The following is a 72,089-nucleotide window of genomic DNA, read 5'->3' as shown; positions in this document are numbered from 1 at the left end:
ATACAGAGTCCAGAAGTAAACCCACACGTTTAAAGCCAACTGATTTTTGACAAAGGTCTCAAAAATATACAGTGGAGAAAAGACACGTCTTCAATAAGCGGTGATGGGAAAATTGGATATTCACATGCAGAAGTTTAAAACTAGACCCTTATCTCTCATCATACACAAAAATGAACTAAACATGGATAAAAGACCTACATTTAAGACATGAAACTGTTAAACTACTGAAAGAAAACATAGGGGAAATGCTACATGAAATGGGAGTGGGCAGCACTTTTTTTGAGCAAGACTACAAAGGCACAGGCAACTAAAGCAATAATAGACGAATGGGGAAACATCAAACTAAAAAGCTTCTGCACAGCAAGAGACACCATCAACGATATGAAGAGACAACCTACGGAATGGGGGAAAAGCATTTGCAAACAGCACGTCAGACAAGGGGCTAATATCCAGAATATATAAGGAACCCAAGCAACACAAGAACAAAAAAAACCCACTTAAAAAAAAATGGGCAAAGGACCTGAACAGACATCTCTCAAAGGAGACAAAAATGGCCAACAAGCACATGAAAACATGCACAACATCACTAATCATCAGGGAAATGCAAATTGAAACCAAAATCAGATATTATCTCACTCCAGTTAGAATTCTCTTATCAACAAAACGGAAAACAATGCTGGTGAGTATGCAGAGTCAAAGGAACTCTCCAATGTTGTTGGTGGGCATGAAAATTGGTACAGCCATTGTAGAAAACAAAATGGTGGTTCCTTAGAGAACTAAAAATAGGTCTACCTTATGACCCAGCTATCCCACTACTGGGTATACACCCAAACAAAATGAAATCAGGATATCAAAAAGTCACCTGCACTCCCATGTTTATCGCAATGCTATTTGCGATAACCAAGATATGGAAACAACCTAAATGTCCATCAACAGTCTAACGGATTAAAAACTGTGTTATATATACACAATAGAATACTATTCAGATATATAAAAAAAGAATGATATCCTTAGCAATATGGATAGAACAAGAAACCATCATGTTACGTGAAAGAAGTCAGGCACAGAAAGACAAATACAGCACTCCACTTATACACAGAATCTTTAAAAAAAAAAAAAAGTGTTTCTTATAGAAGTAGAGAGTATTATAAGGTTTACCGGAGCCTGGGAGGGGAGGGGGGTTGGGGAAGAGAAGTCGTGGACTAAAGGGTACAAAACTATGCTATCTACCCTAAGTGAATCATTGTGCAGGAAATGCATGTACAGAAACAACACACTGTACTTCACAAAAATGTACAAGTAAATGTTTTTTAAAAATTGTAGAAGTGCTATAACAAATACTAACCAAAAAGAGGAGATATACACTGATATTAAGGTAGAAATAGTAAAAAAAATCATCAGAAGTAAGACAGCATTAAAACATGATTCAACTCACCAGGAAGATGGAACCACTTTAAGTTCAATGTACAAAACAAAAACATGCAAAACACACAAAGCAAAAATGTCAGAACTGTAAGGAGAAACTGAAATCTACCATGAGTCTTTATTATACATTCTCAGTAACTGACAGGTAGAAGCGGACCAAAAAAAAAAAAAAAAAGTCAGAAAAGATACAAAGTATTTGAACAATCTTATTGAGTCAGTTTAAAATAACAAATACACAACACTACATGCACAGCTGGTGCACTTACATAGACTGACCATTTTCTGGACTATAAAGCAAGTCTCAGAAATGGAAAGATTTACTCTCATGTAAACAGTCTTATTTTACATAATCATTGTATAATTAAGAAAAAAAAAGACAACTTTGAAACTCTTGCATTTAGAAATTTAAAAACACACTTCTTTCTACATAACTCCTGGGTCAAAGAAATCCTAATAGAAAACCCTCAGTGAAAGAACCAATAATGTTTTTCAGCAAGAAGAACCCTCGTAGAAGGGTCTAAGAAACAGTGGTAAAAAAAGAAATATATTCAATATAGGTTTTTAAAATAAAACTTTAGTTATTAAATGCTCTTTCATTTTTGTGCTTAAAAAGTGGTGACTAAAACTTGAGATAACAACCAAGAGATCAAGACAAAGGATTTCTCATATTGTCTGGGAGGATAAATAAAATAATTAGTAACTTCAGTCTTTGTTAGGAAGCATGTTTTAAGGGTAACTACTAAAATATTAGTTAAAATAATAAAATTAAATCTACAAATTCCAATTCAGCAAAGGGTCAAAAAGGGAATAAAAAGTTTTCCATCCAGTGGGAGACAGGAAAAGAAAATAAGAAAAGCAAGTATAGAAACCCACTTGAGCATACACTAAGTTGGTAGCAATAAATCAAAATATATCATCTATTATAATAAATAACAAAATAATTTAAAACATCAATTAAAGGAAGTCTGTCAGATTGAATATTAAAATAAAAATTCAGATAAATGCTGCTTACAAAAGACATGCCTGAAATGAAATGGCCCAGAAAGATAAAAACAAATAGGTGGAATATATATACCAGGGAAATATTAAAAGAAATCTGGCAAAGACATATTAGTCAATACAAAATGTTAGGCAAAGAGGATTAGTGGCAGTAAAGAGGCATATGGAATAATGGACTTTAAAAAAGAACATTTCATAAATATGATAACAACCATATAGTTTTAATTTTAAAAGTACACAGTTTCAAAACTTTACAGAATTAAAAGATAAAACTAAAAATTCCATAATTATACTGGGAGATTATAATGCAGCCTTCTACAAATTAGTAATGATGTAGATTTAAAATATACGAGTAATAAAATTTCCTTTAAACATATGGTGCATGTCACTAATTCAATATCCCATGGATTTTAAAAAATAACATTATTTTATGTACCATTAAAGACGGAGAAATAGTCCAATATGGGAGTTTCCATAGAAGAGTTTCCCACCAAACACACACATATCATAAACAGAGATACCAAAGGACTCATATAAAAGAAAACAGGAAAGGGACAGTAAGAAAATTTAACTTGTCTCAACTGCAGCGTTGGGTGGACATATGAAACCAAAGATTCTAAATCTTAAACCAAACAGAAACCGTGCAGGTTTTCTATCTGAATTCACATGACAAAGTCTCATTTAAAAAATAAAAGAAAACAAAAAAATCAAGCAAAAGCAGATAATTTAAAGTGGTTTCAGGTTGACAGTGCCCTCAGTTGACTGGCACACACAAACTCAAATCATCTCTAGAAGAGGCTGAGTTTAAACCACTTCAGTCATAAAGTGCAATCCATTATAAGATCCCACTTTCACAAATGTTAAAGTGTGAGAAAGTGTGCCATCCGAAAACTGATAAATCAGAGAACTACACATACACCAAATTGATTCTTTTCAAGGAACTATGAATGTTTATTAAAAAGACTTCATACTAGATCACAAAGGAAGTCTCAATGGATTTTTTTTAAACATAGACTAGATTTTTTGACTACAATGCAATTAACTGGAAATCAATAGGAAATAAAAACTATATTTCCTATTGATTTCCAAATAAACTATTTGTTTTATTTGCAGATAAAACAAATCCATATATTTTAAACCAACACAACGAATATACACATAAATAACTTATTGCTGAATGAAGAAATAACAAGTTATAACTGAACCACAATAAAGTACATTTCACATTTCAAAACTAGTAGGATGTAGTTAAAAGAACTTCAAGGTAAAAACAGCTATAAATATATGCTTAAGAAAAAGGAAAATTAGGAATAAATGAATTATTCACAAAACTGAAAGCCACAAACAATAGGCTGTGGAAGGGAGGGAATGTTAAAGAGCAGAAATGTGTGAAATAGAAGCAAGCAGACGAACCAAAAACCACAAGAACAGTCAGATAATCAACAAACTAAAATATCTGGCTCCCTCAAAAGACCATTAAGCAGATAAACTTCCTAAAAGTGGGCCATGGGATCATAAAAGAAGGCACAGATGCTGGACGTTAGTAACAAGGGACAGAAGTACAGACAGTGTGAGCTGCAGAAGGATGTCTGTAAAGAGCAGAGAGAATTTACAGGCAAGGGGCTGCTTGTTGTTTCTTTTCTTTTTTGTGTACATAGTTATTTAAAGATAATAATGAAACCAGTGTATTAATGGCTATATAGAAGAAGAGGAAATCAGGAGGGAAAATGATCCAGAGGAGATTGCTACAGGAAGACACGCTTCCCCCAGGCTGATAGAAAAAAGGAGAAAAGTGTGTGAGGAGGGTTTCATACTCGGAAACCGGAAAAGGCTCCAGGGCCGGTGGATTTACTCTAAGAAATTAAAGAAATTAAGGATGGACAGGGAAATTGACGCAGGGAGCAAAGAGGGAAAGAAGAAATATTAGGAGGCTGGAGAAACTATGAAACAAGAGTATCTGTGGGAAAGGTATGTTCCTAAGGAATGTATCTGACAGTGTCACGTGCCAAACTGCAGTCAGCAGTGTTGTGAGGACAGGGGTGCACCTTAGTAAACTTCGCAGCTCTTGCAGCAGTTACCACATCCTTACCCATGTTAATCACTCAGTGAAAATGTACTGCATTGTACTGCCCAGCAACGTGTCACGTCTACTTCTAGTTACATGCTCACTGTCACCACCTTGTAGGAACATCATGCGGATCACCTTAGAAGCCAAGATACTCGCAGTATCTGCTTTGCACATACAGTGAGGACACTGTGCAAACTCAATACTACAAGAATCATTACACAGATAAGATAGATTTCCCAGGTCAGGTGGAAACTTCCATATTAAATAAATAAATAAATAAATAAATAAAGTAAATAAGCAAGTAAATAAGTAAATAAATAAATAAACGAATGAATGAATGAATAAATAAATAAATCGATAGATAGACAGATAGACAGATAGACAGATAGACAGATAGACAGACAGACAGACAGACAGACAGACAGACAGACAGACAGACAGACAGACAGATAGATAGATAGATAGATAGATAGATAGATAGATAAATGAATGAATGAATGAATAAATAAATAAATAAATTCCAGCCATTTCTTCAGAATGAGGTGCTTCGTGGTCAGTGCTACCTAAGTTCTGCTGTGCTGCATCAAGGCTGGAGCTATTTCTCAGGGAGACGATGGCATTTCTAATCCCATCTATTTTTAGATGTAACTCAGTAAGATGCATATAGACAACCAAGTTCTTCTGATACATAACAGATTTCCCATTAGTCTTAACATCTGTACTACTACAGGTGGGCTTTGCTTTTAAATGCAAAGTCCTCCTGACATGGAGACAAAATAATAGATTTCTGTGAGCTTAAAAATAGCTTTCTTTTGACTGTTTGAATTTTCACTGATATAATTAAAAGCAACAATAGCACATATACTTGCAAATAATGTCAGTGTAAATATCTCATATTTATATGTTTCCATACAATTTACAAAGTATTTGAACATATACTCTTATTGCCAATTTTATCCTTACGCACTTATTGGTTGGTAGAACGGGCAGGAACACAATAAGAAAAATAAGGGACAGATTATCACTTGGCAGAATTAAATAGCAGCACAGCATCTCTATAAACACCACTATTTCATTCATTTTGGCTTTAAAATGTCATAAATGAATCCTAGTATTGCACAATAGGTTACTATTCACTAATAGTCAACTTAAAATTTTTTTAAATTAATTAATTATTTATTTATTTATTTAAATTTTTATTGAATCAAAATTGATTATACATATTTTGGGGGTTCAACATTGAGATATGTTGATCAAATCAATATAGCTAGCATATATATTGTTACAAATCATAATTATTCTTTATGCCCCTTGTCCAATCTCACCCCCTCCCCTCTAACTACCCTAGATTTCTTCTCTCCTTCTGAAAGAGTAATGGTTACTCTGTTGATTTGTTGCCTAGATGATCTGTCCAATGCTGAGAGGTGTGATCAGGTCCCCTAATATTATCATACAGCAGACACTTCTTCTGTCACTCTGAAGTGGGGTTTGTGGAGAAAGACATCCTCTCCTTTTCTTTATCTCTGCTGGTGACTCTCCTTGTGTCAATGCACTCCCGTGGCTGGCGGACCATGTGCATGGTGGTTGGGGCATCTAGCTACTTTCGTGGCAGCCATGGTTATTGTGGTGACTGTGGTGGGTCACCCACATGGAGGAGATGTTTTTGGCATGCTGCTTGGTGCTGGCAGTGTGCCTGGTTGAGGAGAGTGTCTGATCCCCAGCTCCATGCCCTGGGTCCCTGAGTGGGCCCCAAGGTGCTGGCACTGTGTGCCTGGTTGTGGGAGGGGGTCCAGTCCTTGGCTCCATGCCCCATGGCCCTGGGCAGGGCTCCGAGGTGCTGTCACAGTGTGCCTGGATGTGGGAGTGGGGTCCAGTCCCCGGCTTCAAGCCTTGGGTTCCTGGGTGGGTCCCGAGGCATTGGCAGTATGAGTGGTTGTTGGTGGGGGTCCTGCCCCTGGCTCCATGCTTCATGTCCCCTGGTGGGCCCCAAAGCACTGGTGGTGTGCCTGGGCTGGAACTAATTTTTTGTCCTTTGCTTACTTCTAAAACAGGGAAACTTCCTGTGGGAAACAGTACTTGAGCTCTGTGGTTGAGCTAAATTGTTGCTTTGCTGCTGTTTCCCTAGGGAAGGCTCTTTGTACAGCTCAGGGTTTAATGGTTGACTTTATAGGTACTTCCAGCTCTCTAGAGACCTGATGCACCTGGGTTGTGCAAAAACTGTGATCTGGGCCTGAGTTTTTTCATCAAACTGCACCCCACGCAATTCTGCATTCCCAACCAGTCTCCTCTGAGTGGTCCTGCGCTGATTGGGGGGTGGATTGGATCTCCTTGCTGTGTCCCAGTGTTCTCCCAGTGGGCCCGTCTCCCTCACTGCCTGTGCTCCAAACACTTCCCATGGGACGGGCCATGCACCGGTCCCTTGCAATGACTCACCAGCCTCTGAGTGGCTCCCCTTTTCAGCTGCTCTGGCTCCTTGCCCTTGCGTGGGTCCACAGGAACCCTATTAGTGCTCTTGCTGTCCTGGGGGCCACCAAGGCCCTCTACTCCCCTGCTGCCTCCAAGTAACTCCATCTGAAGGGCACGGCTGTGGCTTCTGCCAGCTCCTGCTCCATGTGCTCCAGCATTAAAGCAGCCATGACCCGAAATGTGGAGAGCAGTTCTTTCTTTCTCTCATCCTGGTTTCTCCTGCCTTCATGGGCTCCGTTGGTCTCTCCTCCTCTTCCCCTGAGCTCCAGTGGCCCCAGCTTGGCTGATGTTACATTTATATAGTTGTAAGTTGGTTGATTTGTGGAAGAGAGTGACGCTGGGGACCATCTATTCTGCCATCTTGACCGGAAGTCCAATAGTCAACTTTTTTTTGTGTGTGTGTCTTTTTGTGACCGGTAAGGGGATTGCAACCCTTGGCTTGGTGTCACCTGCACCGCGCTCAGCCAGTGAGCGCACTGGCCATACCTATATAGGATCCGAACCCGCGGCAGGAGCACCGCTGTTCTCCCAAGTGCTGCACTCTCCCGAGTGTGCCACGGGGCCGGCCCCAATAGTCAACTTTTAAGGAGGCCTGAATCCCACTCTTGGCTCTGTGCTGCCTCACTCCCTGAGACCGGAGAAGTAATTTCACAGAAGTGAAAATCTCTCTCTCTTTTCCTCACCTGCAAAATTGGCCTATGAATTACCCCACCCATTCATCATAAACACATTTTGAGAACCAGTTGGCTAAGATCTCTAAAGCCCTTACACTCCTTGTCTTAGTTACTGACGCGATGAATAAATATAGAAGATACTACCTTAGCTTCTGTGACTTCAACAATTAGAAATATGGCAAAACTCCCTTTACAGGCAGTAGTGACTCATCACAACCAAGTCCAGAAAAAAATAAATTTCACCCTGAGGCAAATTCAGAAATGTGGCACTAGGAAAAAACAAAAGCAAAAACAAATAATATTTGGCATTTTTAAAAAGTACTTTCAGTGCTTGGATAAATCTTTGCTGCATTAGCCCAACAACATGTGCAAGATATTCCCGGCATGTGAAAACTGCATAGCATGGCCATGCTGAGTGGAATACCTCATTTTTACAAGAGTGAGCAACGAGCCTCATGGCAGTTGCTGAAGTGGAAAACAAGCACCACCACGGAAATAATTGCAAGCCAATTAGATTCCTCGGCATCCTAACGTTTTCAAAGGCAGGAACACAATTTGTAACATAAAGAAAAATTATTCCATTTCTAGTCCAAATCTATAGGACCTATCTCCTATGATTTCGTAACATCCCTCTTCTCTAAATGTCACCAAGGAGACATCACTGTAAGGTATTATAAGACACCCCTCTCTCTCTCTCTCTCTTCCACTATGTGCTCTCTCATTCTTTCCCACTTAGAGGCAACGTGCCCTCCTTCCAATATGAATGCAAGTCAGGGTCTCTATAGCCACTACTTATCCAGTCAAGTCCAAAATATCTCAGAGGCCAAGTTGCAGAAGCTGAGCTACAACAACATTCCATAATACGTTGGTCAACCTATTAGCACTCACCGTTAAAATAATTCTGCCCAGGAATCTCTCCAGTTCTTATGCTTCTCGTAGGAGCCTTCAGCGCACCCTTCCTCGCTGACAAGCCTGCTTATCTTCCTAAGCACAATCCCTTCCAAGCCTAACTCCCCTTCTTTTCCTTGGACATATGTCCTCATGAATTGGAGTTCCATAACCACCACCACTGACTGGCTCTACCAACTCCACTCTTAAGCCCTGTGCATTCCTGTTTACTTGGGGAAGAGGGCATATTTACCGCCCCACACATTCTCCAATATTTTTATTTGCTACATTTTTCCTAATAAAAGCTGGCTTTCACTAAAGGCTGTCACCTGTAATTTTCTACACTTATATTTTTTTATATCAGCTAGCTACAAACCTTTTTTTTTCTGACTTACATACTATTACCTGGGAGACAATATATTCCATCCTTTACATACTGTGTTGTAAATCTTATAATAAACTTCACTGAATTTATTCTACATCAAATGCTAAGCAATATACTTGAAAAAAGCTATCACATTTTAGATTTTGACATTTAATTTTCTTTAAAATCAGTTTTTTTTCTAAATTGAGTACTTATTTATGGCTACCAATTTTTAATATTTTAATATAAAAAATTACTTAGGCATTTCCTTACGCTTCCAGTACATTGTGACACCGAACTTCATAATAGGTTAGGAAAAAATGCCTTTGTCTAATTCAGTATGATATTTATTGACTGGAGATTCAGCAAAACACTTAAGACACTTATCTTGCCACTTGTTTTTCTTATTGTCTGAGCATGTGTAATGAAATACTACAGTGCAGGATAATTTACACAAATATCACCATACTGAATGTGCAAAAGGGAAGAGAGCCCTCCAAACATTTGTATCAGGAATTTAAATCTTATAACCCATTAAAACAGAATTTCACATTTTCTATAGTATTATGTATAGAAAGCACTTTCAACAGTACAAAAATGTAAAACGTCCTACGCAAATTGCTGCCCTAAGTATAGAGGTTTATTTTAAAATTAGTTTTAAATTCTGTAAGCTTATATCTGAGAACACGGCTTAGCCACTTAAATAGCAGAGTTGATAAAACACATTTTTCAAATAAAGTTGAGAGGTTTGGAATATTATCTGAATGTATCCTTATCTAACCAGAAACATATGGGATGTAATTAAAGGGAAAAAGGAAAGGTAAGTTGCATGATTTTTGGAAAAAAGGTAACCTTAACATTCATAAGTAAGAACAGAAATTGGAAGACCTTAACACGGATTTAAAAAATGTTTCTGTCAACCTGCAAGGCACTGTTTCTTCCCTGAGAAATGGCGAACCTTCGAGAAAGGCAGAAGAATCTGATTTTTTTTTTCTTTTGGTTATACTAGCACCTTGATTCATAGTTTGAATATTAAGACAATAATTTTCTGATTCTTATTTTTAATGAATCTATATTTAAGTTCTCTAAATAAATGACTACAAAGTACCTGTATTACCAATATTCAACCACGCTTTAAACTGTCATTGAATGTCTGAAATAAAAATCAACTTTGAAGAAGTGAAGTCTAAGTTCTGGTCATAAAAAAGAACATGGAATGTGATCCTCTGCTGGGTGTTCACTCACAACGCCCTGGAACAAAGCAAGGGAGAGTGTCTGTCGCAATGTCTCTATTGTGCCCTCCTTCTAATTTCCCCTTTTCTCTACTTCCTGAAATTATTTTCTAACCTCTGTTGTTCTTACTGCTTTTTTCATTCTATGCTTTCCTTCTGGTAGATTCTTGGACTTTGAGTAAGTCAAGAATCTTCTGGCCTAGTTTCTCATAAATTATTTCTTAGACCAATTTTGAAACCATGTCAAATATTCCCCATCTTTTTAATTTAATTACAGTATCCTCAAATCAAATGATTTTGGTCAAGTTATGAATTTTTCCCAGAAAAAACTCATGATTTATTGCTAACAATGTAAAGACTACAAACACAAACAAAAAATGACTTCGTGAGTTATTTTGTAAGGATATGTTGTTTTCATAAAGTTTTAAAATAACCCCTAGTCACTTTGGGAACAGTTTTAGTGGGTTAAATATTATACAATAGGGTTTAGCAATTTTCTGGAAGTAGCATGCAAAATGTGCATCTATTCACATTAATTAGGGTTTCATATGCCAGTAACCTTTCTCTTTCAAAAATCAGTACAGATGCAAACTTCCAAGCCGCAGTATTACCAGAGGGATTAGAATATTTTCATTACAAATATGCTAATGTTTCCTTAGGAGACTCTGTGACCAGGAGTGGGAGTGTGACCTTGGTCTTACCCAGATGGGTGGGTGTTTTGGGGGAGGAAGAGGCGAGAAAGGAACTGTGAAAACCTTGGACTTTTGAAAGAAATTGCTGTGGTTTTTTGTTGTTGTTGCTGCTTTAGAAATTACTGTTTGAAAAGTAGAAAAATTTATACTCTTTGGGGGAAAAAAATCTGCATTTATTGTACACTAGCCACATATTCAGTTACTGTGCTAAATACAGAATTTACATGATCAGGTCGAATTCTCACAACAGATGAAGGAAACTAAAATCAGAAAGAGTAATTAATTGGTCTGCTACAGGCCTAGAAGTAGTTGCTACCTTTTTTGACACTCTCTGCAGATTTCCAACATTAATGGTGCTAGAATTTATGTGGTAATTTCCCTCCTCCAACTCTGATTACAGGTTTGCAAGGCAGATGTAACTAATTTCTACTGGTCCAAGTCACTAACTACATTGCCTTTCAAGACAAATGGTGAGCAAAACAGTCAAAAAAATTCTTCATGCTACTTTTTGCTTAAGTTTACCTATGCCTGATGTCCGCAATACTAGGTAACAAAAAAGATGATGCAAAAGTTTTATGATGTAAAAATTCTCACAATGAAAAGAAATTTGATTCATAAAAGGTCTCTCTCAACATTCACCAAATTATCTCTGGTCAACATGACTATATCTGCGAGTCTTATTATTCCACTAACTCTTCCTTCCTCCTAAAAAAGTTAATGTGCCATTTTTCTTCCTTACACTGACTTTAGAAAATCTGCCTTGCCCATAGCCCAGGCTGGGGTAGCCGGTGTACTTCATGGGCTCATGTCACTGTGTAGGAGTCAGTGAGATTCATCCTTTTGAGAATGTGCAATGATAGCCATAGACAGAATTCAGACTTGAGTCATTAGTGGCAGGTCACTAGGATAAACATCAAGAGTGATACCAAGTAACTACACTGTGCTTACTCTGTGCCGTGCACTGTTCTATTATTATCTTCATTTTAGAAAAGGGGGGGGCAGGATTTGAATCCCAGCGTTGTTCCTCGGAGCTGGACCTTAACTGCACCACTGCACCCCTGGCCGTGGCTGGGACTCTGGGCTGGCATCTGCCTTGTTTCTGCCCCTCTGGAGGCTGCTTACCTTTGCCTTGGATTCTGGAGGCCTCTGAGAAATACCTTTTGCTATATAATTTAATTTAACGTGGTTCTTTGTAAGTTGTAACCAAACGAGCTCTTAAAACAGATTTCCAATTTGCCTCATGAAATGTGCAAATAGATAAAATCACCTTTGACTGTATCACTTTCTTATGTTTTCACTCCCCCCAGAAAAATCTTTTCCTTCATCTGAGAGCAACCTCAGACTACTTTTATTGACCTAGTTTTTCTGGAATATGTATGTGCTAGAAGCAAATTTTCTCAAGTTGTACAACCCTAATGCATTTGAATCATGTTTCTATGGTTAAAAACACCTGATGACCTCAATTATTAACCCTTATCATTTCTACTTTCTATGTTTTTAAAATACAAAAGTGGATAAAATAGTACATCTTTTCTTTCTTGCATTATCTTAACCCTCTCCACCTCCTACACCTCGTGTTACAGGAGCACAGTGATTAGACTACCGAATAAAAAATGTGGTGATTCCATTAATCTCAGTTTTAGAAAACAAAAGCTTAGGAGTTCTAACCTCTACAAGTTGGACAGTCTATTCTGGGCCCAAATATATTTTTAAGTATTAGAGTGTGAAAGATCTTCTCAACCCCATACAACAGGAAAGTTACAATTTTTACAACAAAACTTTCAAAAAGAACAGAAATTCTTTGATGCATTTTCCCTTGTAATTATTAACCCAAACTGGAAGGAATCATACTAAAATTCTCGGAAGCAGAAAGTCATGACTTCCTTCTATTTAGGATACTCTAAAGCTAACAAACAAAACTCCAGGGAGGACCACCACTTCGGAATATTTTTTTTTTATAACTGACAAAGGACAGCAAATCTGCAAAAGGTGTCACAGTGTCCCACACTGTTGAGAGTCAATGACCTTTACAAAAATTCAGATAATGCAGCCACAGAAGAAAATCCATTTACACAAAGGAAAGTGCTGTAGAGAAACTTTCCCACATGGCCTGAAAAAAGAAGGTGTGAAAGACAGCGTACTACCACCCATTCTAGAAGACTTACTTCGATGGGCCTCCAGGCAGTAAATCTTCTGGAAGGATCCAAAGTACTTAATGAAGAAATCCAAACTAGGAAATAACAAACTCCAACTCTGTTTTACTTTATCAATATTGTTAAGGGAATGAAGTCATTGTTTGGGGTTTTGCAAAGACATTCCATGTCACTTCAGTTTTAATACCAGGCTGGAGCCTGCCTGGTCTGCCAGCATAAGCCAGATAAACACAGACCTGTAGTCTTTCTATTCATCTCCAGACAGTTACTCAGAAAGATTCTGGAAAATATGTTCATTGTGAACTAAACATTTCACTTTTCATTTTATCCACGTGCCAGGAGTCCATTTCTTAGACAAACAGTTTACAAAATGACACTCTAAAAGTCACTATACATGATAAAATATGTGTGCATCAGTTCAGGACCAATGAAATATTTTCTCTCCCATGATAAATGAACAGTTACACACTATATGAAACCATCAGAATCAACAACATTTCTTTCCCTTCTTTTCTTTTTTTAATTTATATTGCATGAAAGATTAACTTTCCATTTCAACTCATGTGTTATGCAATTTTGGCTTTGATAAAATACCACCCAAGCAGTCTTACACACAGAAATAGTACTTATTTTTTACAACGTGTGATTTAAAGTTCTTTCACAAGTGTGCTTTCCTCCATTACTATTTCTTGCCTTTTATTACTTGTTGTTTCCAATGACCTCTGCTATTATTTAAGTGAAATGGGGGAGAAGAGAGAACTTATTCACTTTAAGAATTTAAAAAAAAAAAAAGATTCTGTGCTATAAACACATTTTTAAACTACAGTCACATCTTCATCACATAATAATGATAAAATAAAGCACATTAATGTATTAATTTTATGAGTGTAACTGTGATAGTTGCTTCTCTATTCAACAAATCCATTACCATCTTATGGTATGATCAGAAGTTAGTTACACCTAATCTTTCCAGCTGTTGTCAGCTCCTAGAGAAGAAGAAGAAAAAAAAAAAGATTGTTCTAAATCATGTTCTAAAAACAAAGTTGTCTGTAAAAATTTTGGTAACATGTTTCCTGTTGAAAAATACAAAAGTCTTTGAAAAAAAAGTTTTAATCTGTAGGAAAAGTCAAAAACTTCCTAGAAAAACATCATTTTATTTTTATTTCTTTCTTTCTTTTTTTTCTTTTTTTTTTTTTTTGTCTTTTTCGTGACCGGTACTCAGCCAGTGAGTGCACCAGCCATTCCCATGGATCCCAACCCGCGGCGGGAGCGTCGCTGCGCTCCCAGCGTCGCACTCTCCCCGAGTGCGCCATGGGCTCGGCCGGAAAAACATCCTTTTAAATTGTAGGAATGGCACATACGCATTACTTTGTTTGCCAGTCCTCATAGAGGGTGTTTCAAGTGTTATTCCTTTCTCACCCTGATTTCCTTTGCTGAGACTGTCACCTAAATTAACTGACAAGGGTGACTTATCTAACATAATAGTTACAATATAATTGAAATTTTACTTTTACTCATTTCTATCAGCTTTATTGATGCCAGAATTAAATTAATGAAATTAAAGCAAATGAGAGCTGGAACAAACTGTGTTTCTAGTATCTGTTTTGTTTTTGCTTTTTTTCTATTTCAAAAGTCAATTTCACCCTAAACTATGATTTTTACTTGTGGAATTTAAAGAAATAGAATTAGAATTTCAAAGAGAAATTCAAAGTTAGGTATCATTTACAAAACAATAAAGACTTCAGAGTGTGGTTGTGATAAGTCAATTTTATAACTCTCAGTGTCATTATTTTTTAAAAATTCCTTTTAATATAAAGGAATGGCCATTTATTGGATAAATCCAAAATTTCTACATTCTCTGCCTATGAGCTGACACAGACATGAAGTAATTCTGATAGGAAAATAAAAACAATCATAGCAGGTCTGGTGATACCTTTCCATAATTGAAGAAAGCTGAATATGCCAATTAAAAATAAAATAAAAGCAGGAGCTGAAATACACACATACAGTGGGGAAGCGACCAAACTTAAAAACATTCCCCTGAAATCCATCTAGAATATGATAGTTTGGCTTGCCTGATGAAATCATCTGAAGATGAGGATATATTCACCCAATTTGTATTTGGGTTTTGGGTATGGTTCAAAACTCATCTGCCCAGCCACCTTACTTTCTAGGGGAATTGAAGAGTCTAGTCACACTATTTATCCAAACGCTATATAATTTTGTTCATGTGAAACAGAAGCTCAAAGTTCCACTTTTCAGAGTAATAGCAAAACTGCATGCATAAGTAGAATTAGCACGTAAAACTAGTCTGCTAACAAACGGCATCTGAAAAAAGATCTGACTTATTTAAAAATATATACTGACCATTGTTTCTTTTGCATATTTTTAGTTAGTTATAAAATCATAAAATAATCTGAAAAACGCATAATATTCTACTGTAGAAAGTTCTAATTATTTTCTTGATAACATGTCAGTTTATTCATTTAAAATGGACTAAGAGCCAAGACTTATTTTAAAAGTACTAGCACATAAAGATTAAGTGAGTATAGCTCCTTTCAAAGTGAGCTGATGGTGTGTGTGGGTGTGTGTTTGCATGGGTGTGTGCATGCGCAGTTCACAAAGCATTTTCACAGGAATAAGTTTTTCTAGTAAGGCCTCTTACCAGACACAAATGGGGAAGCTGAGGCCACTTTACATGGTTTATCTCGTTGCAATCCTGGAGTGGCAGAGCTGGACAGAGAGGTGACGTCCAGGCCCTGTCTACCACATGATCCTGCCTGCTTCACAGCAACCTTGTGAGCACATAGGATGCTAAACTGCCCCCAAACCTTTGGGAAACCTCTTTTGGTACAGAAAGGGCTGTTCAGTGACTATATGATCCTCCTTCAATCCCTGAGACATCTGATAGCCCAACTCAGCTATCACAATTATCTGTAAATGACTTTCAGACATTTCTCAAAATCAAAGCATAAAAATATGTCACCGATTTGTCACTGGTTCTCTTGCCACCCTTGCCACAGGGTACAAAGTAAAACTAAACAACCTTGAGCTTACAACAGCATCACTGCGAAAAAACCAGAAACTCACCAGAAAATTCCTCTCATGAAGAGGCTTTCCATATATTCAGACAACTGAAGCTTCCCTGTGTATTTTCTGCCTCAAGGTCAAAGAGCAAATGGAAGGCTGGAAGATAAAGAAGATGAGCTTTGTGGATACTGCGGACCAAGCAGAATTGGTCTGTTTGTACACCACCTTACCTCCCACGTGGGTTTCATCTGACATATGATAATATGATGCATAGAACATAAAAAGAATAACCTATAATACAAATGAAAGGAAGGAGGGAAGACTGAGAAAATGCAAGCCTGAATACATAGTCCAGGCTCCCCTCTCCCTCAGAGCCTTGTTGAGGCAACTGAAATATTCAGAGATAAAGCAGAGCGAGGGCGTGTGTGTGTGTGTGTGTGTGTGTGTGTGTGTGTGTGTGTGTGTGTGTGTGTGTGTGTGTGTGTGTGTGTGTTGCATATGTGCATTTTCTTTCAATTGATTTTGGGGGAGTAAAGAGATTTTTGGCCAATTCAAGCACAAGGAGGAGCTCCATAAGAGACCTGTTCTTTGGGACCTGAAGAAGTTTACATAGGTTTGGAACCCCACTGTTGGGGGTGGGGTGGGATATAAAATATCCAAGGCCTCATATCTGGGAAGGAGACCTGGGATTCTAGAATCCGGGTCAACGTCTGCCATTCCCTCAAAAGCCTGAGAACAGCCAGCCAGCCTGGCTGAGTGGAAACCCTCAGCACACCGGGCAGAAATGCTTCTGCCTGCTTACACACACAGTGCCAGGAGAAGCAGCTAACTCACCTGCAGCTGCTGTACTGATTTTGTGACTAGCAGACTGTGCAGAAATGGGTGTGAATATATTTTTAAACCTGGTATGCTAGGAGTTGCCCCTGGGTCAGAATAGCTGATGTTCAGCCAGTGATTGGCTGGAGGCTGTGCTGATGCGCTAGCACTAGTGAGGTTTGTGACAGGTGTGGACAGATCCCCATGCAGCTTGGGGAGCATGTGCAGACTGCCCTCAGCCAGGTCAGATGCTCAGCGTGGCTGCAGCTGAGCACTCATGCAGAGCCCGCCCGCTCCAGGCTGACTGTAGTCCCAGAAGGAGCCTTCTTGATGTCTTCCCTTGTTCTCTCTGTTCCACTTCAGAGTGCTCGGCCATTCTGCCTGCTGCTGGTGTGTCCTGGAGCTATGAGGGCCTTCCCATTGCTCTCCACTGAGACCTCCGTTGCCTTTGACAAAGCCTTTAGGGAGGGAATTCTCCACACTGTGATACAAAGAACATCAGCACTCTGGGGCAGAGCTGCAGACCTCTGGGCAGGACTTCTGTGCACCTGCATCAGAGCTGAAGTATGACTGGGACAGCAGCCCACTCCTCCCAGAGGGATGCTCCTGGTGCTTCAGCAGGAGCTGAGGGGGGCCCCCAGTCTTCGAGGGTCCCCTTCTGGCTAGAATGTCCACCCAAACACCAGCTGGGGTGGGAGTACTGGGCCCCGAGTTCTTGATCCACAATGCCTGGGCTAGAGCTTCCGCCCTAAGAGGAGGAGCTGGGGGAGGAAGGGAGCCCTGGGCCATCTGTGCCATCTTCTAGAACAAAATTTCTGCTAGAAGCTGGCAGGGGAGGGATGAGCAAGGCAGGCAGCCGTTGAGCCAGAATGGAGCCCAGCTTCAGACTGAGAGCCTGGGTCCCAAATTCCTGACCACACCTGGCCAGGCTGGACCTCCTGTTCCCAAAGACTGGAGGGGATGGCCATCCATGACCCGGATGCCACAAACACTCACTGTGCTTGTCACGTTGAATGGATTTTCCTGCAGAAATGGTTCTCCACTTGCTGTATGCCCTTAGGACAATTCCTGGAAATGCTAAATGACTGTTTTATACAATTCTATCCGGTTCAATGGTGGTTTGTTGAGAAAAGAGTTCATTCTGGAAGTTGGTCTCCCAAGCCCAGGTATTTTGATAAAAGTGAGGGAAGGAAATTCTGAAAAATCTCTAACACAGTTGATCCAAATGTATACTTAACTCACTTAATTTATTTATTGTGAACTGATCCCCACACTCACAATTTGGGCATTGTTTCTTTTTTTTCACAAATAAAGACCCAAAGTTGAGGTAAATCCTTCAAGCCACTGGACCAGCAGTTTGGTGCAAGCACCAAAACACAGATCTGTTATCAAAATCTATGCTCCATAACCATCCCAGGCTCCTGATACTGGATTCAATGGAGACAGTGGGAAACACAAAACAAACTAATACATGGCCTGAGTCTGAAAGCTGCCTCTGCTCTCTTTCTACCACTAACCTTTTTGCAACCTCTGATCATGTTTATGATGTGAAAGTAATATAGCACTTAACATGCATTGATCACTTACTAAGTATTAAGCATTTGCCAGGGACAATCTCATTCAATTCTCACCTACAAAGTAAATACTTTTATCCTGGGGTTATGATACTGGTCCAAGGTCATAGGTGAGAGGCAGGATTCAGACTCAAAAGACCATGGGGCTGGGGTCCCACTGCCTTCCCGTACAGGATTACTGCTGACTGCTGCCCAGGTTACACAGGACTGCTGAGAAAATGGTATAGACACATTTTCTTTGGGGGAAATGTCAAATGTTCTATATGACCCATTATTCTTATTTTTACTTTTGAATTTCAGAGTGAATTGTTTAATTATAAAGATGGCTCTTTTACTGACAATTTTGTCATTAGACAGTGGTTTTTTTTCATGCAACTAACTGAAACTTCTGTTTTTTATAATTTACGATCTTAACCTTAGTTTCTGCTATTCATAGAAACTGGCCAATTCTGTTTACCAATTTGCCTAGGACAATATTTTATACCAACGTGAGAACTACTAAATATGTGATATCTGTTCACAGAACGTAAAGGATCTTGCCTAATGAAATAATGGCAAAGAACTTCTTTAATAAAATTTTTTTCTCAAGAGTAATCAGATTTCTCTTTAGAGAGTGTGATGGTTAATTTTTGGTGTAGACATGGCTAGTCAGTGGTGCCAGGTTTGGGTCAAACACCAGTCTAGATGCTCTTGTACAGGCAGTTTTTAAGTGATTAACATTTAAATCAGTAGACTTTGGAAAGGCAGATTGCCCTCTACAACGTGGCTGGGCCTCACCGTCAAAGGCCGGAAGCCTGAGATTCCTGAGGAGGAAGGAATTCTGTCTCCAGACTGTTTCAGACTCAAAACTGCAACATCAAGTCCTACCAGAACTACCAGCCTTTGGCAGCCTGTCCTGCTGATTTCAGACTTGTCAGCTCCTCCAATCATGTGAGCCAAGTCCTTAAAGTAAATCCCTCCTCCCATATATGCCTCCAATAGTTCCCATTTTTCTAGAGAACGCTGACCAATACAGAGAGAAGGGAGAAGAAGAGATCATTGCGGCAGAGAAGCAGGGAGATTTCTCAGATACTTTTCTATGCTCTCCCATGACTGCAAATCTCCATTCCGGAAGTGAAGGTGCATCCAAGGGAAGGAAGCTCACGGCTTCCCACCTGGACTTCGTTTTTGATGGAAATTCCATGGTTTTCTATAAGGAGTTTTCAAATCCTTCAACCATTTTTCTTCCTTTTTCTTGTATTTCCGCAGACCTAAATTTTATTTGAAAGAGAAGGTACTATGCTCCTGACAGTAATTGGCAATTAACAGAATTATACATCCTCAAGAATCACAAAAATAAAATTCATAAATTCATTGTGGAATTAAAGTATATCATTAGATTAGATTTCCTTTTTTTTTTTTTTTTTTTTTTTGTCTTTTTCGTGACCGGCACTCAGCCAGTGAGTGCACTGGTCAGTCCTATATAGGATCCGAACCCGCAGCGGGAGCGTCGCTGCACTCCCAGCGCCGCACTCTCCCGAGTGCGCCACGGGCTCGGCCCTAGATTTCCTTTTGCTTCATGTTCGAAAATAAAAAGTGAACTAATAATTACTTCCTTGACATGAAACATACTAGGCATTTTACAAGCCTATTCTGAGAAAAAATGTTATATTAAAGAAAAGTAATTTCTTACCGTTTATGAATCTCAGTCAGTGAATTTTCCTCTGCTTCTTGGTCAATTTTAGCTAAAAATGCAAGAAAAGAAAAGGATATGAGATAAATAATATTATACTACTTCAAGCAAAAGATGATATAAATAATATAAATTTTATTTTAATTATTAATTCCAATGTACTCCAGCCAGAAGTTTATCTTAAATTTATGATAACAGATATATGACTGAATTTATTATATTTAATTTTAATTAGGTTGAGAGTATTATATTGACACGAATTCGACGTATTACATAATCAACCAAAATTTTCAGATTTTAAATAATTTCTTTAAATCAGTCCCATTAACCTGAGAAAAGAAAACATTAATTTCACATTTACATAGGATAAGTCAGGATTAAAGACCAACAATTAGTTGAAAATAATTCTCTCAAACAAAGGTATAAAACCATGTCCAAAAACGAAGCGGAAATGGCATGTGATCTTTTTTATTTATGTTAAGAAATTTAAACTCTTTTCAATAGTTCTCGTCTTACCAAAACACAAGTGAACAGATATGGTCTGTTCTGAAAGTGGTGGGGGGGAGGTATTAATATTCCCATTAACTTGCTATCATTTTTGTCTAAAAATAAGGAATGGAGATCTGACACAAACTCACAGATCAAATTTGGGAAAGGGATTAAATAATATTTCAAATCTCTTAAAATAACATAGGAACTCTATCACATAAAATAAGTAGGGTAGTGACTTCCAAATTTTTTGACAAGCACTCTAGGAATTTGTGTATTACTCTATCCCACCCACCCGCACACATATATATTCAACACAAATATTTCAAAGATACTCTTCTGTCATACAATGCTCTCTAATATTTCCAGTCTATTCTCCTAGATTTTAAAACATTAGTTATGCCCTGCAAAATTGATTTCATGACTCACTAATGGTTTGTGACCCACAGTTTGAAAATCACTGAGCTACCAGACAAAAATTTTTAAAAATCAATTAAAAATAATTCTGGGAATAGTGAAAGAAGAAGTTGTCTTTTACGAAGTACTTCCCAGGGATAGGGAGAGACATGGACCTTCAGATCCAGGAAGCTCAAAGATCCACAAGTGAATTCAATCCCAAAAGGTCCTCTCCAAGACACATTACAGTCAGTACTGGCAAAGCGCAAAAACAAAGAGAAAATTCTAAAAGCAGCAAGAGAAAAGCATCAAGTCACCATAAAGGAGTCCCCATCAGACTAAAGCAGACTTCTCAACTGAAACTCTATATTCCAGAAAAAAATGGGATAATATATTCAAAATGGTAAAAGAAAAAATTGCCAGCCCAAAATACTATACACAGTCAGGCTATCCTTCAGAAATAAGGGCGAAATAGTGTATGAAAAACTGCAGAAGTTCACCACCACACGACGAGCCCTGCAAGAAATTCTCAAAGGACTCCTTCATCTGGAGTCTGAAAAACAATAGTAGCTATCATGAATACACAAGAAAGAACAAAACCCAAAGGGAAAAACAAAAATACAAATGAGAAGGAGAAAGAAACTAAATCTCACCACCTGAAAAAGCCAACAAACACTGAAGGTGAATAATAAAAAGGGGAAGAAAGGATCAAAAGATACTTAAAACATCTCAACAAAAAGAGATAAAATGTCAGAGTAAGACCATACCTGTCAATAACAACTGTAAATGCAAATGGATTAAATTCCCCAATCAACAGACACAGACTAACTGAAATAAAAAGCTAGACCCAACTATACGCTGTCTTCAACAGACTCACCTCACCTGTAAAGACACACACAGACAATAGTGAAGGGATGAAAAAAGATATACCACACAAACAGAAACCAAAAACAAGCAGAAATAGTTATTCTTATATGAGATAAAACAGACTTTAAACCAAAAACCATAAAAAGAAACAAAGAAGGCCACTATAAAATGATGAAGGGATCTATCCAGCAAAAAGTCCTAACAATCATAAATATCTATGCACCCAATACCAGAGCACCCTGTATATAAAACAAACTCTATTAGACTTAGAGAAAGAGAAGGATCCAAATTCAGTAATAGTTGGGGAGTTGAACACCCATCTCTCTGCATTGGACCAATCATATAGACAATAAATCAACAGAGAAACAGAAGATTTAAACTACACTTTAGACCAACTGGACTTGGCAGGTATGTACGGAACGTTTCATCCAACAACCACAGAACAAACATTTTTCTCATCAGCACATGGAACATTCTCCAGGATAGACCACACTAGGTCACAAAGCAAGTCTCAACAAAGTTTTAAAAATTATTCATTTCAAGTATCTTTTCAGACCACAATGGATTAAAACAAGAAGTCAATAACAAGCAAAAATCTGGAAATTACACAAACCCATGGAAATTATACAACATGCTCCTGAATGACCTATGGGTCCAAGGAGAAATTAAACAGGAAATAAAAATATTTTCTTTAAACTAATGAAAATAAAGACACATCATACCAAAACCTTAAGGATACTGCGAAAACAGTACTAAGAGGGAAGTTTATTGTAATAAACACTTACATCAAGAGAATAGCAAGATTTCACTAAGAGTATACTTGAAAGTACTAGAAACACAAAAACAATCCAATCCAAAAATTATTAGATGGAAAGAAATAATTAAGATTAGAGCAGAAATAGATGAAATAGAGACCCCCAAAGCAATATAAAAGATAAGTGAAATAAAAAGTTGATTTTGTGAGAAGATAAACAAAATAGATAAACCATTAGCTAGGCTAACTTAAAAATGGTGCAGCCTCCATGGAAAATGGTATGGAGGTTCCTCAAACAATCACAGATAGATCTACCCTATGACCCAGCTATCCCACTGCTGGGAATATACCCAGAGGAATGGAAATCATCAAGTTGAAGGTATACCTGTTCCCCAATGTTCATCGCAGCACTCTTTACAACAGCCAAGAGTTGGAACCAGCCCAAATGTCCATCATCAGATGAGTGGATATGGAAAATGTGGTACATCTACACAGTGGAATACTACTCAGCTATAAAAAAGAGTGAAATACTGCCATTTGCAATGACATGGATGGACCTAGAGAGAATTATATTAAGTGAAACTAGTCAGGCAGAGAAAAAGAAATGTTAGTGGGAGCTAAAAATAAATAAATAAATACACAAAAAAAAAACGGGGGGGAAGAAGACATAACAATTACAATTCCTTGAAATTGATACAACAAGCAAACAGAAAGGACATTGTTGGGAGGGAGGGGGGAATGCGAGGAGGAGGAAGGCTTCGGTGATGGGCCACAGTAATCAACTACATTGTATATTGACAAAATAAAATAAAACTAAAAAAAAAAAAAAAAAGAAGAAGAGCAAACACTCACATGACAAAAACCAGAAATGAAAAAGGAGACATTACAACTGATACCACAGAAATACAAAAAATCATTAGAGACTATTATAAAGAACTAGATTCCAACAAACACAAAAACCTGGAGGGAATGAATAAATTTCTGGACACATAGAAACTATTACTAAAACAGAATCAAGAAGACATAAAAAACCAGAACAGACCAATAACAAGCAATGAGATTAAAGCAGCAATCAGTAGTCACCCAACAAAGAAAATTCCAGGCCTGAATGGCTTTATTGTTGAATTCTACCAGACATTTAAAGAGGTAGTAATACCAATTCTCTTCCAACTATTCCAGAAAACTGAAACAGAGGCCGTTTTTCCAAACAGTCTATGAGAGGCCAGCATCACCCTGATATTAAAAGCAGACAAGGATACAATAAAAAGAAAACTACAGGCCATTGTCTCTGATGAACATAAATACAAAAATCTTCAACAAAGTAACAGCAATCAGAAGACAGCAACACATCAAAAAAATTATTCACCATAATCAAGTGGGATTCATCCCAGGGAGGCAACACTGGTTCATCATATGCAAGTCCATAAATGTGATACACCACATCAATAAAATCAAGGACAAAAACATACAATTATCTCAACAAATGCAGAAAAAGCATTTGACAAAATTCAAAATCTCTTCATGATAAAGACTCTCAGCAAATTTGGTATAGAAGGAAAGTATCTCAACACTAAAATCTATATACAACAAATCCACCACCGAGATCATCCTAAATGGGGAAAAGCTTAGTTTTTTCCTAAAGAACATTAACATCATAAGGATGCCTACTCTCACCACTCTATTCAACACAGAATTTGAATTAGTGTCATTAACCAGTACTACTTCACTATCAGAAGGTGCTTTTATTTCTAGCTAAGGGAATTTGATAGATATGAACATTATTAACAGCTGAAAAATACTGCTTTCCTTTTCATACTTGCAAAAAGGCCCTATTTAGTGGTTAATATTTCTTACTGATCCTCTCTGTTTTGCATTCATTAGGTTCTATCTGGAACACTAGTCAGGGTATGGAAGAGATGTGCCCTCATTAATCCCAATGCCCACATTGTACAACATATCTGATTCCAGAACATCCCAATACTTTCTTTTTCTAGCACCACTGTTCACTCTCAACACGAATAAAGACAGAGAAAGATGGAAAGCCCTACAATGCGTTTATAAATGCTTAAATTAATTATTAAAAGAGGTGCCCCCCCATTATTTTTTTTGCATTGTCTCTTTGGTGTCCTTGCAGGTTTTCACACCTAGACAAGGCACCATAGTGGGACTGCAGATGGATGAGGAATTGTCTTTCTCTAGCAAACTGGGTGAAGGGAGATTTTGAAAGGGGGGGTCGAAAAAGTAAATCTTCATGATGTTAGCAAAGACTAGGTTACTTTTAATGCCTGACACAAAGTAATTGCTATGTCATGCTATCTAAAGAGTTATACTGTATTTTTTTAAATTTGTATTATTTTTCATTATGGTATTCTTATCTTTTAAAAATATTTCTGATACATGGTTGAATCTAAGTATGTGCAATTAATCCACAGATATGGAGGGCCAGTTGTAGTTGTCCACTGAGTGAAATACAGGACCCTAACTTATTAAATATTTATAACACATTTAAAAAGAAATGCGGTATCTTCAAATGTATGTAATTATCTTTATCTTAGAATTCCTACAACAGACCCATTTTATTACACAGAGAATATAATCCTTTACTAATAACTTAGGCTTTTGAACAATAGTTTATGCCCACAGGTTATAAAAATTTTAAGTGGAAGTCACCTCTTTCAAAGGTCCCAGAGTCGCCTCTCCTGCAAAGTAACTGGTTTCTCTTGCCTTTAAGCCACCCACCCACCCAGGTGGGCACACAGGTGGTGGAGGCCTAGACTGGGCACTGGAATTTGCAGAATGCCTCCGCTCTGCCTTTAGCCCACACTTCGGGGCACACCCTCGTCTCCCTTTCCCCCACAGCACCACCAGTGTCAAGGTGCCCTTTGGGACTTGGCATTGCTGAGGTGGCCTTTCCAAGGAGCTGCATGTCTCTTCCTCAGCCACCTGCTCAGCTTGCTTGGCCCGCGTCCCCAGCATCCCTTGTTCTTGAGCCTTTTACTTCTTTCGAGGAAGGGAGAGCATTTTGAGTAGTTCCTTTTTTTCCTTCATCAGCTTTAGGTTTCATTGATCTTGATTACTTTTTGTTTTCCATTATTTTAATTTCTCCTTGTTTGAACTGATTGGTCATCTCCTGGCTTCTTTATTGAATGCTTAATTTATTGTTCAAATCTTTACAATATGAAATGCATTTACTGCTCTAAATTTACTTCTAAGAATTGATATAACTGCATCCACCAAGTTTGAGTGGATATGGAAAATGTGGTATATCTACACAATGGAATACTACTCTGCTATAAAAAAGAGTGAAATACTGCCATTTGCAATGACATGGATGGACCTAGAGAGAATTATTTTAATTTATTTTAATTTATTTTAATGTATTTTAATTTATTTGTATTTTATTGGGAAATGTGATATGCATAATACTGATTCTTTGAAATTTGGTGTTTTTATTGCCTAGGATGTAGTTGATTTTTACACGTCTTATGTGATTTGAAAAGAAAGTAAATTCTGTATTATGAACAGGGTTTATGTGCATCTATCAGGTCAAGTATATTAAGGGTCAGCTCTTCTGTGTACTTGCTACTGTTTTTTTTTGTTTGCTTGATCTATAAATCATTGAGATATGTGTCTGTTTCATGAAGGTTCATGAAGTTTTCTGTAATTCTATCAGGTTTTGCTTTATATGAGTCTATTCTGAGGCAACATTATGAAGGTTATGATTGTTGTCGTTTGGATCATCCCTTCTATTCATACGTAGTCTTGATTTCTTATTAATACTTTTCCCTTAATCTCTATTTTGTCTGATAGAATATTGTTAACACCAGGTTTATGTTGTTTAGCATTGGCGTGGTATTTTTGCTCTTCATTAGTTTATTTTTTGTGTGTGTTAAAATATGCATAACATAAAATTTACCATTTTAACCATTTTTAAGTACATGGTTCAGTGACATTAAGTACTTTACCCTAATTTTTAACCCTCACCACTATCCATTTCCAGAACTCTTCGTAATCCCACATGGAATTTCTATACCCATTAAACAGTAACTCACCTTTACCCCTTCCCTCCAGACCCTGCTAAGCACTAATCTACTTTCCGTATCTATGAATTTGGACCACAGGTAAGTGGAATCACACAATATTTGTCCTATTGTGTCTGGCTTTACTTACCATGATGTCTTCAAGTTTCACCCATGTTGTAGCATGTGTCTGAATTTTTTTTCCTCATTAAGGCTGAATAATTCATTGTATGAATGGGTCACATTTTATCTTTTCATTCGCCGATGAACATTTGAGTTGTTTCCACCTTTTGGTTATTGTGAATAATACTGCTGTGAACATTAATGCACAAGTATCTGTTCTTTCAGTTGTTTTGGATATATACTTAGAAGTGCTGGATCATATGTTAATCCTGTGCTTAATTTTTTCTTTATTTTTTAACCATTTAGGGTGGTTTTGTAATGGATTTATTTTGGAAGCAGCATATATAGTTGGATTGTCCAATTTGATCTGTCTATTAATAAATGAGATGAACTGATTCATATTGTGATTACTGTTAAAAAACAAAGCCAAATGTACTTTGCTTTTTTGTTTCCTGTATACCATTCTTTCCTGCTTTCTGCTAGATTCCTACAGTTTTCTATCTCATCTGCACCCCTGTTAGTTTTTTGACATCTCTGTTTAGGCCCTATAAATTATGTTTATATTATATTACTGTGTACCATTCGTACATAATCGTCTATGCATTTCTCAACCATGTGCCCTGCATTCCTTTTGGAAGCTCTAGGGTAGAATCCATTTGCTTGCCTTTTTCAGCTCCCAGAGGCTGCCTTCATCCCTCGGCTCTTGGCTCCATCTCATCCTCAAAGCCGGAATTGTTGCATCTTCTCTCCTCTCTGACCTCTGCTTCCATTCTTACCTCTTCTTTCTCTGATTGTAATCCTTCTGTCTCCCTCTTGTAAGGACTTCTGTGACTACGTTTGGCCCACCCAGATAATCCAGAACAATCTTGCCATATCAAGATCCTTAAATTAACCACATCGACAGAGTCCCTTGTACCATGTACCTTTTCACCATGAACATGTTACCTTATGAAGATTAGAACATGGACATCATTGGGGAGGCCATTGTTCAGTCTACCACATTATATAAGTCTGGGCTATTAATATTATACTATTTCATACCTTATCTCTGGGTTGCTTTTCTTCATGCTGAAGTATATCCTTAATTGTTCTCTGTTAGTGAAGTTCTATGGGTGATAATCTTTCTATGTATTGAGAAATGGTATATGAGTCTAAAATTCCTTATGGAAAGTTATTTTCTCTCAGAATTGTGAAGATATTGTGATAATCTATTGTCTTGTATGTATTGTCTAAAAATCCAGAAAACTGATGAATCTTTGGGTTTTTTGTGGGGGTGGGGACAGAGTGGGAAATACTGGTAGATGCACCGGATTGTATCAATTATAATCCTTTTCTCCTATATCCTGTCATCATTGATCCTTGCATGACCCTTTTAGAACTAATTTTAAAATTACATGTTCAAATACTAAACACCTACAAATCCACCACATAAGACAAGAATTGGAATATTAACAAATAATTTTTACCTACGAACCTCTCCCTTATTTCATTTTCTTGCCTTCCATCCCTCCTCCTGAATTTTGTTTATCTTGGCATTTAAAAAAGGTGTACCACTTATGTGTGTATCTAAACAATATATCTTTTTAATTTACTAAAAAATAATTTTCCAAATGAGTTTTCTAATAATTGCATTTATCCCTACTCAGTGATATTTTACTAAGATTAATACTGTTGTGTTTTCACTGTGGCATAACATTCCATTGCATGCCTAAATCATTATTTATTTATTCTTTAAGCGTTTGGTTTTTAGTTTTTAGTGTTGTTTCCAGTTTTGGATTTTATGCAGAGCACTACTGTGGAAGTTCTTATGCTTGTATTCTGTTGCACAAATAGAAACATTTTTGTATGTGAGTAGGTGCATAGGAGTGGAATTGCTGAGTTGGTTATAGGGGATGCTGATGTCCAGTTTTATAAGATGATGTCAAACTGCTTTCTAGAGAGGCTGTACACTCCTACCACCAGCAATGTGTAAGAGAAATTATTGATTTACATCCATTTGCTTGGCATTGGATGACTTCTCAACTATGGCTTGTTCAATTATAAAATGATAACTAGTGATCTTACTTTGCATGGTCCTGACTACTAATGACACTGTATATCCCTTCTTATGTTTGTTTCTTCTGTGAACTGCTTGCATATGTCATTTGCACATTTATTTACATATCTTTGTCACATATATGTTAGACATTATTTCAGTTACATAGTGCAGTGTAACAAGCCATCCTAAAATTTAGTGGCTTAGATCAACAATGATTTATTATTTCTCTTGATTCTAGATTGAGCTAGGTGGCTGTGCTGCTCCGTGAGGCACTGAGTCACGCACCCGGTTGGCTGCATTTATTTGATGGCTGGGCTCGGCTGGAAGGTACAAGAAGGCTTCACTCATGTATCTGCAGCTCCAGAGCTTTTCCGAATAGTTTCCATGTTGCTGGCTCGAAGCATGGTCATCTCAGGGTAGTCAGACCTCTTACATAATGGATGGCTTTAAGAGAGAAAGTGAAAGCTGGTATGCCTCGTAGGGGCTAGCCCTGAGACTGGGTAATCTTATTTCCACAGCATTCTGTCAGTCAAAGGAAGTCACTAAGAACTGTCCAGATTAAAAAGGAGGGGAAATAGACTCCCTTTTTTGATGTAGTGGAGTGTCATGCATGTACAGGGAGGGAAGGAATGAATGGTGGTTATCTTTGGAGACTGTATCACATATTTTTTGCAAATACCATCTTTGGTATTATCTTTTTACTTTCTTTAAAGTTGTGTTTGATAAGCCAATTCTTAATTTTAATACAATACAGTTTTTGTAATTCTGCATTATGCTTTTGTTTATAAATGTTTCTCTACTTCTAGATCAGAAAAATATTTAATATTTTTTGAAGTTTTACTTCTCACATTTAACTCCTTAATTACTCTAGAGTTAATTTTTGTTTGTTTTTGTTTTGTGAGTAAGGAAATAAACTCATTTTAAGTTTTGTGTTTTTTTTTTCTCCTTATGGTTTTTTTCCCCCTCACTTAATTTTTTCGCACTGATTTGACATGACACCTGTTGCATACCAACGTTCCATCTGTATTTGGCACTGTTTCTGTGAATTGCATTATGTTATTTGTAAATTTGCCTATCCAATACTACCATGTCTTAGTTACTAAAGCTTTGTTATTACTTCTACTGTCAGACCTTCCTTCATATTATTCTTTATTTCAGAAATGTCTAGGCTATTTTTGGCCCTTTATTCTTCTGCATAAATTTTTAAATCATCTTCTCAAGTTCTACCAAGACTTTAAAAAAATCTGTTGAGATTTTGATTGGAGTTAAAGTGAATGTAAATAATTGATATTTTTATTAGTCCTATTCATTAATATTTAGCTCCTTTAATCCTCTCTAGTGTATGTTTGTTTTCTACTTTTAAAAAAATATTTCTGCTCTACTCTTTATTATTCCTCCTTCTTCCTTTGAATATGTAAAATTTTGCTTTATCTAATTTCTTAAGATAGATGCTTAATTTAATCTTTTCTACCATAAGCATTTAAGGCTATACATGTACCCATGAATACCCCTTTAGCTGCATCTCACAAGCTTCCATATTCAGTATCTTAGCATTTAGTTCTTAATATTTTGAAATTTCTATCATGATTGCTTTATTTGAAGCATGAGTTTTGTATTTCTTAATTTCCACATTTGTAGGGTCTTCCTGTTTATCTCTTTGTTTTGAATCTACTTTCATTGTGGTTATAGAATTTGGGCTATATGATGATAATAAATCATTAGGAATTTGTTGAAACTTGCGCTATGACCCAGTAGGTGGTTAGTTTTCAGACTATGCCCTATGTGCTTAAAAAGTATGTATTCTCCACTTCTTGAGTTATATGTATTATAACTTTTAAATTGGGTTGTTAAAATCTGTATCCTTAATGTTTGGTTCATTGGTTGGTTTTGGTGGGACAGTTGTTGGCCTGATTAACTGAAATAGATTTGTTGAAATACCTGTTATACTAGATTTATTTGTTTCTCCGTATGGTTCCATCAGTTTTTGTAATGTATATTATACATTATATATTTGCATTACATATTTTGAAGCTATGTTGTTAGGTGGAAGTTCACAACTGTTTTATTTTCCTGGTGAAATGAACTTTAAATTATAGAGTGACTCTTATTATAGCTAGTGACTCTTTATGTTTTAATGTCTATTGTGTTCTGACATGAATATATCTATAATACGTTTATTTTGTTTAATAATTGCCTGGTATGTCTTTCTTATGTTCTTATGTCTTTGTATTTTTATGTTTTAGAGATTTGCCTTTTAGGTATATATAACTAGAAATTTTTCCCAGTTTGACTTTATGTTTTTAGAGATTTAGAGGCATTTTAGTTTATTATATTGATTGTAATTACTAATCTGTTTCTATTTATTCCTGCCACATTATTTTGTATTTGTCCAGCCTTTTCTATTTATTGTTCTGTCTTATTTTAGACTGATTGCTTATGTATTTATTTTGATTTCACCCCCCCACTCCCAACTATTAGCTTGGAACTTATGCATTTTGTTTATTCCTCTAGTGGTTATTGTAGAAATTTTAAGATGCACACTTAATATATCAAAGTGTAAGCTTACTCAATTTGTTTATCTTCCTCCAGAAGATACATACAAGGATCTTAAAACATGTTACTTCTGACCCATCTCCTCCTGACCTCTAACATTGTCTATTTTACTTTAATCTTACTTTAAATCCCACAAGAAATATATATTGTTTTCTGTAGTCAGTGCTTGTCTAGCTTTGCCCACATATTTCTTGCTTCTGTTGCTCAGAATTCTTTCTTGTATCTTACGCCTTTCACCTGAGATCACAGTAGTTCTTTCTGAAGTCCTTTAGTGTACTTTTCACGTGTGTATGTTGATTTTATTTGCCTGAAAATGTCTTTTTTTTTGCCTTCATTTTTGAGACACATTTTTACCGGATAAAGAATTCTAAGCTGATGGTTATTTTTCCTTAGCATGTTGAAGATATATGCCATTGATTCAGTTTAGATATCGTTGACTATCAAGATGCCCATTCTTAGACTAATGGTTTTCCATCTTAAGTAATCTGTGTCTCGTACTGCTATGATTGTCTGTTTGTCTTTGTCATTGAACAGTTTCATTATGTTGGGTAAGAGTGTGTGCGTGTGCATGCTTGCGTGCGTGTGTGTGTGTGTGTGTGTGCGTGTGCGTGCGTGTCCATGTGTACACATGCATGTGTGTGCTCATAGGTCCATCTTCATCCTGCCTAGAATTTTTGGCCTCTGTGAAACTGAAAATCAATGTCTGGAAATTCTTAGTCATTATATTCCCTATTTTCTCTCTTATTCCAGACTCCTGATGTGTTTTCTGTCATATTTATCACCTTCCCCTCTATACTACTTAAAATGTCTTTCATTTCTTCCATCTCTATTACTTACTTACTTATTTATTTATTTATTTTGGTAATTTGCTCAAATCTACATGAATAAAAATTAGAGTATTGTTAGGGAAAGTGAAGGAGGGAGCAAGTCGTGCATAGGCAGCCTACTAAAGTCAACTACAACTATCCTTTACTTTCAACTTTTTTGGATGGTTTATATCCCTCTTTTGTGTAAACACAGAGTTTGTTTTGCCACTGATCCTTTGGAAGTTTCCTGCATCATTCAACTTCTTCAAGACCTGTAACTTCATACGTTGTATTTCAACTTTTATTTTGTTTTCTATACATTTTAGATAGCAGCTCTCCAATGGAAAATAAATAAATCAGAACTGATTCGTGCATTTACATTTTATGTGACTCCTCCTACCTCCTACTCCCAAATTTTTATTGTTTCTATCATAATTTTATTTATTTTATGGGTGATTTTATGCCCTCTAATAATGTATTTAAACTCTTGTTATTTTATTTATCAGGCTTAAACAGTGTCTCTTGACCTCTGTATCTGAAAGATGAGGAAATCAAAGCACTTACGCTCCCTACATTTCTTCTATCTCCCTTTTTCCCATTTTGATTTTGCCATACTTATAGTATTATTTCCATATTCAAGTTTAGATTTTTTTTTTTTACCATCTAAATATAAGTGTAGAAGTAAGGTTCTGTTCTTTACTCATAAGCCCATAGTTGTTTTGACTTAGTTCTATCCAAAAATGAGTTTAACACCTCTTACTATTATTATCCCAAGTGTTCTCCCTTCATCTATGTATTGGGGGGATTTATTGTGAAGTTTTTATACAAAGGGCTAGTGGGTGATATTTTCCTGAATTCTGCATGTTTGAAAATGTGTGTGATCTTCATGCTTAAATGAATACTTGTCTCTGTGTGAAATTTCCAAGCTAGTCTTTATTTCCTGAGGGTATGGTCTGGCATTTGAATTTTGCTGTGGAGAACTTTGAGGTTAACTTGATGTTTTCCTGTTGTCTGATAGGAAAAGAAAGAGCATTTCAGTTGATTTCTTTTACACTGATTAATAGTGAGATTGAGCAACCTTTTCTATGTTTTTTGGATGTTTGGTGGTGATGATAATTAGGACATAAATAGATGTCACTGCAAAATAAAAGCAGAATTGGGGGCTAGCATGTACTCTACTGAAGGGGCTGGCAAATGATGGACCATGGGCCATATCTGGCCTGCCCCCTGTTTTTGTATGTTCTACAAGCTAAGAATCCTTTTCATGAGTAAACATTTGTAACTAATTTGGTGATAGGTAACACTAACTTTGAATTCCAGTTAGGTGAGACGTTATCCTCCCCAAAGAAGAATTCTATTTTTCGCATTAATAGTTCTGTATTACTAAAAAAAAGTACCAGATTTTATTATCACGTCTTGAATTTCATCAATAACACATTTGTGGAAATTTGTTCTCTTTTGTTATATGAGTATCTATGTAATATACTGCATCTTGCCTTTTGGCCCACACATCCTAAAGTACTTACTCTTTGGCCCTTATCAGAAAGAGTGTGCCAGCTCCTGCTTTATGGCACATCCAAAGTGGATTTGATTCATGGATGCTTTGGAATCCAGTGGGATTTGTCCCCATTAGGGTCTGTTATTTCATCTTAAGGTGTGGACCCCAAAGTTGTGTGCTTCAGTTCTTGGCTGCACTTCACGACCCTTATGTGGTCATTCCTGGTACTCTTTGGGTCACGATTGGACCTCTTTCTGCACCCCGAGTCTCATCAATAGGTAGACTGTCTTACATTGATACTGTAGTTGTCAGCCTCAAGCCTCATGTGGTGATTTCTAGCATTTCTATTCCAGTAGGAACTGCTCATGCCCTTGGACTATTTCAGCCTTTTTTCATTTGTCTGGAGCATATTCACTTGAGAGTTAAAGCTTTTTCTATCCTAAATTGATTCTAGGTTTAAATTCTTTAGTTACAGTAGACTTCCATGTAGTGCATCATTTTTATTTGGAGACTTTCTGTATCTTGTTAAATTCCCCTCAGTAATCAGAATGAGACTGCCTTTTTCATATTTTAAAACCTGCCTCCTTTTTTTCTGTTTATGCTATCTGAGGAGGGTTGGCAGTACATGGGTGTGGGCTTTTAGTGCTTAGTGAATGGTGAAATTAGTTCAACAGCTTGAATCACTGGTTCTGTTGTCTTTCCTAAGTTTTTTGGTGATGATTCTTGCTGAGAAAATAATGAAAGTGATCTTAAAACTGATTGTTATCTTTAGTATGGAAATTAACACCAACTAAAATTATATGTACATGAACCCATCAATGTAAGAAAGAAAACTAGTGCCTTAGAGAGGATGTGAGACAATATAGAGATGGCCCTGAGAAGGATTAGTGGAGAAGAAGCTTAGTGAAGGGTCTGGAAATTATACTATATATAAGAAACTCTTGAAGGTAATTGGAATATTACAGTAAGACTACTGAAAAGCTGGGAACTATATATGCAGTTTTGGACACCAATAGTCATAGCTGTCAAATTGTCTTTTATATTAAAGGGAATAATGTGAATGTATTTTTTACAGCCAATCATTTCACAGTTTCATTCAGAAAAAAAAAAAAATGGAGACGTAAATACCCATTGATTTGGCCATTGTAGATCAAGAGATGGCCAAAGAGAAAAACAACATAAAACCAGGGTAAACATAGTATATAAGACAATGAGACAGTTTCCTAAAGTAAACCTTCAACAATATGTGGCTAGTGGTGAACCATTCTAGCAGTGAAAAACTTAAAATGTCATATGAGGATTGGTTGAGGGGTCTGCAATTCAGAATAACCTTAGATTCTTAGGGAGTGGTTCCTGACAAGATAGGCAAATTTACCCTAGCTGCTGGCTCCTTCCTCAAGGCCAGAAACCTTGGATATGTCAGAAAAGAGAAAGGGGGGCTGAAGAATATGAGAACTTAACCAACAATGGAGAAGAAACCCCAGGAAGGTAAGAGGTGGTTAGTTCTAGGTATGGACCATGGGTAGGGAGAGGCAGCTCAGAGCAGAAGAGGGCAGCACAGAGCGGATGAAGAAAAATGCTGGGGAAATTCATTTGTGTTTTTGTTTTTGCTTTTCTTTTCCACGTTCTCCTGGGTAGATCAGCATGTACACACAAACAGAAAAGCACTACCACCAGCCGAGTCACCTCACCGAGAAGGAGGGGTATTATCACATCAGCACTCGATATGGGCGCTCAGTAGGAGGGTAGGCATGAAAAAGTGGATAATTACAGGTGTGGGCAGGTGTCTGCCCCCAAGCATTGTCTTCCCTTCTCACCCTTCTGCCCTCCCTCCCCACAAGGCTATGAGACTAAAATTAAGGAAAAGAGCAGTGGCCCATGTGGAGAAATACTAAAGATTCATTGTGTTAGCGTGTGGGGGGCTGCGGGGTGGGTTAGCTGGAGGGAGAAATGACAGCACATGGGAAGTGGTTATAGGCAGACCTCATATCTCTGATGCATAACCAGAAGATCTGGACCCTGAGACACATATTCCTCCAACCTCCATCTCTTTACAAGGTAGACCTGGGCTTAGACAACAACCCTCATTGCACTTTACCAGCCGAGGTAGCTGATGACCCACTGTTAATAAAGCTCACAGGGGGAAAAAAGTGGAATAAAGTATTGGGATGATCGAGTAGCAGTATCTTGGCTGTGAGAGGTAGGGAAGGGGATCTGGGTTTTAACAGCTTCTGAGACAGACTTCCAGCCTTTCTTATGTCAGCCCAATAAACTCCACCGTGCCTATCAGGGGTACAAGTTAGCTGAATTCTTGAACCTTCTTAGGATTCTGCACCATGAATCATCCTACCTCTGGGTTTTACTCATTACCCTCTTAGATTTCAGCTTATACCAAGTGAAGCAGAAATAATGGATAAGAAAGGATAAGATTTAAGTTATTTATAGTAAGTTCCTCAAAAAATAGGAGAAAGTATTGTTAATTTAAAATGGAAACTTTGAATTATAAAATCAACTGGAAGTACTGGGTATGAAAACTGTCATAGTTTAAAAAACAGTCACCCTAAGCTAATGGGTTGAATAATGGAACGGACTAAGGTGAAGAATGAATTAATAAAGTGTAAGGTCATGAAATGCGTGTTCCCAGAAAGCACTAGGAAGGCATAAGGAGCTAGAAAGAACGAGAGAAAAGTTATGAGCCAAAGACAATTGAACTAGAAGTGTCAACACTCATAAAACAGGAGCTTTAGAAGGAACAACAAAAAAAAAATAATAATGGAGGTAAGAAAATACTTGAAAATATTATTACTTGACATATTTAAACATGGTGGGTCGAACCCATGCTTTTATTACCGTCTCTCCTATCTCCCACTAAACTTATAGTAAAGGATCCAAAAGAAATAAATCCCCAAGACACTGAGAGATGAGACAAAGACAGGTGGGAGACAGCAGTGACATTTTGGGAGCTTGCAAAAAAGATGGATGAGTGATTATTGATTTAGCAGAGTAGAAAGTGGAATTCTAAGAAGTGGGTAAAGGCTAGAAGCTGGCTGATTCATCCTCCCTTCCACGTCTCTTCTCACCCCACTCGGATTCGACAATTAGCCATACCACATACTTCTGGAAGAGGTGGTGTATCTGAGACCGATCAGTAAGCTGAAAGTCTGTATAAAAAAACACTTGGAAGCCTGAACCTCATCCTCACCTCTCAAAGTCAGGAGACTGTTTCTTCCTCCACGCCAACAGAGGACTAGAGGTTTACTGTCTGGATTAAACAGAGTTTGGGGAAGTAGGGACACCAAGCATATCTGGGAGTAGAATCCCGTGCTCAAATCAAGGGGACCCTTAGGCTTCTTTCTCTGCTTGACTTTGGGGAATATCACAGCCAAGAGGGAAGAAAATTATTCTCTGGGAAAGCTGACCAGCCCAAAGCAGAGATCTACAGATCATAACAGCTGGGAGTGTCCCATCCAAGCCCCACATCATCTCACAGTGAAATTCACTATTTGACAGATGTCGAGAGTGCACAAAGAGCTGTCTCATTGTCATTTTAGCAGTGACTCTTAAACAGGAGCAGAGTACCCACAACCAAAGACATTTGAGGAACATTTATAGCATGACAGACATCCCAACAAGTCAAGGAAGTTTGGAGGAAGTAGGCCATGCAGGAAGAAGAAAAGGTCAACAGCAGCGACAGTGTGACAGAAGGCGTGAGAAAAGACACAGTCATCATTTGGAGGATAAAGCATATCAAACATTTAGAGTCATTGAAGAATTAAAAATGATGACATATTTGGAGAATAAAAAATAGTTCTTGGAGAGCATAAAGAATAAGTATGATTTGTTACAATATATACATGCAAGCAATATTGATTTGATCAACATATATCAACGTTGAACCCCCAAAATATGTATAATCAATTATGATTCAATAAGAAATTTTAAAAAATAGTTCTTGGAAATTTAATAAATAATAGCAGAAATGAAGATTCAGAAAAGTGTTAAAAGAGAAAGTTAAGGGAGTTTTCAAGAAAGAAAAGTGAAAAGATTGAAAATAGGAGAGAAAAGAGAAGGAAAAGATACATAAAAATAAGATGGTAGAAATGAATTTAAAATATGTATGTAATCATGATAAATGTAAATAAATGAAACTTTTCTAAGTCTATCTGGATAAAACTTAAATTTAATTTTGTAGAAACATCCTGAAAAACATACAGATACCCATAGATGAAAAGTCAAAAGATGGAAAACATGTACAACAAAGACATTATGGTGGTACCAAAGAAAATGTTGTCATATCAGAAAAAAAGTGTGAAGTAAAAGTATAACTAAATAAAAAAATAAGGCTAACATTTTATGATCAAATTTAATTCAGTAGGTTATAAGAGTTCTAAACTTATATAGGCCTATTTGAAGCAAAAGTTGACAAGCTAAATGAGACATGGATAAATCTACCACTAAAGTAAAAAATTTTAATAAATCACCCTTTACTAATGGAATGATTATGCACAAAAATTAGTAAGAATATAGAGGATCTGAACCATCAAATTGACATGCTTGTTTTAAAGCAGACAATGTAGAAAGATAAATAGACAAACCACATTGCATCCAACAACTGCGAGATACACAGTCTGTACTTGGTCATACGAAACAATTACAAAACATGACAACGTAAGACCACAAAACTTGTTTATTTTTTTAATTGACACCTAATAATTGTCCATATTTATGGGGTATGGAGTAATATCTCAATACATGTATACAGTGTCTGATCAAATCAGGGTAATTAGCATATCCAGCACCCCAAACATTTATCATTTCTTTGTGATGAGAACATTTTCACTACTCTCTTATACAGTAAATTATTTAATTACAGACACCTAGCGCTACTATAGACTACTAGAACCTGTTCTTCCGATCTAGCTGTAACTGTTAACCAGCCTCTCCCTACACCGCCTTCCCACTAACCTTCCTAGCCTGGACCAACTTCATTTCTGCGCACTCCTTCTATGAGCTCATTTTATTTTTAGTTCCTACATATTAGTGAGAACATGTGATGCTTATCTTTCTGTGCCTGACTTATTTCACTTTTACCAAAATGTCTTCTAAATGCGTTCATGTTTTGTAAATGTCATGATTTCATTCTTTTTTTTTTTTTTTTTTTTTCCTTATGGCTGAGTAGTATTCCACTGTGTATATATACCACATTTTCATGATGTATTCACCCATGGACAACTTGGGTTAATTTACTATCTTAGTTATTGTAAATATAGTCCTGCAGTAAACATGGTGGTGCAGGTATGTCCTTGATATACTGACTTGCTTTTCTTCGGATAAATCATTAGTGGGGTTGGCGGTACATATGGAAGTTTTATTTTTAGTTTTTTGAGGAACCTCCACACTGTTCTCCAGGATGGCTGTACTAATTTACATTCCCACCAACAGTGTATAAGAATTCCCTTTTCTCTGCATCCTCAACAGCATTTGTTGTCTTTTGTCTTTTTGATAATAGCCATTGAAACTGGGGTGAGATGATATCTCATTGTGGTTTTGATTTGCATTTGACTGGTGATTAGTGATGTTGAGCATTTTTTTCATATACCTCTTGGCCATTTGTATGTCTTCTTTTGAGAAATATCTATTCGGGTCATTTGCCCATTTTTAAATTGGATTATTTGTTTTTGCTATTGAGTTGTTTGAGTTCCTTCTATGTTCTGGATATTAATTCCTTGTCAGATGAATAGTTTGCAAACACTTTTTCCCATTCTGCAGGTTATCTCCTCACTCTGTTGATTTTTTTCCTTGCTGTGTAGATTTTTCAAACAAATTTTAAGAAAATCAGTACAGATCAAATACTCTTTAATTACACTAGAAATCAGTAACAAGAGGCTAACTAGAAAACCCCAATACATTTGGAAATGAACATAATGTCTAAAAAACAAACACTTCTCTGAATAAGTCATGGGTGAAGGCAGGACACATAAAGGAAATTAGAAAAAACTTGGAACCGGATATATTAAAATAAGTATATAAAGTGCTTAAACAAACTACTACTTAACAATGTTAGACATATAAAAATTGTGTGATGTAGCTAATTTAGTGTTTACAGAGAAATCTGTAGCCATCAATACTCATTTTAATAAAGAAGAAAGGCTGAAAAATACCCAAAGAGAGTTGAAGGAAAGGGATAAAGATGATGTCAGAAATTTAAAAAATAGAAATCAAAGATAAAAGAGAGGATTAGCAAAAGCAAGTTGTCAATAAAACCGACGGTCTTTGAAAAGATCAACCAAGAAAAAGAAAAGAAAAGTCACAAATAGTGAGGGTTGTGACATTGCACAACTCCAGGAAGCACCGTTCTCAGTGTGTTCTGTTCATGTTGTGCCCTCTGTACACAAACCCAGGAGGAACAGCATGAATTATGCACCACGTAGTGCCATGCAGTGGCCCTTTAACCAATGTTAGATCACAAGAGGGCGATAAATACAGGCAGATCTGTGATTAAAAAATAAATTTTCAAGTATTTCCTGGCAATAAAATTGAAAACTGACACAGAAAATAAAATTTTTAAGAAAAAATATAGTCAAAATGGACTCAGTAGAAATAGACAAGCTCAACTATCTTTAAACCACTAAAATTATTGAATTCGTAGCTATGAATCACTACCACCCCAACCCTACCCAATACACACTACACACATCAAGTCCAGACTGTTTTACAAATTAGTTCTAACAAACATTCAAGAAATAGATAATTTCTCTATTAAACAACTTCTATAGAACAGAATAAGAGTAAATGGTCCTTAACTAAATTTGTGAGGGTAGTTTATACAACTTTCCAAATAAGTTTCATTCATGACCTTAGAAGTACAAAATCCGAAACAAAATATTAACCTGTTAATTACAGCAATGTGTAAAACTGGATGATACATCAGGACCAGGTTGAGTAGTTCATCTCAGAAATGCAAATTTAGCTCAACATTAGAAAAATCTATCAGTAGCAATTACCACTAATAAAGGAAGAAAAGCATTTGATAACATTTAATATCTTGCAGTTATAAAAGCTCTCAGCAAACTATTAGATTAAGGGCATCTATCCCGAACCATATTTAATGTTATATTTAATTGTCAAGTGTGAAAATCATGCCTTTTTAATTCAGAAATATGACAAGGATTCTTGCTATTGGTACTTCTGTTCAACATCTTATAGTATGTTGTAGGACAGTAAGACAGAAAGGAAGACAAAGAAGAGAACAAAAGGAATAGAAGGCATAAGGTTTGAAAAAGGAGAAACAAATCATAATCATTCACAGATGATATGACTATGTACAAAGAAAGGATTGAAGAATTTATGAAGTTTTATCATTAACAAGTGAGTTTAGCAAGGCTGGTAGGTTAAGATTACTATATGTATTAGTCAGGGTTCTCCAGAGAGACAGAATCAATAGGATACATTATAATTATATGAGAGGGATTTATTAGGGAAATTAGCTCACGTGACTATGAAGAAAAGTCCCACTAGGCCGCCTATAACTGGATGCCTGTAGCGTGTCTCAGTCCAACTCCAAAGGCATCAGAACCAGGGAAGCTGATGGTGTCCTTGGTGTAAGTTCTGGAACCCAAAAGCTGAAGAGTCTCGAGCTCTGATGTCCAGGAACAGGAGAGAAGAGTGTAGCCCAGCTCCAGCAGATGCAGAGAGAGCTTCACCTCTGTCCTCTGTCTTTTGTTCTCTGGGAACCCTCAGCGGATTGGATGGTTCCCGCCCGCACTGAGGGTGGGTCTTTCCCACCCAGTCCACTCAGACTCTCATACTAATCTCTGCTGGAAACCCCCTCATGGACTCACCTGAAAAGAGAGCTTTACCAGGTTTCTCAGCACTCCTTCATCTACCAAGTTGACACCTAGAATTAACCTTCACACTAGATGTAAGTGAATTACATTAGGCTGAAAACGTAATTAAATTATAACTACCATTTGTAACAGTAATGAAAAACAACGTACCTAGAAAAATTATTTTTTAAACTGATGTTTGACCTTTAGAAAGAAAATTACAAAGTTTATTTGAGAACTCAACAAAACGCATATAGAAATATAAAGAGCCTAGAATATGTAAAGCACTCCTGAAGAAAAAGAAAATGTGTAGATCTTGACCTACAGTTATCAAAACATGATAAAAGCTACAGTAATCAAGGCAGTGTGATATAGAAACAAAGATAGACAAGTAAAAATACAGTACCCCCTCCCCTTATCTGCCATTTCACTTTGTGCTGTTTCAGTGACTCACTGTCAAGTGTGGTTTGAAAATATTAAGATATTTTGAGAGAGAGAGAGACCATATTTATGTAACTTTTATTACAGTATATCATTATAATTGTTATATTTTATTATTATTTACAGTTGTTAATCTCTTACTGTGCCTAGTTTATGAATTAAACTTTATTATGGGCATGTATGTATAGGAAAAAATATGGTATATGTAGGGCTTGGTATTTGCAGTTTCAGGCATCCACTGGGGGTCTTGGAACAATTCCTCCACGTTAAAGAACCCAGGGACAGACAATTGTAAGTGATGACAGGCTTGGTGTTACAGTTTGGTGAGGGAATGCATGGGGTGCTGTGACAATTGCATATGCTTATTGGGGGGCTAAAGGGGAAAATTATTTCTGCTTCTTACGCCACACCCCAAAATCAAGGATTTGTGAACTTGCATGTGAATTAAAAAAACTTTGGTGAAAGGCAAAACTTTAAAACTGTTAGGAAAATGTATAAGAGAATATTGCCATCAATTTGAAATGAGGAAATATTTCTTAAAGAGGACACAATCCAAACAAACCATAAAGGCAAAGACAGATAATTAAATTATATTAAAGTTAAGACCTTTTATTTATCAAGACATCAAGAAAATGAAATGTCTGAATCTGTGATATAAAATGACACAAGATTTACTTCTGTATCCAAAATGTATAAATAACTCCTAAACACTGCTAAGAAAATGGCAAACAATTTAGTACTAAAAAGACAAAAAAGTATATGGATAGACATTTCAATAAAGAGGAAGATTTTCAAGATGTTTGTAAACTGATTGGGGATTCACAAAGTGCTCGAGAGAGAAGGGTGGAAGATTACCTGATGAGCTATTCACAAACAAGTCCAAAGAAGTTGTGCCTTATTTGTCCTTGAAGAGAAGTATCACCTTATTCATGTGATTAAGTATTAGTGATTAATAGGTACGTTTAATGGGAATGTTTTTTGCCAAAGAAGGAAGTACGTATAAGACTTTACAGAACCCTGAATTTCCTCTACCGTGTGAAAATACATCTACCACATAAGTTGACTGTAGGCAGTGATTTTGGATTCTGTTCTTATAAAAAGTTTTTCCCAACATTTACAAAGGAGACAATTGGCTAATGTACTGTGAAAAAGTTTTGGATTATAGTTCTGATATGGGTTGGGTGTTTTGTTTGTGTCATTGCACTTTTTTTTTTTCCATTAAGGAGAGCAGTATGCAAGAATGGAATTTCAGCAAACTCACTTCACTCTGCCACTAACTTAATTGGGTGATATTTCTTCATCTTCTAAAATAAGATCAAGATTCTTAACTCCCTTCACGCTTTAAATTTTCAATGATAACATATGATATTTATTTTCTGCTGCTAAAATCAGACCTATTTAGTGATTAACTGAACCCTCCATGTAAATATCTCAGACCTGTTTTTCAAAGTACCTATCAAAAATTGCTTGAGATTTCCGGTCAAGATGGCAGAATAGACGGTCCTCAGTGTCACTCTCTCCCACAAATCAACCAATTTACTGCTATAAAAATGTAATATCAGCCAAGGTGGGGCCATTGGAGCTCAGGGGAAGAGGAGGAAAGACCTACGGAGTTCATGAAGGCAGGAGAAGCCACGATGAGAGAAAGAAAAAACTGCTCAAGGCTGGAGCTGCTGAGTATGTGGAGCAGGAGCCGGCAGAAGCCACAGCTGTGCCCTACAGATGGAGTTACTTGGAAGCAGCAGGGAGAAAAGGAGCTTGGTGGCCCCCAGGACAGCAAGACCACTAATAGGGTTCCTGTGGACCCATACAGGAGCAAGGAGCCAGAACAACTGTAAAAAGGGGAGCCACTCAGAGGCCAGTGAGTCATCGCAAGGGACCAGCACAGGGCCCATCCCATGGGAAGTGTTTGGAGCATGGCAGTGGGGGAGACGAGCCCGACAGGAGGACACTGGGACACAGCAAGGACAGCCGATCCACCCCCCAGTCAGTGAAGGACCACTCAGAGGAGACTGGTTGGGAATGCAGAATTGCATGGGGTGCAGTTTGATGAAAAAAACTCAGGCACAGATCAGAGTTTCTACGCAACCCAGATCCACTGGGTCTCTGGAGAGCTGGAAGTACCTATGACGTCAACCATTAAACCCTGAGCTACACAAAAAGCCTTCCCTAGGGAAACAGCAGCAAAGCAGCAATTTAGCTCAACCACACAGCTCAAGTACTGGTTCCCACAGCAAGTTCCCCCATTCTAGAAGAAAGCAACAGACAAATATTAGTTCTGGCCCAGACACACCACCAGTGCCTGGGGGCCTGCCTGGGAATTGGAGGCTTGGAGCTGGGGACCAGACCCTACTCCCACATCCAGGCACACTGCAGCAGCACCTTGGGGCCTGCCTAGGGACCCGAGGCATGGAGAAGGGGACCAGACGCCCCTCCCACAACCAGGAACACCGTGCCAGCACTTTGGGTCCCACCAGGGGCCCAGGCATGGAGCCAGGGAATGGATCCCCACACAACCAGGCACACCGCCAGCACCAAGGAGCATGCCAAAACCATCACCTCCATGTGGGTGGCCCACCACAACCACCACTGTAACCATGGCTACCACAAAAGTGGCTGGACACTACAACCACCATGCAGATGGTCTGCCAGCCACTGGAGGGCATTGACACAAGGAGAGTCACCAACAGAGACCAAAAAAAAGAAGATGTCTCTCTCCACAAAGCCCATTCCAGAGTGACAGAAGAAGCATCTGTTCTATGATAATACTGGGAGACCTGAACACACCTCTCTGTATTGGACAGATCATCTAGGCAACAAATCAACAGAGTAACCATTATTCTTTCAGAAGGAGAGAAGAGATCTAGGGTAATTGGGGGGGCAGAGAGAGGGGGATGGGGAGAGATTGGACAAGGGGCATAAAGAATAAGTACAATTTGTAACAATATACATACTAGTAATATTGATTTGATCAACATATGTCAACACTGAATCCCAAAAATATGTATAATCAATTATGATTCAATAAAAAACTGTACATGTATATTTTTCAATTCTTATTTGATTAATGATTATTGATGATTCACTTAAATAATTGTAAGCCATCCTTCAAAGTTAATGTGCTCCAATATTTCTTCATCAGAAATAATATTTTACTAATGTAGAATGTTTAGGCTGAACAGGAATGTGAACCTTCAAAAGATAAGTTGCAGATTGATTGGAGTTTGAAATACATTAAAGATGACAATATATTATCATCTTTGAAATAGATTGTATGGGCAAAAAATATATTGAATATTAAATAAAACACAGATTAATTGAAAACATTTTACTTTGACATTTATCTTTCATTTTTGAAACAAATGATCTTCATATTATTCATTGATTTATGTGTTTACTTCTTAAAGTACCTAATATGACCAAGTACCTAACATTGTCATATGACTAAGTGTCTAACATTTTCAAGGGACTAAGTTTGGAAGATATGAAATGTCCTCAAAAAACAAAATTCAGCCATGTGTGAGGGTCCTACAAAATGTTCATGGAAAGATTTATATTATCTTTTAATTCTATTTTTCCACAAACGTTTTGTAGGACCCTCAAAGATGACTGAAACAATGTTTTCATAGCCAACACATTAAATTACGAATGGCCTAAAAATGCTTCATAAGTAGAATTCTTTTTAGTAGTTTAGCTTATTAGCTAAGTAAGACAGCATGTTATCAAAGCAGAAAGTATATTTAAAATCTAATATTCAGAAATACTGCCATTTGCAACAACATGGATGGACCTCGAGAGAATTATATTAAGTGAAACAAGTCAGGCACAGAAAGAGAAATACCACATGTTCTCACTTATTGGTGGGAGCTAAAAATTAATATATAAATTCACACACACACACACACACACACAAAACCGGGGGGGGGGGGGGAGAAGATATAACAACCACAATTACTTGAAGTTGATACGACAAGCAAACAGAAAGGACATTGTTGGGGGGGAGGGGGAAGGGAGGGAGGTTTTGGTGATGGGGAGCAATAATCAGCCACAATGTATATCGAGAAAATAAAATAAAATAAATAATAATAAATAAAATCTAATATTCATATCTCTGTGCGTCAAGTTAAATAAATTATTAAACTACTCAAAAAAAATGCAATTAAAAAATGGGCAAAGCACCTGAACAGACATTTTTCAAAAGAAGATATACAAATGGCCAACAGGTGCAATGGAAAAATTCTCAACATCACTAATCATCAGGGAAATGCAAATTAAAACTACAATGAGATATCTCACTCCAGTTGGAATGGCTATTATCAACAAGGCAAAAAATAACAAATGCTGGTGAGGATGTGCAGAAAGGGATTCTCCTAGATTGCTGGTGGGAAAGTAAATTGCTACAGCCAATGCAGAAAATAGTATGGAGTTTCCTCAGAGAAATAAAAATACATCCGCTCTACGTCATAGCTGTCCCCCTACTGGGTTCACACCCAAAGGAAATGAAAACAGTATATCAGAGACACACCTGAACTCTCATGTTCATTACAGCACAATAGCCAGGAGACGGAATCAACCTAAATGTCCATCAGTGGCTGAATGGATAAAAAAATTGTGGTATAAACACACAATGGAATACTACTCAGCTATGAAAGAAAAATGACGTCCTATCATTTGCAGCAACTTGGATGGAACTGGAAACCATCATGTTAAATGAAGTAAGTCAGGCACAAAAAAACAAATACTGTGAGATATCTATCACTCATACGTGGAATCTAGGGAAAGAGTGGTTCTCATAGAGGAAGGGTGTCGGTGGAAGGAGGAAAGTTGGTGGACTAATGGACACAAAACTCTGCTGTCCACCCCAAGTGAATCATTGTACACTGTAAGCATGTACTGAAAGAACATTCTGTACCCCACCAATATGTACAAATAAATGTTAAAATATTTTGAATTTTAAAAAAAGATGCCCCTTCCTTGAACATTCTGTAGTTTGGGTGTGCTAACTTGTCTCCATGAAGGCAATGGCTTTGTGGGTCTCAGGCCATGATGGGTTAGAGAGCTTCCAACTGAATCAGTCTCAGCTGCAGGGATCAAGTGGTTGGGGCACAGCTTAACTCCTGTGTAAGCAGCAGCCTCCTACGCTGCAAGATGAGTTGTCTTACCTTCACAGAGTGCCTTCAGTGTTTAAAAAATTTGAAAGGGGGCTTAAAAGGCATCTTAAAGCTGGACCTCTTTGTTCTACTGTTGATTCTGTTCATGATTCATTGAGATTCTTTAAGTACTAAGCACTACACTAGCAGGTGGTTATACAAGGGTACTTCAAAAGTCCATGGAGAAATAGAATTAAAACATAGTACTAATCTTTCCATGAAGTTTTGAAGATGCCTCCTACAGTAGTGACCAAAGCAGACTTGCTCCCTGCCCTCAGGGAACTTGCAGTGTAATGGGTGAGGCCCAAGACGGACAATGAACAAGTCTGTAAACAAATGTATAATCACAAATGGTGATCAAGGATTTGCAGGTTAAGAACAGATGCTCTAAGAAAGGAATTAATCTACTTTAAGGTGGGTGGACAGGGGAGGCCTCTTGGAGGACCTGATATTCATGATGAGAAATGAAGGTGAGAAGGATTCAAATAAGCAAAATGTGGGAGGAAAATATTTGGGCAGAGGAAAAAGTGTGAATCAAGGTTGGGAAGCCAAGTAGTTTATTGATAAGAGCAGATGCTGTGGTCATTCTATGCCTCAGAATCCACAGCAGCTAAGATCCTGGGAGGTCTTAATATTTTATATTTCCATTCGTCAGCTATTTTTAATATAACAGAATGGAGTACTAGTTATTTATTATCTAATAAAAACTATCTGATGCTTGCAGTAACTTATGTAGCTACAGTATGAACCGAGCAATGGTATAAAATGGGGGGACAGAGGTTAATGGGATCACCCTGGCAGCCCCTTCAACCTGAACAGGTGGGAGCCTCTTCCCGTAACACGTCCCCCACCCCCACGATTCTGACAGGTATCCATCCTCGGTCCCTTTTCTGTCCCCACAAAACACTGGCAAAGCCCTGTTTCAACCCTCACCATTCTACCATAATAAATTCCCCTTTAGCCCCTGCCTTTCTTTTTATAAAGAAACCTTGTCAGAGTAGCTCGTTAGTGTGCGGGGGGAACTGGCCTTGTAGACAGTGGGTTCAAATCTTGACTTTTATTCATTGCCTGAGTGATTTTGGACAATAACTCAATCTATGTGAAATTCAATTTCCCCATCTGGATAATAACTGTAGGAGAAGCCACTTTATAAGGCTGTTGTAAGGATTTAATTAGGCAACGTATGCAAATGGCTTAGCACATAGTAGATGTTCAATGAAACAAAGGAAACAAGGGCTAGTTGTGTCACCCAAATACATCCAGGCCGAGGCCGGCCTGTGGCTCACTCGGTAGAGTGCGGTGCTGATAACACCAAGGCCACGGGTTCGGATCCCTATATAGGGATGGCCGGTTCGCTCACTGGGTGAGCGTGGTGCTGACAACACCAAGTCAAGGGTTGAGATCCCCTTACCGGTCATCTTTTTAGAAAAAAAAAAAAAAATACATCCAGGCCTCTTACAGCCAAAGCACCCTAGAAACACAGAAAGCAGAATTGTTAATTCACCAAGACTGAGGAAGCCTGCCAGGCATGAGAGGCTGGACAGTCCCAAGCTTTGTTACTGGGTATACTGACTGTCATGCCATCAACAGACACCCTCTACCTATGCCACCCTTGGATGGCTGCCATGGGGAGAGTGTGTTTCTGAGAAGTCCAGGGTTTTCCTGACTCTACATGCTGGATTTTATCCACCACAACCTCAGAGATGAGGACTAGGACAGACTGAGCCCTGAATCACTGTACCCAGGACTCCTGACCAGAAGACGCTAAGCATGATCTTGTAGCAAATATCAATAGTTTGAGTAAATGTAGGCCTGGAAAAGGAGGAGAGAAAGGAGGAAGCAGAAAACTGGTAAAGGGCCATAAAAATGATTATGTTGTGTAACGTGCAATATCCTAATTATCCTGATCTGAGCATCCCATGTTGCACACAAGTATTGATATTCAACTCTGTACCCAAAGAGATGTGCAATCAATTATGTTTCAACAAAAAAGTAAAAATAAAAATAAATACTTTGAGTAAACGGATAAACAAAATGTAGTATATCCACATAGCGGACTATTATTTACGAATAAAAAGGAGGTACTATATACTGTCCATGCCACAGCATGGCTGAGCCTCAAAGACTTTATGAGGCTCAGTACCAGGAACCAGACAAGAAAGCACCACATTCATTATGATTCCTTTTACATGAAATGGCCAGAAAGGGTGAATCTATAGAGACAGAAAGTAGACTGGTTGCCTGAGGCTGGGGGTAGAAATGGGGAAATGACTGTAAATGGGCATGAGTTTGACACTGGGGGGTTGGAAATATTGTAGCATGAGATTGTGGTGATTGCAACACAATTCTATAAGTATATAAAAAATATTGAATTAAAACAGGTGAATTTATGATATGTAAACTGTACCTCCACAAAACCCTTCATTAAAAAGTTAATTAATAAAAACATGAATAGTTCTCAGTCTCACTTTGGGCCTCGACCTAGAGGCAGTGATTTCCTGAAGAGAAATTACCTAAATCCCACTGCTCTGCAGCCTTGGCCTGGGTACCCAAATGCAACTCACCTTTAGTGTCCAGAAGGACACCCAAAGTGGGCTGCAGTGGCAAATGTTCCAAGGGCATGAAGAATGCTCAGAAATAGGCTTGTCACCTTAGACAAGCTAAGGAAGTAAAGGGCCTCTAGTTGGGATTTAATTGTCAGGTTTTAATGACAGGAATTGGTCAGCTGTTGTACACAGTATGAATTCCATATCCCCAGCCCCCAAAACATTAATATTTCTTTCTAACAAGTGATGAGATAAAGAGAGGGCTAGCTGGTTTGCTCACTTGGGAGAGTGTGGTGCTGGTGACACCAAGGTCAAGGATTCGGATCTGCTAACTGGCCAGCTACCAAAAAAAAAAGAACTAAAGAGAATAAAATGTTTTTCAGTATTGCTATGCTGCAAGATGGATGAAAACCCTGCTAATTGCAAGTGGGAGTGACAGGGGCCATCAAACTTCTCAGTCCCCAGCTAAGAAACACTTTTCTTAATTAGTTATTTACCTCTCTTCTTTATTGGTCTGAAAAATATATTGGAAAGAAAATGGCAGAGTGAGAAACTAAAGTCAAGTTCAAGTTTTAAGCGTTTTCTAATTCCCACCTCAGTACTCACTGATTAACCCACAATGGTGTGCAGAATAATGGTTCCCAAAGATGTCTGCGTCCTCACCTCTAGAACCTGCCAGCAAATGGTACACAGCAATGGGAAATTCAGGTTGCACATGGAACTAAGTTTGCTAGCCCACTGACCTCAGGATGCGGAGAGTATCCTGGCTTATCCAGGTGGGCCCAACCTGGTCATAGGGATTCTTGTAAGTGCAAGGAAGAGTCAGAGGAAGAGATGTGAAGACAGAAGCAAAGGTCAGAGTGACACGAGGAAGGGCCCTGAGCCAAGGACTGCAGGCAGCTTCCAGAGGCTGGAAAAGGCCAGGAAACTGATTCTCCCATAGAGCCTCTAGAAGGAATGCCCAACAACACTTTGATGTTAAGATTTCTAACCTTCAGATCTGTAAGGTAATACCTTTGTGTTATTTTAAGCCACTAAGTTTGTGTTAGTTTGTTACAGCAGCTTTAGGAAACAGCTGCAGTGTTTTAAAAAATGAATGAATTATCCTCAGAAGGACTTCAGATTTAACCTTCAGGTCTGTCAGCAAACTTTACTTCCACAAGGACACTTCAAAAAGCTCATGGGAAAGATCCATATTATCTATCAATATTTTTCCAGGGACTTTTTGAAGTACCTCTGTAGACACACAGGAGAAAGTCTTATTAAGAGGCTGTTGGGAAAAGGGGCTGCTGACCCTGCTTTCCCACGCTGGCATGGGAGTGTGGGCTGCAGGCGTGAGTCTGCGGTGCAGCTAATCAGTCACAGGCCAAGTAGTTGGTCAACTTGAGACATTAACATGACAACGAGGGTTGATTGAGACTGAGTCACATTGAGGCATCAGAACCACAAGCTGTTTACTTAACAATTATCTTAGAGAAGGCATTAAGTTAGCACTGACTATTTTACTGAAAGTCGAGGCCAGATTGAAGTGTGTCCACACTGGGCTCACCGCACCCAGCCCAGGGAATTCGCTACAGGGCCAGCCCTGGGCCGCGAGTGGGGGTGACACGCCTGGCCTCTCTGGGACGCCCGAGCCCCGCGGGCGCCCTGGCCTGTGCCGTGCTGTTCCTGAAGCATGCCGGCCACCAGCGTGGACCCCCAGTACAGAATGGTCCTGTGCATCAGAAGGATTCAGTCCATGACAATGACTCTGAGCCCTACCTTCCTGGACAAATCCTCTCGATGAGGATACCTACCTGTCCAGCTGGTGCATTTCCTTATGCTCTCAGTGAGGCTCCTGGTTCACCGCAGGGGACCCTCCAATTCCATAGCTCACCACGTGCGGACAGCTCAGTAATGGGGACCATCATTTTATGCCTGAGGCTGTTTGGGGGCAGCCCAGGGTTCTGGGGAACATCTATCAGCACAGGTTTGATTTTTCCCTGAAAACCCTGCGTTCTCATCATGGGGGACAAGTGGGTCTCAAGGACAGCAGAGTCAGAATTCAGCACATGGAAGCAGCTACACTCAGCCACCGAGCTCCACCCTCAACAAGGCCCCTGAGATGAACAGCCTGGAGCAGGGCATGGTTGGCCTGCAGATCAGGGATGTTACCACCTCTGCAGTCGAGACGGTGGGCTCCGTTGTCAACAGCGTGGCGCTGACTGGTGTCCTTTCTGGCAAAGGTGGGACAAATGTAAACATGCCAGTTTCAAAACCCACCTCATGGGCGGCAATTGCCAGCAAGCCTGCAAAACCACAGCCTAAGATAAAAGCAAAGACTGGGCCTGTGATGGCAGGTGCACTGCCCCCCCACCCCCATAGAGCATGACATGGACATCGGCACCTGGGACAACAAGGGGCTGCTGTGGAAGGCCTCCGCCCCCCAGCAGACACTGTCCCCTCAGGCTGTCCCCCAGCCCCTGCAGGTGGCTCAGCCTCTCCCAGCTCAGCCTCCCCTTTTGGCCCAAGTCTAGTATCAGAGCCCTCAGCAGCCACCCCAAACCCACCTGGCCACCCCTCACAGGACAAATGCAGCATGTGGGCAGACTGCAGGGAGTGGCAGTGACAGTGACTGTCCTGGAAATACCCAGCCTCGCTCTGCCCCGAGGGTAGACTCCCTTGAGAAACTGAAGGCTGCCCACAGCTTTGAGCCTAAGGAGCGTGATTGGAACCTGAAAAGCAGACGTGTGTCCACAGTCAAGAGCCACAAGGAGGAGGACACCTGTCACTCCATGGAGGGCCCCGTTCGGTGGAGCACTGAGCTCAACCTGCTCGCCAGCATCAATGGGAGTGGCATTTCTGTGGGGCGAGAAGAAGTCCCCCCGTGGACTTTGGCACCAGCGCCGGTCCGGTCTCAGGACAAGTGGGAGGGGAAGTTTGACATGAAGTGGATTTTCATCAAGGACGTGCCAAATAGCCAGCTCAGGCACATCAGACTGGAGAACAATGACCACAAGCTGGTCACAAACTCCCGTGACTCCCAGGAGGTGTCCTCGGAGAAAGCAAAACAAGCTCTGAGACCCATAGTTTTTACAAGCACCACCTCCATCTTCCACAACTTTCCTCACCTGGAGAGGCGCCAGGAGGGGGAGGAGGAAGTGCCCAAGGGACGGCAGGATCGGATGCATGTTCTAACAACTGACTTTGAAAAACGGTTTAAAAATGTATGCTGGGGCGGACACCATGGCTCACTCTGGTGAGTGCGGTGCTGGGAGCACAGCGACACTCCCGCTGTGGGTTCGGATCCTATATAGGGATGGCCGGTGCACTCACTGGCTGAGCACGGTGCAGACAACACCAAGCCAAGGGTGGTGATCCCCTTACCGGTCACGAAAGACAAAAAATAAACAAAAATAAAAAATAAAAATAAAAATGTATGCTGGGTGCTGTCCCCTGGTGTCATCCATGCAGGGCTGGCGGTGTTGCATATTTACCTTTTTTGTAGTTTATTTTTGCCCAAATGGATCTGCATTCATTTGTATTTTCTCTATGTATTATGTAATATCATAGAACTCACTAATGATGGATTTTGGATGTGACTGGTGCCATTGTGCACACAATGAGCACAGGATGGCCGCTGGCCTCTCTTCCATTCCAGTGCCTGGCCCCTCCCCCCTTCCCTTTATGAGAAGCCTCCTGACCTAAACAGAAACCCCTTTTGCTTCTGCAAGGACGCAGTTCTCCACCCCGATCCACATTAGCATAATGCCCCTCCTTGATGGCATCAGCCAGCCCTTGGCACACTACATAAGCTCTACAACCCCCACACCTGGTGCTGTCCCCCATTTTCAGGGCAGCCCCGGGCTGCCTGCCACTTTGAGCACAGCCCGGCAGATTTTCTTCCTTTAATAAAGCTTGAATGGTACCTGGCATCTCGGCTCACTTTCTTTCAACTAATAAACTAATCAGTTTATCAATCAGACTGATCTGATGTGAAATATAAGTATCCTTAAAAACAAACAGAACAAAAAATCTTATTCATCCCAAAGGTTTTTGTTTGTTTGTTTTTTAAATTTTGGCAGAAATTATGTCCTTGTTCTTATGTCCACAGTCATTTAGTATCTCTATATGAGACTTTATATTTCTCTCCCCTTTATGCCTTTATAGCAAACATAAGAAACCATGAGTCGTTTGGTCATTTAGAGTATCCTGTTAAATCTCTTCAAAATACTGAAATTAAAAGGTTAGTGATCACTTTGTTCATCTGGTTTTCCATTTTTTATTAACTGTGTTATCTGTCTAAAGTACTAATCTACCCATTTGATTTTTCTACTAGACAGATAAATTTTAAATTTCAAATTTGGTGAAGATGATTTTGTTCTCTTGGAAGATTATCCTTTCATGATCAGTTGCCCACACCAAGGGGCTGCTGTGTCCCTCACTGCCCCATTGTCTGATCCATCTGGTTAGTGATGGGGTTCAACGTGCAGAGGATTTGGAAGACGTTTTAGGTCTGGTTCAGTGTTCATGCATTCTTAGTTGTTTGCAGATCATTTTAAATTTCTCCCTTTTCCTTCACTTGAGAATCCTAATGCTGAGATACGGTGACCCCCACTTTCATGACATATGCAATTTGCTTCTGTGAAACTGCTGTGTGACAAGTTAGATTAATTAAGTTTAAATAGTGTTTGAATTGCTTAAAAATGTTATTGTTTAAAACTCCCCCTCAGCTCTTTAGCCTCCTTAACAGAAGTTAAAAGCTAAATATTAGCCTGCACTTAGAGAAGTTTGAATTTTGTTTGCTGCTCCCCCACCCAAGCTGCCCCTGAGCGATTAACTGGCTTCTGTTATCAGTTTGCACTAGGCCTCCCCACACCCCCTCCTCACACCAGGGGGTATGTGTGTATGTGTGTAACCATACGATAACTATAAGTGTGTGACTATTTGATAATTTTAACTGTGTGACTAATGTAAAAATGTGCCTTTTAAAAAACCCTCTAAACTTCAAGTCAGGGCTGCTCCCTTCCAAGATTTTCTTGGAGGGACAGTTGCCGGCCAGCCAGTAAAGACCCCCTTTTAAATTCTCAATTGGGTATTCTGGTTCCTTTTCCATGTGGCAGCCTCACAACAATGCCATCTTAAGTTCTTATACCAATAATGCTGAGTTTTAAATGTAGAATCTGGTGGTACAGACAGTGTGGTGGGTGATGTCTCCAATTGTAAATTTCACTGTGTCTAATCTTTTTCTTCCTGTTGAGTGGGTAAAAAAAAAAAAAGCAAAAAACAGCAACAAAAAAACTTTTAGAAAATGAATTTGCTGCCATGTTTTGTGGAATGAGGGACCATTGAAGAATTTGCCACCACTCTGAGTTTGAGTTGAAGCATGAAAATGGTGCTCACACCTAATGCTCTAGCAAACAGAACCTGCACGTGCCATCGTAGAGGATGTTCCTGTCTTAGAGAGCACGTACCTTCTGAAAACTACTCCAAAAGACCCTCTGAGTCAAAGTTCATGCTGTATTATTTTGTATTATTTTGACTTGTACTTAGAATGGCTCACTTTCTCTGAACTGTTGCTGCCTATATGGAGTCATGGACAACATCAGATAACTTTCCTCCAGGAGTACACAAGCCTTAAACAACACCTGTTTAGCAAAAAAAGAAAGAAAAAAAATCTGACTACCCTAACTTTGTTTCTGGTTTTAATTTCTCTCTATATGATGATCACAATCTCCATCTTCAGCTTAACTCTAATATATCCCCCAATCCACTCATCCACTTGATATTTCCTCTAAAGACATCCTAAATTCAACATGTCCAAGGCAGTCCACCAGCTGTGCTCCACCAAACTCATATTCTAGCATGTTTTATTCCCTGATTTATGGGATTCCCAATGAGAGAAATAAGAAAATCATCTTGAATTCTTCTTGCTGTTGTTTTGTTTTGTAATTCCTAAACTTGTCTGGAGTCTGCTCTCACCTTCTCATACTCCTTGACACTGCCACAGCCACAGTCAAGTTCGAAGTCCTCAGCTCCACTCTCCAGGACCACTGTCACTGCTTCCTCATCTACCTTGAGGCATGCACAGGTTTGGTGCAACCCAAACCATAGAAAAAAAATTCTGACATGCACATCTAACCATTTCACCTCCCTTGTAAGACTAATCCATTACTTTCTATCACCCATTTAGAGTTAAGGCCTTCAGCAACTTGGCTCATGTCTTTTTGGTTTTATGTTAGAGTTGAACACATATGATTGCTTCCCCAGCATTTCAGAACAGCACTCAGTTTCATCCTGTAAATCCACATGCTGCTGGGAAAGCTGACTTAACCCCTGCCCTGGAATGGAATATACAACTTAGCCACATAAATATTATTTTAAGAGTGGACATGTGACCTCTGCTAGTTGAATCAGAATGGATCCAGGACAATTGCTGGAAATGCTTGCACAAAGGTTCTGGATGGTGTGGTAGAAGGACAGAGGTCTGGAATCTTAGAGCTCAATTCAGCACCAGGATGTGTTACCGACAGGTCAGGCTCAGCTTTCCCTTTTGCCTTAAACAAATGACCTGAAAGTCCAAAAGTTGATGCAAGGATTGGAAGGTTTATTCAGATTACCAGTACTCAACTAAATGTCTAACCAACCAAACAAAGAGAAAGGAGGAGCAGTGGGTTCCAGTTTAGCCCAGTCCTAATTGGCAGGGCCAACCTATTCCATTAATAGTAATTGATAAAAGCAGTTCTCCTCACTGTTTTCAGCATAAAGAAGAAAAGTATCGACTAGATTTAAATCAGAAAAACAAAGCATAGCCAGGAGCCCTCCAGGTTGCACTTATACAGAAGTGGATACAATCCAACCAAACAGAAGAGGGCTCAGAAAACCAGAGAATAAAGCATTGCCTTGTCAGAATTTAGGCCAGAGACTCCAGGAGAGATCAACCAGCAGCAGAGACCTGGGAGCAAAATAGTCCCAGTGGCCACTTGCCTCTTGCAGCTAGAGTCTTCTCTGGTGCCCAAAGCTCTCCAATTTTTGCCAGTGATTAAATTAGGCTCTCAGATTCCAAAGTCATAGAAATGAACAATGTACCCAACAGTGAAGCAAGCAACACTTTATTAAAAGAGGAGATAGACTTATGCATAAGGGAGGTAGCATCAGTAAAGCTAGACCCCCGAGGGGAGCTGTTCAGGGTCTTTTATAGGGGAAGAAGTTAAGGGGTATAGGCCAGCATCACTGGAGGTGGTCTGTTCTATTCTTCCTGGTTGCATCATGGGTGCATGCTCAGTAGGCAGTGGTGTTCATCATTGTCACCCCAGGAGGGTCATTGTAGGAGTCACCTTGATGCTTTGTGTGCAGGGGGGAATTCCTAAAGGGGTCTTAAGGTTAATCTGTAACTTTTACAATTATAGTAAACAAGCCTTGGGGAGGGGTTTTGCAACTCAGTAAATATCTGTTTTCTCTCTTATCTCAGTCTATTTTGTCAGGGCAGCCCATGGGGTAATCATTTGCCCTGAAGGGTCTCATGACTGAGGAGTGGAAAAGTAACAAAGTGTCCTCTGCAGGGAAAATGGAGTCAGCTTGGTTCACAGGCCTAGCCTTACTCTGCTTCAGATGGAAGCCAGCTGAGGGCAAATCTGGACAAACCTGTGCCCTAGGATAAAACCATGAGCTCCATATGAAACTATGCTGGAGGATATTACCTTGGGCATTTCCAATTATGAGAGTAAATAAATGCCCTTCATCATCTAATATAGTTAAATTGGAACTTGTATAAATAAGTAGATACTTCATATTCATGGACTGGAAACTTCAATATTGTGAAGATGTCAATTCTTCCCCATTCCCCACTTGGTCTATAGATTCAACACAATCCCAATCAAAATCCCAGCAAGCTATTTTGTAGCTATTGACAAACTAATTCTAATGTTTATATGAAAAGGCAAAAGACTCAGAATAGTCAACATGACACTGAAGAACAAAATTGGGGACTGACACTGCCAGATCACAGGATTCACTGTAGAGCTACAGGACAGTGCACTGTCAGTGAAAAAACAGACACGCAGATTGTGAGACAGAAGAGACAGCCCAGAAATAGAACCACACAGATACAGGCAACTGATCTGACACAGAAGCAAAGGCAATCCAGCAGAGAAAGGATAGTTTCTCAACAAATTGTGCTGGAAAAATTGGATTTCCACATGCCAAAACAAAAGAAGAAATCTAAACACAGCTCTTCATACCTGTCACAAAAGTGATCTCCAAATGAATTATAGACAAGTGTTAAACATCATGCCATAGGGCTGGCCAGTTAGCTCAGTTGGTTGGAGCGCAGCCTTGCAACCCCAAGATCATGCGTTTGGATCCCCACACCAGCACCCCCTCCCGTTAAACTCCAAAAAAATGAATAAACATAATACCATAAAACTTCTATAAGAAATCATAGGAGAAAATTTTGGTATAGCCCCAAAAGCACATTACATGACAGAAAAAAGAAAGAAGTGATGTTAGACTTTATTAAAATTTAAAACGTCTACTCTGTGGAAGACACTGTTAAGAGAATCCAAAGACAAGCCAAAGTAAGGGAGAAAATACTTGCAAAACACATTTCTGATGAAGGACTTGCCTCTAAAACTACAAAGAATTCTCAGAACTCAACCATAAGAAAATATCCCAGTGTTCCCTCCCACACTGGCCAGGCATGAAAAAGAAAATAGCCCAATTAAAAAATAGGTTGAGCAATCTAAACACCTCACCAAAGATGATACAGGAATGGTAAATTAGCATATGAAAAGGTGCTAATCATCATTTGTCACCAGGAAATTGCTGATTACCACAGCGAGGAGACAAGACTCCACACCTACTGGAATGGCTAAAATCTTAAACACCGACAAGGACAAGTGCAAGGGGGCATGCAGAGCAGGAGGGAGTCTCACTCACTGCCTGTGGGAATTAAAGTGGCACAGCCACTGTGGAAGGCAGTTTGGCACCATCTTGCAAAGGTAAAGGAAGTCTCACCATTCCACCAGCAACCTTATTTACCCAATTGACTTGAAATCTTACTCTCACACAAAATCCTGCAAAAGAATGTTTAGACCAGCTTTATTCAGAGTTGCCTAAAACTGGATGAATAAGCAGATTGTGGTCTAGACTGAAAGAAAGTGAGCCGAGATGCCGGGTACCATTCAAGCTTTATTAAAGAAAGAAATCTGCTGGGCTGTGCTCAAAGTAGTGGGCAGCACAGGGCTGCCCTGGAAAGGGGACAGCACCAGGTGTGGGGGTGGTAGAGCTTATACGGGTATGTTGGCACCAAGAGCTGGGTGATACCATCGAGGAGGGGCATTGTGCTAATGTGGATCGGGGTGGAGAACTGTGTCCTTGCGGAAGCAAAAGGGGTTTCTGTTTAAGTCAGGAGGCTTCTCCTAAAGGAAGTGGGGAGAGGAGGGGAGGGGGTGGGCGGTGCCATTTTGTACTTGGGCTTGTCTAAAGTGGTGCTGATTATGTTGCAGATCTATTACAGACATACTATGAAATATAATTCAGTGATGAAAAGGAAGTCACGAAAAGACATGAAGGGATCTTCACTGCATGTTGCTAAGTGAAAGAAACCAGCATGAACAAGTTACATGTTGCTTGGTCCACCTCTAAAGCATGTTGGAAAATAAAAAACTATAGAGACAGCCAGGTGATCAGTGGTCACGAGGGGTTCTGAGAGAAGAGATGACAGATGAACTGATGGAGAACAGGGGATTTTTGTGTGAGAAATGCCCTCACCCATCCAAGGCCAAAGGACGGACACAGAGACACAAGGTACAGTGAAGGGAGACTTTAATTATGGCCTTGCAAGTTTCAGGTGTCTGCTAGGCAGGCACCTGGAAAAGGGCTGCTGCAAGCAATTTATTTCCTAGTGCACAAGTCCCTGCCCCCACCTCTTCATTCGTCCCTGTGCACAATCTTCCCAGATGACGTCTAAGAGTACCCCAATTTACTACCCCCTTATAGGAAACTTCTTTGTCTGAGGGCTCAGGACAAGCCCGCAAAAAAGGCCCACCCAAAACCCTGTGAAAGGATAAACATTAGGAAATTAAGAGAACAATGAAGGGCTATTAACTCATTACCATCTCAAGGACAAATTTATCTATTCAGCGACCCCCCCCCAGGAATGGGCTGGACTAGTCACACAACTTTCGGGCTGGGCCTGAGTTATTTCTGAAAATGAATCACTTAGATTATTTTCTTAAAATTCCCTCCTCTATTTCTTTTAAGAGTTACTGATTTCATTTTCATTAATAATTTGACATTTTTAGTTTTCTTCAAATTGGCTCTCCTTGTTATAATCTGGGTCGGTTTTTATCAACATGAGGTTATTTGGGGCATAGGTCATGGGCATTCATCTATTAATTATGGCTTGAGTTTCTGTGTTAAGCCTCTGACACAAGGAACAATGTAGCATCCAATTGCTGTTAAAGCTCCAGCTACAATTATAAAGGAAGTTAGGACCGAGGCTACTATTCCCTTCCATTTTCCAAACCATCCTTTTAACTAATCAGTAAATAGATCATTAAGGCCTGTATTTTCAGCCAGTTCATTAGCCAGTGTTGTGAGTCTTGTAATGCTTTAGTAATAGTCCCATCTGGGGCACTATTATTTGGAATAAAAGTGCAGCATTTCCCTCCCAGCATGACACAAACTCCCCCTTTCTCTGCCAGAATCATGTCCAATGTGATTTGGTTTTCCCAAGCCATTTGGCTAGTGACATCCAACTGACTAGCTACTCCCTGAAGGGTGTCCCTAATATGATTAATGAACCTCTGTTGATTGTTATCCAGTCTACATTTTTGTTAATAGTCGACCACCAGAAGAGCATTGAGGCAAATCCTGCAGCTATTTGGTTTCTGGTCTTGAATTCACTGGGAACTCTCTTGGGACTCCTATTGAAATCTACGTATATATTTGAGTTAAATGACCCCTCTAGTGCTCTCTGCTTTCAAGGATGGACACTATTATGTTCAGCTGTGAGATGAAATGCCAAGGTGAATGGAATTGCCAATTGGACTAAAGAACAAGTTCCAATCCATTTGGATGGCAACAGATTACACAAGGTTTTTTTCCTTCCACAGTACCACCAAACATCCCCTTCAGGGGATGTGGAGGCTGGAATAGTTGTAACTCAACTCACCAGAGACATTTAGGATGCAGTACAAGTCAATACATCTCCTAGGGGTTTTATTGAAAATTTCCCCCTTCCTAGAGAGGCAAGAGGAGTGATTCATCACCCCTACAGAGAAGGAAGGGATGACCCCTGGATCTGACCTTCATAGTACAGGGAAAAGCAATGGCTCTTGGTATAGAGCCATCATACAGTGCATTCCCTCTGGGTCTGTATCCCAACCAAGAGGAAATGGAATTACCTGCACCTGTCGCCATCCTGCAGCGCATGTGTAGCAATCGCTCTTCTTCAATGTGTGCACAGGAAATTTAACCCATTCTACCCAGGCATTTATATCCCCATATCCTGTTTCAATCTCCAGAGTCTGTTTCTGATTTTCTAAATTACCACAGGAGAGGACCTAATAAGCATCAAATTGGATGGTTTGAGGCATCGCATTGATAATTGACTTAGTTGCCTCAGGTAGTAATTATCTCCTATATGAATTACCTGGAAAGATTGCCCATGCTCACCCATGTTAAAATCCACCAGATTTGGACCCACATAATCTAAGGAACTGTTTTAGTCCATTTTGTGTTGCTATAACAGAAACACCTGAGACTGGGTAATTTATAAAGGAAAGAGGTTTATTTGGCTTATGATTCTGGGGCAGCTGCATCTAGCATGGGCCTCAGGCTGCTTCTACTCATGGTGGAAAAGTGGCAGCAGCTGGAGGGTACAAGCAGATCACATGGTGACAGGAAGCAAGAGAGAGAGAGAGAGAGAAAAAGACGCATGCCAGGGTCTTTTTAAGCAACAAGCTCTTGCAGTAACTAATAGAGCGAGAACTCACTCATTAATCCTCCCTCCCCCAGGGAGAGCATTAATCCATTCATGAGGGATCCACCCCCGTGACTCCATCAGTTTCCAACACTGCCACATTGGAGATCAAATTTCCACATGAGTTTTGGAGGGGACAACGGCATCCAAACTCCATCAAGAACCTTTCTTAAAGTTACCCTTAAAGACTCTCTCAGCGACCCACACATTTCCCACCAATTTTAGTTCTCGTTTGTGAGGTCTCTAGTCCCTTGACCCTGGTATAGTGAGTCCACCCTTTTCCAGCAGTCCATGCAGCAGTCTCAGTAGTGAGCAGCCCCTGGTAGGGACCTTCCCAGTTGGCTGAAGTTCGTCCACCTCCCAGGTCTTGATCAACACCAGGTCACCAGGATGGAAATGATGGTCAGTGAATTTAAGAAACAGGGACTGAGCAAGAAGCCCTTTTAACCTGAGGGAAGACAAAGTAGACGACATGGCCAGTAGACAGTTTTTAGGAAACTGATCTTCGGTTTTTCCTGTGTCAAAATGTCACCTCTTCTTCCTTAGGTTTCATCCTTATGTTTATTAAGAGTTCCCGGTGGGACCTTACCAAAGGGAACCCTGACCCCCTAATCCTCGTCAAAAGTCATGGGAGGTGTCCCCTGTTCTTCCTTTTCCCATTTGGGGCAATCTCTTTTAAAATGACAAGGTTTTGCACATTTATAGCCCCTGTTGTTTGCTTGAGGTTTTTCTCCTTGAGGGACTCTGTGATCTCTTGACTGGAATCTAAGGTTCTTTTGTCCCCAGTGAGGAGCGTTTGATTCCAGATTCTAACTACTTTTTCTACTGTGGATACCATGATCTTCACTTTTTGTTTTTGTTTCTCATATTCCCTCCTCCCAGACACCTTTTGGGCCTCCCTGAGTAGTGCCTCAATCGGTTTTTCATTCCAACCATCTAATTTCTGTAACTTTATGGTAATATCAGGCCAGCTTGGGTCATCCAGATCTAAGGCAGGGTATTTCCTCATTTGGTCTCTGAGCCTCTGCAAAAAGGCAGAGGGAGTTTCTTTTTCTTGTGGAATATCAAAGGTCTTGGAAACATTTTGTGACCTCAGGGTGGATTCTTTAATTCCTTGGATGATTAACTCCCCAAGGTCTTGCATTTGGGCACTATCTCTGGGATTATTATTATCCCATTTGGGATCCAAATTTGGGAACTTTTGTTCTGCAGACAGGACCCCCTGTCCGGGAAGGTGTCGCCTCTCGCAGATGGACATAGCCGCTCTCCTAACCATTCCTCTTTCTTCCCCTGTAAAGAGGGTGCTCACTATAGACATCATTTCGACCCAAGTGTAATAGCTGGGCCCTAAGAATTGGCTGAACTGTTCCACTAGACCAAAGGGATCCTCTAATAATGATTTTATTTCCTTTTTTAAATTTTTAACTTTGGTATCTGAGAGGGGGGCATTCACAAATCCAATCTCTCCTCCCCATGTGGGGACTTCCCAAAGGGGAAACGTTTTAGAGATTTCCCTAGGATCCCCTGAAGGGAGAGGAAGATTCTCAAGATCTTTCTTTCATTGTTTTAATTCCCTCCTTAGCCTTGGATATGGATCCACAGGGGCTGAGAGCTCAGACTCCGCAGGGCCTGGGGGATTCAGACTCTGCATAGGTCTGAACACTCATCCTGCCCAGAGTCCTTTTGCCTCCCATTCTATGATGCATAAAGAGGAGGAAGACAGGAGAAAGGATCCCAGGGTTCTTTTTTAGGGTCTTTCCCCTTGATTTGAAGAGGAAACATGGGGGTCTCTCCTGATAGCCAGCATAGAGCATAATGCTTCTCCTGGGAGGATGAGGATTTATCGTTAACATAGAGGACAAGGACCGGATAGACCCAGTCCTCCTCTGAGCCAAATTGTGGCCAGAAGACTGAAGGCTTATGGATCGGTTCCTTGGTCCAAATAAAACAACAGTATTTAATCATTTTCTGTTTCCCCTTGCTCCTTATCTGGGAATTCCTCTCCCAGTCCTTTAACATTCTCCCCCAAGGGACTATCTCATGGGGTGTTGGGAAGAATCTACTTAATTCCTCCCTTCCTTGTTTCCCTGGGCCTAGAATTCTTGTTTCCCAATTTCGTTTCAGGTCAGTGTTCCCCAAGTCTGAGTTTTCCCTGAGGTACTCAACCCCCTCTGACTGGAGGTTTCTTGTACACATCAGAACCCACCTCACCTTTCTCCAGCAGTGTCCCTTGTGGGAAAACAGAACCACAGATTGAGACTGCACTTGTTTCATATCTAGGATATGTCTCAGCTGTACACTAGACCTCTGAAAATGCCCAACCACCAAAGCAGTACTTAATAGTCCAATTTTCCTACCTTGAATCACGCATGTGGTTGCCCAGTTGCCATTGTGCCTGCTTTCTTCCCCCCCCCCCCCAGTGTCACTTCTGTCATCCTCAGAATAACAGTCTTGGGTATATCTGTGGTCCTGTGAGCAGCCAGACACCAGGACAGAGCAGGCCACCCAAAATCAGGTTGGATGCATCTTCCACTCTATCAGGGTCCCGGTTCCATAGTTGCAGAAATCCTGGATGAGCCCCCAAATAGTGAGAAATGCTCTCACCCAACCAAGGCCAAAGGATGGACATGGAGACATGAAGTACAGTGAAGCAAGACTATAATTAGGACATTGCAAGTTTTGGGTGTCTGCAGGGCAGGCACATGGAAAAGGGCTGTAGCAAGCAATTTATTCCCTAGTGCACAAGTCCCTGCCCCCAACTTCTCATTGGCCGAGAGTACTACAGGATGCACCATCTTCCCAGATGACATTCAAGATTACCCCAATTTACTACCCCCTTGTAAAAAAAACTCTTTCTGAGGGCTCAGTACAAGCCCATGAAAAAGTCCCACTGAAACTGTGAAAAGAGAAATACTAGGGAATGAAGAACACGATAAATGGCTAGTAACTCCTTACCATCTCAAGAACTTTATCTGTTCAGCAACCCCCCAGGAATGGCTGGGCCAGTCAGACAACTTTTGGGCTGGGCCTGAATTATTTCTAGAAATGAATCACTTAGATTATTTTATTAACACCTTCTCTCAGAGTTGTGCTGCTATAGTGTGCTCTGTGCCTTTTCAACAGCAAGAAAGGATGAGTGAATCTCTGGTGAGATGTTAATTTATTCTTGACTTTTTTTATTACATGAGCTTTATGGCGTGCATGAAGTAAAATGGAAAAGTAGAAATTGGTAAAACAGCTCAAATTAAGTATACATACATAAGATAAAGTTGGCATGCAAAAATAGGAGGTTATGACCTCAGAGTCACCCAAGTTGAGTGAAAATTTGTCTGTTCTTTCTGACATCACGGCAAAAAGGCAGTTAGATTTGTTAAATGATTAGAATAGAACCTGAGAAGCGAGTGCGGTATTCTCATGGGGGATGAAGACTTGCTGGCACCAAGGTCTGAAACACTGTCTTTACAGGAAAGTTTTTCACTACCAAACTGGAAATAAACATTTTTAGTTTTCTGCAGTGGAAATGGTAACCTAGTGCTAAAGGATAAGTTGCCTCATAAGGTTTTTCTGAAGTTTCTGAAATAGTGTGTTCCCAGATAGCTTTTGGAAGGCTGTACTTGATTTATGGACAAAAGGTGGAATTCTTACTTAAATTAGAGTAAAATCTGATAAACATTATCTCATCTTTGCCTCATTTGAATTTTCTACCACGTTCGAAACTACTGTTCATGATCTTCCCCTGGAAATTCTTCTGTGTTCAGTTCTCTCATGACCTCACAGATGGTTTTCTCTTCTTTCCCATGAATTTTTCTACTTTCTTCTCCTTAACATAGCTCATCAGGGTGCTCCATTCTGGGCCCTATTCTTGTCACCGTGCAGTTCTTTTTGAGAAATTCGGTCCTCTGTAGTTTGCACTATTTTTTATCTCCAGCTTGTATTTCTTCCCCAGTCTTTTGACCATAGGTTGAACTCTCTGATGAATGCTTCTTTGTAGCTATCCAAAAGGTGCCTCAAGGTCAACAAATCCAAAATGAAACCCTCATCTGCATCTCTTCTCTTACAGGTGGTATCACTCCCAGCCAGCCAGTGACCCAAGCCACTGAAATGGGATTTCTCCTGCATTCCTCCCTGTTTCTCAGGCCTAATGTTATCCGGTGTCAATTTCTGCTACGTTTGTTTGTTCTTTTTATTTTATTCTAATTCCTGTAGGGGGAGGAGCTGTTGGGACTCACAAACACAATCACTTTTTTCCATTGGAAATGTCATTATTGTCATAACCAAAAGGGTGTGTTTGCTGGCTGATGGCCTGTGCTTTTCACCAGCACATGCGGTGACATGGTTAGGGGTCTGAGGGGAGAGAGCCCTCAAAAGTTAGTGGGACACGTTTGAACAAGGGTCAATAAAAACAGGAGTTACTAGCAATTAGAAACTTTTGCTTCTATAAATTTACGTCTGTGATTCTATCTGTAGTTTTTATTTATATGCCATTGGCCATTTATAGTTCAAAAAGACCTGTCATGTGTTTAAACTTTCTTATAGTTTCTCCTCTGGCTATAATATCTACCACATACAAAATATACTTTACCCCACCCAAGAGCCCTAGAAATCTTTTGCTCTTAAGGCAATGGCTGAATGCCCAACTGAGTCAGGTCCAGTGGCCTGTCATCTGCCCCTCCACACACATAGAGTACATGGTGAAGAGACCGATAATGATCATGGGGGACTCTTCTCTCTAGACAGGGTCTCTGGGAAGGGGAGGCACACATTATTTGGGTGTTCTGTTATAAGCAAAAGAAATGGACTAATACAGTATTTAACATGCATCTCTATAGACAGCATATTGTTGAGTCTTACTTTCCTACAAAATCTAAGTCTCTGCCTTGAGTATTTAGTCTAATTCCATATAACTAATTATTAATAAGGCTGGATTTAGGTTTGCAATTTGCTACTTATTTTCTCTTTGTCTCATCAGCCTTTTGATCCCCTGCTTTTCCTTTCCTAACTACTTTTCAGATAATGAAGTGTTTTTTTAATATTTTGGTTTTGTTGTTCTATTGGCTTTTTAAATAATTAGCATTATTTTTAGTTTGGTATAAAACACATAACATAAAATTTATTATTTGACCTATTTTTTTAAACTTCAAGTTGTGTTAGGTATATTCACACTGTTGTCTAAGAGAAGTTGGGAACTTTTTTAACTTGGAAAACTGAAACTCCATATGCATTACATTGACAACCCTCAATTTCCCCTACTCCTAACCTCTGAGAACCACTATTCTACTTTGTGTATTAAAAATTTGACATCAGTGGGTCCATACAGTATTTGCCATTTTGTGAGTGGCTTATTTCACTTTGCATAATATTCTCAAATTTCCATGTCATAGCATACATTAAGATTTTCTTTCATTTCAAGGCTGAATAATATTTCTTTGTGTGTATATAAATAAAATGTGGTGTGAATATATATAAATAATGGATAAACATTTGGATTGCTTGCACCTCTTAACCTTTTCACTAATGCTGCTAGGAACACAGGTATGCAAATATCTTTTGAGATTCTGCTATCAGTTTTCTTTAAAAAAAAAAAAGGAATGTATAATTAAGCAAGAAAAGAAGAGAGAGAGAGAGAAAAAGAAAATTTGCTCATTGCCAGCCCATAGAATCAGAATAGATTCAGAGGGACTCCACTGCTGCTGCATGGTCAGTTAAAATTTATAGATAGAAAAGTGACCGATGGAGTTTGGATGTGTTGTCCCCTCCAAAACTCATGTGGAAATCTAATCTCCAATGTGGTATTGTTGGAAACTGATGGAGTCATGGGGACGGATCCCTCATGAATGGATTAATGCTTTCCCTGGGGGGGGGATTAATGAGTGAGTTCTCGCTCAATTAGTTCCTACGAGAGCTCGCTGCTTAAAAAGACCCTGGCACCTTCTCTCTCTTTCTTGCTTTCTCTCACCATGTGATCTGTTTGTACCTGCTGGCTCCCTGCCGCTTTCTGCCATGAGTAGAAGCAGCCTGAGGCCCATGCCAGATGCAGCTGTCCCAGAATTGTAAGCCAAATAAATCTCTAAGACAGGGACACACAGAAAACAGAAGTGAGATGTAGAGCAGTCGACTGCATGTAACTGTCTGAAACTCAGCTGTCATTGCAGATGCACACTTCTAAGTGAGGTTTTCAGTTTGTTTAGTACTAACTTAAGTTGTAGTTCGTATGTAAGAGCTCAAGTATAAAAGTAGAGTGGCTTTCTCAGGCCAAACTTTAATTTGATTTAACAATTCCCCATTTTGGTCAGCCTCAATTTTGAGAGATTGACCAAAACTATGGGTATTGACACTACTCTGTCCCCATCACAAATGACTTATTTCATCTCTGTGTGGAATTCACAAATTGTCTTTGCTCTCAGTATGGAATTCACCAGTCTTAATACCACACCAGTTAACCAATACTTTACGTTATTGCTGATCTACTCAAAGTGAGACCGTTTAATGCTTAATGGGTGGCTGTACAAAAAACATTTAAGACTTAAGAGAATACAGCACACCAGGGGCACTATGATGACTATCAAAAGGATAATAGCAAAAGACCAAAGTGTACTCAAAGCAAGAGTTCTTAGGAAATGAACCAAAGCAAAACAGATGAGTCAGTGTGCAGACAATATAAGCAATTCAACAGTATGTGGAGTCTAATTGTTCATACTCCTTGTTTGGGTTATGGTAGCAATTAAAAACAGAGTTCTCTGTAAAGGGGCTTGATTTAAGGAAGCATTCATTTTTGCAGTTAGCCTAGTAACACAAGGCATAATAACCTTGAGACCTATTAGAAAACATATAAAGATTAGAAAACCTTGGAAATCCCAAGCTTGCCACCCACCATTTAGGATGCCCACAAACCAACTATTCATTGCTCCTCTGAATACATCATGTTTTTTTTCTCTTGAGAGATTTTCTCAATGTATATGGTGGCAGCATCTAAGGAAACAGCACTGACAGCCATCTTTCTAATTAAGCTTGCTGTAGGAACAAAATCAGAGGAGAGATGGTACAACATTCGCTTTTGATCAATACCAAACATGAGCCCCAAACTTGAGCAAAAACAAAAACAACAAAAAACTTGAGAGGGAAATCCCTTCAGAAGTCATGTCCCAAATAATGGACTTTTTCCTCTTGAAAACTGATGCTTTTTGGGATCCAATCAAGACGGCAGAATAGATGGTCCCCAGTGTCACACTCTCCCACAAATCAACCAAATTTACAACTATAAAAATGTAACATCAGCCAAGCCGGGGCAGCTGGAGCTCAGGGGAAGAGGAGGAGAGAGACCTACAGAGTTCATGAAGGTGGGAGAAACCATGATGAGAGAAAGAAAAAACTGCTCTGAGCATTTTGGGCCATGGCTGCTTTAAAGCTGGAGCTGCTGAGCGCATAGGGCATGAGCTGGCAGAAGCTGCAGCTGTGCCCTTCAGATGGAGTTACTTGGAGGCAGCAGAGGAGAAGAGGGCCTTGGCAGCCCCCAGGACAGCAAGACCACTAATAGGGTTCCCATGGACTCACGCAGGAGCGAGCAGCCAGAACAACTGAGAAAAGGAGCCACTCAAGAGGCTGGTGAGTCATCACAAGGGACCAGCGCAGGGACCGTCCCTTGGGAAGTGTTTGCAGCGTGGGTGGTGGGGGAGATGAGACCACCAAGGGAACACTGGGGCATGGCAAGGACAGCTGATCCACCCCCCAGTCAGCACAGGACCACTCAGAGGAGACTGGTCAGTAATGCAGAATTGTATGGGGTGGAGTTTGATGAAAAAACTCAGGCCCAGATCAGAGATTCTACAGAACACAGATCCACCGGGTCTCTGGAGAGCCAAAAGTACGTATAAGGTCAACCATTAAACCCTGAGCTGCACAAAAAGCCTTCCCTAGGGAAACAGCAGCAAAGCAGCAATTTAAACAACTACACAGCTCAAGTACTGGTTCCTGCAGGAAGTTCCCCTTGTTAGAAGCAAAGGACAAAAAATTAGTTCCGGCCCAGGCACACCACCAGCACCTTGGGCCCTGCCCAGGGACCCAGGGCATGGAGAAGGGGACCGGACCACGCTCCCACAACCAGGCACACCACACCAACACCTGGGGGCCTGCCCAGGGACCCAGAGCAAGGAGAAGGGGAATGGACCTCTCTCCTACAACCAGGCACACTGAGCCAGCACTTCAGGGCCCACCTGGAGACCTGAGGCATGGTTAAGGGGACTGGACCTCTCTCCCACAACCAGGCACACCAAGCCAGCACCTTGGGGCCTGCCTGGGGACCTAGGGTATGGAGTCAAGGACCGGACCACCCTCCCACAACCAGGCACAACATGCCAGCACCTCGGTGCCCACCTAGGGACCCAGAGTATGGAGTCAAGGACCGGACCACCCTCCCACAACCAGGCACAACATGCCAGCACCTCGGTGCCCACCCAGGGACCAGGGGTATGGAGAAGGGGACTAGACCTCCCTCCCACAACCAGGCACACCAAGCCAGTGCCTTGGGTCCCATCCAGTGACCCAAGGAATGGAGCCAGGAACCAGACCCTCCTCCCACAACAAGGCACACCATGCCAGTACCTCAGGGCTCACCCTGGGACCCAAGGCAAGGAGAGGGGAACTGCACCTCTTTTCCACAACCAGGGACACCATGAGAGCACCTTGGGGCCCGCCCGGCCCAGAGGCATGCAGAAGGGGACTGGACCCTCCTCCCACAACCAGGCACACTGCACCAGTACCTCGGGCCCTGCCCAAGGACCCAGGACATGGAGAAGGGGACTGGACCCCTCTCCCACAACCAGGCACATGGCACCAGTGCCTTGGGGCCCTGCCCAAGGACAAGTGGCATGGAGAAGGGGACCAAACACACTCCACAACCAGGCATACCACCAGTGCCAAGCAGCATGCCAAAAACAGCACCTCCACGTGGGTGGCTCACCACAGCCAGCACAATAACCATGGCTGCTGCAAAAGCGACTAGACACCACAGCCACCATGCATATGGTCCACCAACCACTGGAGTGCATTGACACAAGAAGAGTCACTAGCAGAGACAAAGAAAAGAAGAGGATGTCTCTTTCCACAAAACCCATTTCAGAGTGACAGAAGCAGCAGCTGCTCTATGATAATATTGGGGGACCTGATCACACCTCTCAGCATTGGACAGATCATCTAGGCAACAAGTTAACAGAGTAACCATTACTCTTTCAGGAGAGAAGAAACCTAGGGCAATTAGAGGGGTGGGGGAGGAAATGGGGGAAGGGGAGAGGTTGGACGAGGGGCATAAAGAATAATTACAATTTGTAACAATATATATGCTAGTAGTACTAATTTAATCAACATATCTCAGTGTTCGACCCCTAAAATATGTATAATCGATTTTGATTCAATAAAATTAAATTAAATTTAAAAAAAATAAATAAATTGTTCTATCCAAAATAAAAATTTTTTAAAAAGAAAAGAAAGAAAACTGATGCTTTTCCATTGAATCTTTGTGACTTATGTGTGAGCTGCTGTAAAGGGCAATTTGAGTCCATTTTGGAGCACTCTTTAGTGGCAGAGCTTAATAACAATTCCTCTACATACTGCATTAAGAGAAGATTTTTGAGGAAACTGTATATTAAGTCCTGATACAATGCCTGGGAAAAATACAAGGCTGCTTCAGTAAACCCTTGTGACATAGTAAGGTGCACTGTTGATTTTTCCAAGTGAAGGCAAACATTTGTTGACTGTCTTTATGAACTGAAATGCTAAAGAAAGCTGAGCAGAGGTCTATTGCTGTGAACTGTTTTGAGTCAGCAGGCTCATTTAATTATAATGTAGTGTGGTTTGGGACCACAGTAAACTTGATATCACAATTTTACTAATTGCATGTAAACCTTGAACAAATCTCCAACCTCATCAATTTGGTTTTTTAGCTGGTAGGATTACATTGTTGCAAGAACTGGTCCACAGAAGTGTAAATCCTTGTTTAATTAAATCTTCTATAATTGGCAAGAACCCTTGAGTTGCTTTGGGTTTTAGTGGATATTGGAGTCACTTGGGTAAAGATTTAGAATGATCTATTTGGACTTTTATAGAATCCACACTTTTAATGCTTCCTATATCATTTGAGGAAGAGGCCCATAAACATTCAGATATTTTAGAAAGTTCAAGGGCGTTAGAAGCCGGAGTTTCAATCTTGTCCATGTCTGCCTGTAGAGAGCATAACAGTTGTGAGTCAGGCAACTCTCAGATTATTTCTTCAACTGAGGAGCATTTTATATGCTCTACGCTTTGAAAGTCTCACCCTAGCAGTTTTACTGGGACAGCATCATACAGTAAAAAGATACGTTTTTCTGAAATAGCCCCAAAGTCAATCGGATGGGTTGAGGTGCAGGAACCTGCTGAACTTGAAGTTCCCACCACAGAAATGTCCTTTTTATTCTGAGGGATATGTTGACTTATTAAAGGGTTTATGGTAGATGAGATGGCTTTGGTGTCCACCGGTGTTGTACAAGGTTCTGCATTAATGTTAACTATTGTTTCTCTACCCTTGTTTAAGGATC

General features: G+C 39.6%; 1 pseudogene; it reads left to right on the top strand.

Annotated features, from left to right (window-relative positions):
• The first annotated feature begins 35,062 nt into the window (after positions 1-35,062).
• LOC134366492 (YTH domain-containing family protein 1-like) lies at positions 35,063-52,801 on the top strand (annotated as a pseudogene).
• The last annotated feature ends 19,288 nt before the right edge of the window (positions 52,802-72,089 follow it).

This window comes from Cynocephalus volans, chromosome 18, assembly GCF_027409185.1.
Source record: "Cynocephalus volans isolate mCynVol1 chromosome 18, mCynVol1.pri, whole genome shotgun sequence".
Classification (NCBI taxonomy): domain Eukaryota; kingdom Metazoa; phylum Chordata; class Mammalia; order Dermoptera; family Cynocephalidae; genus Cynocephalus; species Cynocephalus volans.
Note: the sequence above shows the minus strand (reverse complement) of the source record. Positions and strands in the feature narration are given on the sequence as shown.